Source organism: Neodiprion virginianus, chromosome 1 (assembly GCF_021901495.1).
Source record: "Neodiprion virginianus isolate iyNeoVirg1 chromosome 1, iyNeoVirg1.1, whole genome shotgun sequence".
Taxonomy (NCBI): domain Eukaryota; kingdom Metazoa; phylum Arthropoda; class Insecta; order Hymenoptera; family Diprionidae; genus Neodiprion; species Neodiprion virginianus.
Genome location: NC_060877.1, coordinates 33,772,239 through 33,844,327, shown reverse-complemented (window position 1 = coordinate 33,844,327; position 72,089 = coordinate 33,772,239). Strand labels below are relative to the sequence as shown.

The following is a 72,089-nucleotide window of genomic DNA, read 5'->3' as shown; positions in this document are numbered from 1 at the left end:
AATCGAGGATCGGAACTTCCGAGGGCGCAAGTCCTCTCGAGGAAAACTGATTGTCGGTATGAGAAGTAAATGAAGAAGAAGAAGAAGAAAGGAAGGAAGGAAGAAAGGCACGGATAGGTAGTCAGGCGAATTTTTTTTCTTTCTTACGGTTGGGAAAATTTAACCGCATATTCTTCCCAACCTGCACATTGTAAGAGACAGCTGACTCAGCTGGCTCGTTCAGAGGTCAAATTTTGTCGAAGCAACATTACGCGTTGTCTGTATCGATGAGGAATAATCGCAACTGTGTGTTAAAATTCACCTTGAATTAAAAATTTCCTTGTAAGATCGAGTGATATATAATCTTGACATGCGAATGGGCAAAGACAGAATTGAATTAAGTTCCGTTGGCGGCGTGCGTATCTCGATGACGTAAGCGACAGGCAGGTATATTTATCACAAAAATGGGTGATTTATGCGAATGGTTATTATATATTATCCGCGTTTTGATTGTTCGATTTGAATGTTGAAATAAACCACGAAGAGACCGCGGCCACGGTTCGAGGGGGCAGAGCAAAGTTTTATTGTTTTCCCAGAGCGGAGATAATTACAGTAAAGTGACAAACGACTGCAATAATGCGCGGATATAATCGCGTATTCAACGGAGAACCGAACGAACCGAAACGCCTCACAACAAACAGGGTAAAATTTATGACAAAGGGTGGTTTTCGTCGGGTATATATGCGCGCTTTTCAAACGCTCCGATACGCATATATACGGACAGCGTTCCGCGACGAGGTCGTAAAGTTTGCCGATTGAAAATCCGGGGAAAAGTTGCGTAGTCAACTTGATTGGTACGGGCAGAAAAGTAGGGTGGGCTTTTTCCTGCAGTTCGTACACAGTTTACACAGTTTACACACGCTTGCTCCATGTCGTGAATTTTAATAATCGTCATACCGAAACACGACCGCCGAACCACGGAAGGAACGTTTCCATTTGGGGGATGGACTCGGCTCGTCGTAACTCGACTCACAAAGTCGACGATTACATTGGATCCTGAAAGTGATAAGAAGTTAATAATCGTGTCCAGTACCGGTAACAGTCCGACAAATTGAAAAGAGACGCTTTCTCAGTTCAACCGCTTCCTGAGAAAAATGATTTCACGATGATGCGAGAACCGCATAATCGGCTTACGAATCGATGCATCGAACAGTGTCAGGAATTGCTTGATCAAAGTTTGCTGGGCGATACTATTCGACGAATAAGATCATTCGGTAAGCTGCAGGCGCATCCCTGGATCCCGAATCTCTTGACAACGAGCGAGCGGTTGAACTCTAGAGAATGAATAGAGCCGACCCGCGTATCCGTAATAAACCCCCTGTACTGTGAATTTCCTGGAGAGTTTGTTCGTCATAGTTTGAAGAAAATTGGACACCCTCGCCTCGGGGATGAAGAGAAGGTGACAGGGGTTGGTCGTCGACAGGGTGGTTAATCGGGAGCTGTACAGTCTTGGGAGGCAGTGGAAACGTTTCAAGTCCAGGTAATTTATCCAAGTTACATAATAAAGGAAGGACTCGCGGGCACCCCTCAGGGATCCACGAAGGATGTCCTCCGGCCGGCGGACCAAGGGGGATCAAGGCACGGGGACGGTTCGTCTGCGAGAAGCTTCGCCGAGGGGAGGTCGTTTATTAAAGGGACAGTTTGACCGTGAACCAAGGATGGGTTTGCGGCGGCCATCCGAGGGACGCGGACGAGGACGCGAAGGGACGGCTTCGGTATCCAGAGGCTATTGTGGGTCCGGTTGGTCGCAAAAGGTTTCTGAACCCGGCTCGACAATGGGAGAGAGCTCGACCCTGGTCTTCGGATATGCATGGAGGCCCGGCGTTTAAAGGGGTTGATATATGCCGACTATGGGACCATTTCTGGCCGGCTTACTTATCGGCGCTAGGAGGCTACCTCGAGAATTCTATGACCTAATCGCACCCCGTTCACACGAGTTCCTTCGAGCCTTAGAAATGGCGCGTAACGCATGTTCCACCGCTCAGCAGGAACTGGTATCGTAGATTCTGCTCAATCACGGAACCTACTTCTTCGCACGCGGTGCTGCTAATCGCCGGGTAATTTAATCACCGTAGCTAGACCATTTATGTATAGTCAAGTAAACCTCGGCCGTTGCCAGATTCGTATAATACAATGGAAAAAAATTTCGTTGCTGCTCCTCCAGACGTTTGAAGGTGCGTCTTTAAAATTGGTAAAGAAAAATTTCTTTTCTTCTCGCTCCGTTTGTATTCGATTTGCCTGTACACAAAAGACTGCGGTGGTCTGTCCAATGAGTTTATAAGTGTGCGTTAAACAATGATCAAAGCATTATGTATACGTATATCCTGTCGAGTTGGGAAATAAAATTATTCTCAAGCTTGAAACGGCTCGTTTTTATCCTACGATATTAACAACGGGAGAAAATTTTCTATTCTTTCCTTTAGTTTTTGTTTTTTTTTGTTTCTCTCCTTTTTTTTTTCAGCGACAACATCGCGGTCAGTACAATCGTACGCAAATACACATTATTCCTGCAAACAGAAGACCTTGTGAAAGTTACATCACTCGAAGGCTGCTTATGCAGCGATTGACATGATTCCGTGCCCACGTTACATTATGTGTTTCGAGAAAAATGAGCTTCGACGATTGCGGACAATCTGGCGAGAATATAATCTACTCAGTGACGGATTAATTCGTACTGCGTTATTTCGGTCTGAAATCGACGGCTCCTCGTTACTAGCAGTTGAAATGCAATGACCATTACATACGAGCCTGACGCATTCCTGCAAAACCGTGTGGTAAGAAGAAGCGCGTTTAAGAATCACCGTTTCCCCGCATATTTTTAAGAGGTGTAATAAAACGCCGCTGCTCTTTGGGTACTCACCACGTTTTCAAGGAGTCATGCGCGTGTTCAGGCACTTCGATCGTTCCTTTTTTTAAAGAAAGTACCGTTCGGCTGCATCACGGTTTCAAGAAATCGTCCGGGTTGCCTGGTACTCCGCAAACACGGACTCGGCATTTGGTTAGCAATTTTGCGAGGAAGCCTAACGCGAGTTGCTCGCGCTTTAGAATCGCGGCTCAAGTGACCAAATTAACGTCGAGTATGAGAATAGCGATTTCTCTCAAAACCGTGGCGACGATCGAGGCTGCAGCAGCTGGCTCGACATGTTAGTCAATTGTTTCTTGCTCTCAGAGTCTCGACCGTTATTTTGCTAACGAGTTGACGTCACGAGACGATCGTATGCCCGTTTTGGTGCCCAATGACCGATACCGAGAACCGGGAATCGAGAAGGAAACGGTAACCTCCGCGCTCCAGGACTCGAGTAAATTCGTCCTGTGCCGTTCTCCCGCTCGGGTTAATCCCGTTTGACAGGATCACCGTACCGGAGGCTGAGCCCTAGATAAACTGGATCACGGAGACGCGGATCTACTTTTTAGACGAGCGAAAACCGGCGAACGCGCTCCTCGCTGTTTTGTTACGGATCGCGTTAGTCGGACGAAAACAGGTCCAGAACTCGTTTTATCAGCGGTCAACGAAGCTGTCGGATATTCGCCTGGGTTAACTGTGAAAGAATAAGAAACAACGGAAGCGAACGAAACGAGCCCGGTAGAGAAGAATTTAATTCTTTTTTATCTTACAAAGAAGTGAAAATAAAATTGTTGATTACAGATATTGATGGTCTTTGCACTGTAAAGGTAAAGGCAAAACGCGTTATCACGCTTGCACATCGCACGTGGGTTGGCAGCTAATACAAGCTAATTACACGAAAAAAAAAGAGGAAGAAAAAAAGGCACCAATTTTACGGGACTGTTTCTCAATGCCTCCGACATTGGAGGTACCGAGTATAAAAGAGAGACTTCTGACCCCACCAAGGTGGATTCCTGATTGCTGCCACGATCAATCAAAAAAGAAATTTCGCTCATATTTCATCGTCGAAATTTGGGCGATACTTCGGGCAGGCGCCCAGCGGAGTCGAAACGCGCAAGTCTTATAATATCGTCGCAAACACGCACATTGCGCGAGTTTGTAACTGGGCTGAAGTTTCTCCGTTACGGAATAGAGAAAGAAAGTGATCCGGTCAGAATAGAGATGATTGTGTTGCTCTCCCTCTCTCTCTCTCTCTCTCTGTGTAACGTAGGACCAATATCATCTTTATCGGATATCCATTTCTCGGGTAAATATCTCTCAGTGGTGTGACTGGCCATTGGATATGCGACGAACGGTGGTTTCGTCCACTTTTTTTTTTAGGTCAATCGCGTTTCTGCGAGGACGAAACGAGTCTTGCTCCTCCAGGCGGAGGCTTGGATAGGCTCGGGTTGTTACCGGGTAGACCTGCGGGGAATCACCGACGCAACAGACAAGACGCGAGTCGAATTGGTAAGGGGACGGGATAGTCGGAGGATAGTTGGACACATCTTATGCATTATTCATCGTCGGCGTTCCCCGTATTTTCAAGTTTAAATATTTGAATACCTCGTTGCCGCTAACGTCGAAACCAAGTTAGGGAAATATTCGTTCGCTTATTCACACGGGATTGTCCGCTCTTTCGGGCCAACTTGAACAACCTTCCCCATACATCCGATACCCGCGTCAGCTGATCGCTGGTTCACCTCTTTTTTCTCACTCGTCCGTCTGGTCGCAACCTCGACGCATAACGTGTAATCGATTTTGAAGAGAAAAGAAGAAATACATGTCTCTAAAACCCTCTAGGAAGACGACTCGGTTGTTGTCGCAAGGTTTCGAGTAGACGATTCCTCTGGTTTCAAGTGTCAGGTTCTTCTTGAAAAATTTGTTACTCCAAGATGCGTTAACTTCGGTTGACGCTGACAGATGATCGGTAAACACGATGGTTTCCGATCTTTTTTAATGGTTCAAAAAATAAAACTTTCCCGAAGGTGATCACGGCATGACTTGAATTTGCATTCTTTCCCATTAGTCAAAGCCTGCTCGTACTGGCTCATTCGATTATAAATCACCGTGCGTGTTCATAGTATTTCATAAAGATTGAGAAACGTCTGAATAATTTGGTCTGAAAAGTTGCGAGAGAGTGCGGTTCGTCGGAAAGTTCGTAAAGAAGTACCAACGAACGTAAATTTTCCAAGTGATTTTGATACTGATTAAGTAGAGCCCGGTTGACGTCAGAGCCTTTTCATTCCGGTTATGGCCCAAGTTAAGTTATATCTGGATTATCCGGGTACAAGAAAGCTTGAGAGCCAACGAGAGAAGGAGAAAAGGGGGCATGGGAAGTGAAGGAGGGTTTCGACTCACGAGAGGATGCCGGTGGTGGTTTTAACCGCGTCCCAAAGTCTTGGAGAAAGGCGGCAGATATTACCTCATAACTTTGCGTCTTGAAGCCACGAGTAGGTATAAGCTATCATCGTGAGGGGGCCCGGAGGAAGAGACGACGAAGAGACTCTTCGCACGCGTGTTGGTGGGCAAGGACCGAGGACGTGGAGGAGAACGATGGCCTTGGCGTATGTGTGTGCGATGTACTCCCATGGATAACGGAGGTCCTTTCCGGAGGACCTAGACACGGCTGGCACGGGATAAAATTCCAGGAAAAGAACCTGCGCTAACGTCCGGGTGCGTCCTCCATTCCATTCCATTCCATCCCATTCCGGTCCATCTCGTTCCATTTCATTCCATTTCCTTTCGAGCTGCCGAGATCGGTCGCTCGAGTTTGGATGTGGCGAAGTGAAGGGTCTCTCTTGGCAAGGGGTCCGCTAATGGAAGGGTCTCTGCAGGTCTACGGGTAAGGCGGCCGTGCCTCTGATATATACGCCATTCGTGACGGGAATTCGCGACAGTCTCGAGGTCAGTAACGTACCTACATTCGCGCCTTATAGCCTATCCCATGGCCCACGAGCCTCCTCGTTCCTTACGACACTCGTGTGACTACTCCGCTCATTTCTATAAATACCAGGGTGACTTACAACGAATACCGCAGTCCTTTCATTTTTCTATCCAAACGCTTCACGCTGCACTGGGCATTGGAATCAACGAGTCCCGTGGGAATGATTGGACGAGTCGATAATGCTGCTCTTCCAGGACTGTCAGTGATACGCGAGTCTCACTTGTCACCACGAGTTCGAAATTCGTGATCAAAATTCGAGGCGGCGCGGGCGTTAGGAAATTCTTTGATCAACGTTGATCAACGTACGATGATACACAGGGAACTCGAACTAATTTTACCCAGCGTTCCATGCAGCGGCCTGAACCGCCGCAAGTCCGAGGTTCGAGGTCTGATAAGAGAGGCATCTAACCGCTGTCATCCAACGAGGCATAAGTGAGCCGAGGACAAGCGCGTTGCAAAACTTTAAACACTTTACTTGCAAATTAAAGTCTAACTTTGCAATCTCCGGTTGCACCGAGCTTACCGTATATGGCTTCTATGCGCACATTCACGTACACACGGATGCACGTGGAAACGAGTGTGTGTGACGCGTGCTTCGATACGCGGTATATCTGCCTACGCCGATCGTGCGTTGCGGTATTTTTCTTTCTTTCTTTCTGTCATCACTTTTTTTTTTCCTCTCCATTTTCTCGCTCTCTCGACAGAAAGTCGGAAAGTAAAGCGACGGAATAAATTTGACGATGTAATTATATACGTACGGATAATGTGTGCGCGGTAAGTGGAGAGCTGAAAATTGAAGACCCTCATTTACTTTCGGAGTTTATTACACCGACGGAGGAGGATGTCGTCGACCACCACGACGGTCGAAACGTATTATTGTTAATGATTTTCTCACAAATTTACCATCGCGTCGAGTGAAACTGGGTTGCGCACGGCTTAATCGAACCGCCGTTCAGATCCGCCACTGCCGGTACTTCTGTGCCACGAAGCCAAGGTCCAGCACTCTCCTCCGTATTAAAGTCGGCCGTGCAGTTTTGCTTTCCGTGCAACTGTCGGTGTGGTCCCACCTCGGGTCCCACCGCCTGGTATGCTTTTTCAGTCAACTAATCTACGGACGACGACTCTTCGTCATTGCAACACCAGGCGTATCAATTTGTTTCGTGTCTTTAAGGCAGCGCGTGTGAAGTTTCGGAGAAGTAGGTGTAAACGTGAGTTCAGGGTCAGTTGCTACGACGAAGGCATTGCGGGAGGAAAATTTAGGTAAACTTGATTCGAGGGAAGGACGAGGGCAAACAACGAAACAATACTTATCACCGTTGGATACGATATCATCACGTACGACGTATATTATCTTATCTCCGTGACAGTTATCGCGATCGTTAAAAGTACCAATCTTATCGTCACTACGCTTGTGCGTCTCCCTATCGGGCCAACTGAAACCACATAATCGTTGGTTAATCATCAAGGAAAGTATACAGCTCTGTAAAATACTGTGGAACGGAAGCCAACGGCTGGTAATAAATGCATAAATGCTTCGAATCGAAAGTACTTAAGCCGATAGAATGTGCAGTTGTGTGATTATTGTTAAAGTTCAAACGGTGAGCTGATATTTAGGCGTAAGATAAGTAAGCGAGTTGGCGATTAGAAGCGAAATATCACCTAGTGCTTGGAGGTCACAGCACAAGTTGCGAATTTTTATACGGCAACAGCCGAGTGTGCAACGACAAGTTCTTATTCCGAATTATTCGAGGTTGCGTTCCTGGCTTGAAGTAAAAGTTGCGCAATAATTTGTCGTTTTCCTTTCTGTCACGTACACGTCCCAGATTAAGTTCGAAAAATACCTTCTCGACTCTTATTAGCATACTACGAGATTCTGTTTGCAAAATAAATTAGACAATTTACGAAACACGTTAGAAAGCGAGTCGAAAATACTCGTTTAGTTGTCGTATTTGTCTCCACTGTGCGTGGGTTATAAGCTACTGCATCCAAGTTTGTGTGCGGACAAATTATTGTCCAAACATTGAGGTGTGCGTAAACGATTCTCCGTTTCTTCTTGTTTCGAGGGATCTCGGTAGAACAATATTGTCCGTTAAATTAGCTGAAAATTTCCAAGTGGCTCGTATTTCTCACCAGAACATGATCTTCCAAGTATAAAAATAAAACTCTGCATGTTTATTCACAATCAATTATAACATATTTATGCGCATGCATGTGCCCCGACAACTTTGATAAAACGATTTACCAATCGGGTTATTGGCAGTCTCTACGCAAAAACGCGAAGGTCACGCAAGACGGTTGACGAAATCTACATTCAAGACGTACGGCTTGTGCTTCTTGCCACCGTAAACTCTCCAACCGCTGCAGACGTTGCGTTCAACCGCGCGATTATAATATGCGAAATATTCTAACTCCTTTACCGATCCGCGTTTCAAACTTACCCGGTCCTGGCAATTTTTGGCTAACCATTTAAACCGTGCAAGACAACCTAGTAGCAATTCTCCAAACTGAGTACGAAATAAACTTGCGAAACTGTTCGAGCATACTTTCATTCTCACATAGTTACCAAAGGGTGCAAGTATGTAGGCAAAGTCTAATGATTCTCAGGAAAACGTACATGGTTTGCAAATCTTTCCCATGACGGTGCATGTTGCAGTTATTATAACAGTTGTGGAAATTTTCAAATTGTATCACGATTGGTTATCAAAGAATTGACAATAGTTCCCACCTATACATTACATACTCAAAATCAATTGTTCTTTTTGAAAGTGCATTGCAACATTAATTTCCTATTTACATCCCGCAGCCTGTATAAAAGCACAGTTTACATTTTGCGCCTATCTTCTCGGTCGATTCGCGTCCCGAAAGCTGTGAAAAATGAAAAAAAAAAATGTCCGAAGATTCTTGTACGTCCTCTAGATTCCATCGATACTAATGGCGCGTTACTGAAAGAAATGAAAAAAGCTCATGGAGAAAATACCGCGGAAACTTGGGCAGAGTTTCGAAGTACGAGGCACTGATGTAAAAATTGAAAAGCACCCAACCGTCAGTTTCGCGTCACGTCTCTTCGGCGCTACTGAAATCCGTCAAACGGTAGGAGGGCGAGTTGTACGGAGCTTCGCATCCGCGGAAAAACCGGGTACGAAAGCTCCTCAGCGAGCAATGGCCGCCGGTGGTGCACCAGGAGGTGGAGTACTCGCAGTCGCTTCGAACGAGCAATTCGTTGCCGATCGTCGCGAAGCTCGAGCAACGGAGCGAGGCGAGGGTACGTCGGGGTGTGTGCCAGTCACCGGGGATTCCCCCACTTTCGCCCCGTCCTATACCCCCCGCAAGGATCAATACTTACCAGTGTTATCATGCTCCTCTACCGTGCAGCGGCTGACGCTACTGTTCGGTTAAAGGTTCGTTTCCACTGCGAAAATTTGCAGCGATTTTTTTTTTTTTTTTACAGAGAATGGTGTAAACATTTCTCATATATCATTGTTTCACCCTTCTGCTTGCAGCAACGATTTATTGATAAAGGCTGGCAGCCGAACCGAAAGCGATAAAACCGAGGGCAATTTGTCTTCCATCAGTGCAAAAGTTTATTAATTCAAACGTATATACGTGACTGGAGATTCCGCGATGGTAAAATTATTTGACATCGAAATTGCCCGGTAAAATTGCAGGAGACAATCGTCCGACTATATATCGATGATATTCCACGGGTTCAAAATCATACATCTCAACGATGGAAGTTTGCTGGGCTATACATGCATAACCGAGAGATCAAGGTCTGCGGTATGATAAAATTGCAAAACTTGAAGTGACGCAACTTTCGAAGAGATTGGTTAAAGCGATTTTAAAATCCGGGTCAATTTTCATAATCCTAACGCCGATTGGATTATCTTTGACTTTTACAAAGTTTATCTATCAAAACATGTACCGAAGTGTGTAGGTTAAAAGTAGAAGAAACGAAGCCGAAAAAACGGGTTATCAGAATATACATGCAATAAATACCGAGAATAGCACGAGTGATAGTGGTATTAAGTATGTAATTGCGAAAGTTTTATCTACTTGAAAAGCTTTGAAAAGCAAAAGGTCACAACTCTAGCAGAGTTCGTGATTCGGGAGTATCTAACAATTTCGCGTCAAGATTTATGATGTACGTAGAAACGGGAACGATACACAAATAATAGGCCAAAGTTTGAACAATGAAAAAGTATATTTCTTCTTGTTTGTAAGCCACTCGGGGAAATATCCAAAGTTCGATTATGGAATCCAGTTTCAACAGATAGAAGAACAAGTCAAGTCTTTTGGTCAAGTGATACGGGCAATTTGGATTAGCGAAACTCTCAACTCTTGTAAATCGCAGAACGAAAGTTCTCGATTCTCCCTTCTCCCTTCTCCCTTCTCCTTTCCTCCGCATCCTCACCTCTTCGGACAACTTTGTACAACTTCGTGTAACTTTCCGACGCATAAAGACAATCCTTCTGAAACTGGTTTACTTTGCGCTACTTCTTCTCTTATCAGTGCTCACGATTTTCGCTAACCTCGTAGCAATTTGGCAATCGATCGATCAATCAATCAATCAACCAATCAATCAATCAATCGTCGCATTCGCGAATCGGAAGTTCGCATCGGACCACGAATAGCCATTGTTTCTACTTTTTTCACCGTTAAGGGTGCGCATCGCCAAACTCAATTACGGCCGTCGACGCGGTCATCTAGATCTTTATACTCAGCTTATCGCGATCCATTACACCCCATGGTTCATCAAGCGATGCTAATCATCGAGAATAATTACGTTCCTAATAATATACCTCGACACTATGGAACGGCAGCACCTCGACACTCGTTTAGCAATATATTTCACGGAAATTTTCACCGTGTAATTTACCACTAAAGCGTGCCGTGCGATATATGTATACGTGGATAACTGTGAAGTGAAATTTCACGCTGACAGTGTGAAATTTTGTTTAAAAATTGCCTTTTTTTTTTTAACATCATCCATATATATAATAGGATTCCGGCACACGAAGAGAGGAAGAAGAGCCGCCGTCGCCGCCGCCTTCGCAAAATTTGTCTCCAGAAAAACGGCTTCGATATTTATGCGAGGTCGTAAAATCAAGGTGGGCTGCAAAACCCGTCACGTATGTATGAGCCGTTCGCAGATATTAAAGCGTCGGTAAAACGCCTGCGTTGCAGCACGTCTGATGAACGATAATAACGAGATACGTACGTTCCGAAACAGATCCGTAAAAGGATACACAAGCCCCACTTTCTCTCTTTCTCTCTCACTCTCTCTTTTTCTCCCTTTCTCTCCTCGACGTCAAAGACGGGAGACACGACCCGCGTCAAGTTTATAAACTCATTGCCGACATATAAACATTCTTTGCTTATAAACTAATTATCGCTAGGGGATATCAAATATCAGTCTTGGCTTTCGCTCAAGTGTACAGCGTAGGGGGAGGAGTAGGACGACCGCAACGTAGACCAGAGAGACTGAAGCCAAAAAGGAATGCAAAAAACGAAAGTAAAAAATAAAAAATAAAATAAACAAATATAATAAATAAACACGAATAATACGACGACGAAACGAGTCTTTGGTTTTATTCGTGCCAAATGCGCAAACAATTACCCATATGTGTGTGTGTGTGTGCGTGTGCGTGTGTGTATATATGCAATCACGCGTCGATCATTGACCCGGCCTACGGATACAAGGATGAATAAAAATCGAGCTCCTTGAGCCGGAGGCTGGTTTTCTATCATAGGTGTACAGGTAACAGCGTAACGCCCAAAGGCTGCTCGAATGACGAATGCGCCGATTGAAAACACACACATGCGTGTAATCCAAGTGTAATCGTGCATAATGCACGATTGTAATCGAGGGTGGAGCCGCGCCTTGTATATTTTATCACCACCCGATACCGCAGGCGGGGCAGTCGCTGATTGAGAGCCATGCAGGCCTAGGTATGGAATATCGCAGTAACAAGGAGACAACGTCGCTCTGTTGGATTTAGGCGCCATTCCATGTACTCGCTACCGGCTTCCGAGTTTTCCGACCGTTCGTTCGCTAGCTCCATACAGAACCGGCAATAAAACACTCGTCATAAGCCACCCCGTTTGTTGCTGGCGGTATAACATTCGCGGACGTATGAATCGTCCGTCCAGAGTCCCCTGCTTCGCACGTCACAAACATTGGTAGCCCTGTTGGTATCCAGGGGTTGATGCCCTTGCTACTAATGCACAGGGCTGGTTCGCGACGCGAACTCGGATAGACAACCTTCGCTGTCGCGCATACTGAACTATGCCTAGGTATTAGAAGTGAACGTGCAAGGGTGGGCTTATGCTTGCAGCCGAGTGATACATGACGCCCGATATTCCCTGGAATGAAAAAACTCGAGTCCGGAGCGTGTATTAAAATGGAAAAAAAAAACCGAACTATCCGAGTGTTTTGACCTGCCGCTACATAAAGGGCAGTATAGTATTGAATTTCGATAGAGATTTGATTTTTGCACCATTGCTGTGTTGATCGGTGACTAAAGACGACTGAGGATTGGGTATCGCATGGAGAATCGGTACTTTTATATTTACTCGACACCTAACAATGTAGAATATCAGTGCTTCGTAGTGTAAGGCACTATGTAATTTCAACAATACCAAATCAGCAAATAAAAGTCGACTTTTCTAAGCAAGGGATGCTCAAGTAAAATCTTTACTGGTCAATCTTTTTTTCTTTTATCGGAGCCCCGCGCTTTTGGAATAATGCGGAATTTCGAAATTTCAGTTCATCGGATTACTTCGCAAAACGACCGCACTGCTTTCCCCCGAGTTGCTTCAGGGACTGAGGGGTGAAAGTGGAGTGCGAAGGCAGAAGGGAAGAGGAAGGCTCTTCTACCCTTTGCGGAAAAGAGGGTATATGGGATAGCGGTGAGGGCGGAAGAGTAGGGGTTCAATGTTCCCCGTGCCACGTCACGATTTTAATGCGGTACGATCGCGGAATGATTATACTCGCGGCAAGTCGGACGATTGTACATCATGTATATCATGTATGTATGCACGTGTGCAAAGTATACGTATACATGTGTACGTGAGGGTGAATGCACGATTAGGGACGTGGTGTAAAAATAGAAAATAAATAAATAAAACCCATTAAACAGGCATTATACATACAAGCAACGAACACACGTGGTCGTAGGAAGAATTAATTATATACGCTGAGAGATTAGACACGGATAGCTGGATTAAATTAGTCCGAAATTTTTAATAAAGGGAACCAGACGCGTGACCGATCGTACGCGATTTCCCCGACGCAGGTTTGATTTGTATTCTTCAACTCGAGTGTGAATTTAATCCAACAATCGCAGTCTCTGTCCCGCCATCGTGCAGATTCAGGATAATCCGAACGAAAATTCGTCGCTTCCTCAACGGTTTGCATCCCGGAGGAAACCACAGGAGGAGGGAAGAAACGCTGTGCCTTCGTGCATCCCTAGCGAGTCGCAGGCTGCAGGTCGAGAACCCTGCCAATGGCTGGTTTCCCGCCGCATACGGCGAAGTAAAATATATACAATATACATTTATCACACCTCGACTCTGTGCATAATTTAGTCAGAGGTATACGCAGATGTTCTATACAGCTGCACAGACAACGACGACGCTGTAATATGTGCGGTTCGCTTGCTTGCCCCGTGACGTCATCGGGCACCGATCGCAGATAGCGCGCTAGCTTACGCAGATGCATAGATTGGGCCCCGTTTTGCCATACGGTTGGCTTCCCGGCCCCTGGGTTCAATAGTCCCTGATGGAAAAGTGTATTGCGCTGCACGCGTTCGTGCCCGCCGACTTTTCATCTTGGCGAGTGGAAAGAAAATGTGGAGAAAAAGATGGAAACGTTTCAATTATAGATGTTTGTGCAAAAAGTATGATCGACTCGAACGAGACGTTGTCGAATGGAGAATTTTTATTTATTTTTTGTTTCGTTGTTTTCGTGATACACATCTGATAAAGGTGCGCAGTGGCGGAAATTTTTTGCTCGACTCCTGGTCCGATACCGTATAACCTACAGCGTGTACTGTAAGCATTTCGTCGATTTGACAAAACAGGTCCCCATATATTTATTTTCCTTCGCGAACGTGGTAAATATTTTTGAAAACACCATCATTTTTACAATTTATATAATACAGTTTTGTTTACGCATTTTAGGTGTAAAAATGCGATACCTACACTTGATTTATGCAAGGTAACTTTTGCGGCCTTGTGTTGATCGCAAATGTCAATATCATCGCGATGAAATTCGCGATCATGCGAATATACCAATCGCGTGTTTTGCACGTGCAGATTGCGAAACGCTACCTGAAAATCCGCGATATCGAGCCTGTTAAAAAACGCTGCGTGGATTAAAAAAGTCGAGTGAAATACTCACGCGACCTGCACAAATATATTCGCTGTTCGACTCATATCTTGGCAGACACTTTTCATCCGGATAGCTTACCTGTAAGAAGAAAAAGAAAAAAATATAATTAATTACGTTTTATGATAATTCGAACCGTTGAACACGGACGTATAAATATAAATTATACATATAAGGGATTCCAAGGGCTGTTTCAGCGAGTCGAAACACCTGGACGGATCACATGTGTGTGCCCGCTGCAGTCATATGGCCGGACCAATTAATTGCAAATAAAAAAAGAAAAAAGAAAAAATGACGGAAGAAGACTGGGGGAAAAGGAGAAAAAAAAAAACACCTAATTGATCGGCAACCGTTGTTATTAAGGTAGCTACCGCTTGTTGTTGTTGCATCGAGATAATATGTTGCACGTTTATTTCTGCCCGCGTATATCTACCCACAATTATACTCCGACTTGGCTGTGCGATTCCAGCCAAAAACCAATTTACCTCACAACAACAGATGTCTGCGGGGTTTTGCGGTTGTTTTTCTTCGTTCGTTCATTCATTTTTCCTCCGAAATAAATTTCCGCTTGTGGTACTCGGATACTGCACTTGGCAGTGGTGCAGAATTGAGAATAAGCAATACTGTATTGTTTCAAATACTCATAGAATACACTGTATCGATGGTCACTGAGCAAAAAAATAATCAAACACGACTCGATTGAATCGGTAAAAATTAATCGATTATTTCGTATTTTTTTGAGACGTGCATACAAAACCAACATTTCGTAAATTTCAATATGCAGTCCTAATAGCGGAAAAGTTTTTTGATAATTTATAGTTTCATTCAAAACATTTTTCAATTTCGGGTGAAAATATTCATTGATCTTTCGCTTATTATATTAAATAGGTGCTTGGTAAGTAAGACAATGATAATAACTGATACTTTAATCACATAAATCGATGATGTATTGCATAGTTCACGGGAGCATAAAACAAAAACCGATTGTGCGGAAAAATAGTCGATTATACTCGATTAATCGGGGAAAAAATGATCGGTTTAATCGAAAATCGATTACTTTTGGCCACTCTTAGACTACACTGGCTCCGTCGAATCTGACTCTTTTCTGGCTTCTTTCAGTAATCACAGAAGATCGCGGCTGGACTAGTCATAGGAATATTCGTACAGTAAAGTGTGTATAGTAATAGTTTCTCCGAAAGCGATGAGTCTTTGCTTAGTCATTTCGCAAATCCAAGGAATATACATACACACACACACATATATATATATATACATATAGCCGAGGCGAAGTAAACTCGAGACATTTTTGACTAGGACTTGGCAGCTGTATGCTTTGCGTTTTATTTTTCACACGTATTTACGCATCACGCCCTTTATCTCTGTTTCGCATTTTCGCGTCGCTAGTGGACGTAGGATGAAGCTCCCCGTTAAACTTATTTCGCAACAGCGCCTTTGAGTGAAATCGGTAACCGCGTTCGTTAACAAGCTTCCGTACGGAATATTACGGTTTAATTCCGGTTTATTAACATAAAAATGAGAGGTTCGATCGGCCGGGGGACTTATGGCAACTGCCGCCCCTATTAATATCGTTTAGTAGCAACCCCTTGGCTCGACCGACCGAACTTCGCGTGTGCCTCAGGGTTGTTCGTTCGCACGAGGCATGCGACGTGCTATCTGCTACAGTCAACAGCAGCGGGGGTCCGCAAGCTCGAGTGACACAATGGGCTGATGAGAAAGAGGGAAGGAGGCGAGGCAGAGGGAAAAAAAGAATGAATAAAATAAGGGAGTGAAAGATTAAGAAGAAGAAAAAAAAAAAAAAGAAAAAACACCGCCTCCCTCTGTTCAGCCGCAAAGATAGCTTCGAGCGTTGCTCCGGGATGAGGAAGAGGAGCCTTGAGGCAAAGCCCGGTAGTAATTGCGTGCGTGATATAGCCGAGATTTGCTCAATCTCTGCTCCTGAAAGAAAGTGGAAATTTATTTGTAAAGCCTTGGGAAAATCTTCTCGAACCATCGCGAAACGCCCGCCACTCGCCTTTATTTGCCGGAATTAAGAATCTGCAGATATTCCGGTGAATATATCTCTAACAACGCGCGATGAGATTGTCTTGAAATTTTTTTTATCGTTTTTTTCTTCTGTTTCACCTTCTTCGACTTCTATTGCCGCCTATTTCTTTTTTCTTGAATTTATATTCGGATTACACACCGGATAAATTGACACTTTGAAATTCGTTGCGCGCAATAAAACCGCGATACCAGTTCTATAAGTTGAAACACGGCGCGACGAAGGTTCTGGAAGGGCGATAAGGTTTGTCTATAAGAAACTTTGACACCGATACGGTATGGGTGAATTATTAATTCGGACAGTCGAAAACGTGGTTCACGTGATAATTGTCTCGGGTTTTCAACGCTTGTCCGTGTCCTCGATCTTTCTACCCTTGGCCACTCGGCGTATAATTAGCTTTCCAGCGTACGGACGAGCAATAGCCTGAATTTTTCCCAAGGGTAAAAGCTGTCCGACTCCCCGTCGAAATGTATTATCACGCACGCACGCGCACACAGGCGGTAAGAATGAGTTCTATTTGATCGTACCGAGTCAGAGGACGAACTGCAAAGGGTCTTGTGTCTAGGAACTGGTGGTCAAAGCTCGTTTGTAAATGTAGTTGAATTAACAAACTTGGACGGGTGTGATTAACATTAACGTTGAACTGTGGTTCGAAATGTCGTTGACAGGGACTCGATTCCAAACAACAACTTCGTGAACCCGCAGATAATTTTTCGTCCGAACGGCGGTAGACATTCTCTCGTTCTCAATACACATACGCATAAACGACCAAAAAAAGATAAGACGCGATGGTAAACAATCGTCCGTAAACTTACGGTCAGTTCCAAACTGCAGCTTGCGTCGCGCTTATCGCTTCGAAGTAATTCTCGCGATTGGATGACTGTTCGGTAAAGTGGACTTGGCGACTTTTGAAAGCCCTGAAACACGGTTGGCGCCATTAGTCTGCAGGACCACGCGCTTGAAACTCTATGAAACAATCTGCTGATCCGATTTCCGGGGATCCTTGGCAACAAATGGAAGAAGAGGTGTCTGCGGCCACCGCGTCGTCCGCAGGTATATTAAATTTCGAAAATTCAGTTCACGCCTGTAGGCAGACATATTGTTGAGAGGTCTGAATAGTGCCTGCAACTGAATAGCCGGTAAAAAGGGACGTCTGCGCAACCTGAGCAGGGGGCAAAGTCAGACAACAATCGATTATGGGATATACCTGCGAGTTTGGTTTCTGCAGCTTGGTTTCGGCGTTGCCGATGCAGGTAACTAGCCCGGCCAGTTTAAGGTTACAGGGCTTGCGACGATGCATGGCTTGAGCTGACTGAGTGCGTAATTCTAGTAATAAAACACGAGTAATTCCTGAATAACTCAGCAACTGTCCGTCAACCCCTCGAGTATCTCCTTCCCCGCCGAGGACTCACGTACGTGGCTACATTCGGGATGATGTTATGGGACCCTTGTTGGAAGAACAGACCGTAAGGTGTAGCGAATAACCAGCCGGCATTGAATTAGTTGCTAATTAAGGATTACCGAACAGTTATTCCTATTGTTCGTGTGTCATTGACCGGGAATTCAAAGAACGAGTAATTCAGTTTGCGATCATCGTATGATACAACGGCACATGGCGACAGAGGCGAGAAATTTTCTGTGAGAAGAGTAAAGCGGATTCGAATAATAATTTAACGGTAGTGAGGCATAATCGATTTTGCGGGATTAGGCTAGAAGGCCTAGACGGAATTAATTTTCATTGTTCAATATTCCCCGTGTCCTGACAACGAGGGTTCAAAGTTACGACCCCATACAGAGCGCTCCGATACCGCCAGATCATAATTTGCGCCAAGTTTGAATCGGTACGATAAGGTAAGCGCTCGTACGACTGATCCTCGTGACGATAATTCTCACACTAATCGCAAAAAGTTGAACGTAGATCGTCAGTTCACGGTATTCACGTCACACGCGCCCCTTGACAGGGAGAATTTTTGAAGGGCTGCGCTCCTCTCGAGGGAATTTTTTCCTCAACGTAGACTTATCGCAGCAGTTTACTAGTCTTTCAAAGTGTCTTCAGGTTAAAGTCGGCATCAGTCAGATGTCACGTCGCGCCGCTAGAAGAGCAGGTCAAAATAAAGGCAGCCTTCTTTTTAGATACTTTATACTCGGACAGCTCGGCATTCGCACAAGATATTCAAAATTTGGACAGGCTATACCGCAATGACTTCGTCGTCTCGAACAAGTATCTTCTATCTCTTTATTCATACGCGTAATACAACGGCAAGAAATTCTTTGAATTTCTTTCTTTTGGACATATTTCGTTCGAGCCACCAAATCGGGATACGAAGAATGAAATTGAAAAGAAATATTTCTTCGATTTTTTTATAGATAGATCCATGAAAATGTCAACCGAGTTATCTATAATGATTTCTATGATTGATTTCCACTACCCGATTTCTTTGAATGTCTATGGAACAAAGATATTTATTTCCAACAAGTCTGTATCTTTAGTTTTATTGTAAGTTTAAAATTATTTCCAAAATAACGTCTAGGCTGACGAATGGGAACTTCACACGTCTGGAAGGGGGGAAAAGGTTCAGGCCAGGTCACTCTGACCCTGCTTTCTTGGACAGACAATAGCACCACATTTTACAATAACCAGGCATTCCAGTAATTGTGCAATTGTCGAAGGGTATCCCCCGAACGCTGGTGCTGGTTTTTCCGCATTTACGACCCGCGGTTAGTCGCCAGATGCGAGGTGCAGCCTTTCCTGGACAGCGCGGTCGAAGGAAACGGTAAGGGTCCTTTATTGTTGTATTTTCCACTTCGGACATACCTGGTCCTCCCTCCCACTCTCGGTACATGCAGCTTAGTACATTTCTTAATTATACGCAAAAATCAGTTGCCGGAAAACCGTCGCGGAGTGCGCTTCTACGCCGGTTCTTTCATTGCAGTTCCCTCAGACGCACTTCGGTCTGTTATAAATTCTAGGAATAATTAGTGAAAATCAACTCTGATATTCGGTATTCTGACTGCAATCTATAAAAACGTAAATTGCATTTTTCAATAAATTACTTATTTGTTTCTAAATGTGACGTGCTACGCGCGACGAGAAATCAATACAAAAATAATAATAATACGAACACATACAAGGTCAAAGGTTCTTCCGCCGATGAGATAAAAAAAATAAAATAAAATACGTAACTTTTAGTTATCAATGTTCTAAACCGTACGTAAGTTGCAAAGAAATCAGCGTGTGATACCAAGCTGATATTCCTTGTGAGAAATCATCTTTTTACGACATTCGTGATTCGAAGAAAGTGTTGAACCAGTGGTTATGGTCCTAAGAGCGTTTTCTTCGAGTGTAAATTTTGATCTTAGCTACGGAAAGCTGCCGATTCCGAAACGGCGAACGGACGAGTGGCAGGATGCTTGCTCGGGGTATGCAAAGTCGTTTGAAAACTGCAAGTTTAGAGTTCGTTGAATTCGCGGGTGAGCCTCGGAGCGAGTGGATAGGGTGTACATATAGTGCAGAGCTTAGCCGGGTAAGTCTCGCTAAGCCGGCGGATCGATGTGCGAACGGCTGCAGAAGCCGGGGTGAATACCTTACTCCTCTGTTCAACACGCCGGTGCATGCACAGAGGTATCGAACGACGATCGCCAGGCGATGGCGTTATCCGTTCCGAGTTCCATCGACCAATTACCGGTGTAAAAAGGAACGGCTAGATGCGTGTATGCGCCTATATCCAAGCATTAGAGGAACCGCAACAAGGGGAACGCGGACACGCCGGAGCAGAACCGAACCCGAGGCGTAAGAAACCCACTCGCGGATGGCCAGGCGCTGTGGCATCTGTCATAGGAAGGCAAAACGGTAGAGAGAAGCGTGTAGATCCATCGGAGAGAAACAGCTGTGGCAAAGTGGTCGACATCGAGGTGGGGCGGAGCGATTCGAGGCGAGGCGAGGCGAGGTAGGAACGGGAAGTTGGTGCACCGGCAAAGGGCGATAAAGGCCAAGGGATAGAGGTGCGGAAAAGAAAGAGAGGAGCCGGCAGCGTCGCCGGGTCGATAGAAGGGTGGGGGTCGAGGTTCGAGCGCGGCAACGTCGCAAGTAGTCTGCTTTAATTCAGTGGTTCTCAAAGCGGTGGCCGCCTAATTCTCACCCCGTCGCGTTTTGTCACCGGCGAAAACACTCGCGATCCCCATTATGTCCATAGAGTAGGTACCGCGGGCAAACCCTCATCAACCCCGCGAAACAATGGACCGACTCGACGCCGAGCAGGATCAGAGGAAGAACCACCCTTTGTGCGCCCTCGGCGCCGAAATTCAATGAGCTCACGTGCACGGACCTCGTCTTGCACCCCGTGGTCACGGCACTCGAAATAATGAAAGGAAGGAAGAAGGAATGAAAAAAAGGAAAGAAAGAAAGAAAGAAAGAAAGAAAGGGGGGACCCGGTGTTCAGCCGGGTTGAGAACCAAGTCGGCGCTTCGAGTGATGGACTGGTGCAGGACCGTCCGAGTATTGACGCTCGTTACGTTGTACGTATCCACTGCATACGGTGCTCGATCTATATCCACGGTGTACTGAAATGCTGCTGCACCGCACACACGGGGGGAGAAACTTCGTAAATCAGTTGTAAGTGGTTCTTGACCTGGGAGCGTCAACATCGTGCTGCACCTTGGCTGGTTCGATCTTGCGTGCCCTGCTATGTGCGGGGTTTTTAAGCCGTAAAGAAACTTTGTTCGATTCACGGCTTACCGCTGCCGCCGCCTGCGCCAAACACGGTATAAGATGAAGACACGGAAGACCCGAACACTTCGCAGTAATTGAGAGTTAAATCAAGGGAAAATATTCCGTTTAAGTCAGCGGAGAAGAATCCGCGGTAGGTGTTCACAGTTACAAGTTGCGAAGCTGCTGGAACCGGGTTACGTGCGTTGGGTGTTGCCAATGCTGACCCAGGAAGTGAATCCGCATTCTTTGCAGTCTCGTGTTGTTTGTGGTAAAACTAAGAAAACACTATTCCACGTCATTTTCAGAAAAAAAACGAGTACTAAGGAGAAAAATACCAGCAGCTTCTTGCTTGGGTCATTGGGTGCAGTGTATCATCTGTATAATTGTGTCATTAACCAGAAGTGACAAAGCATAGAAACTTGGCCATCCCTTGATCGCGATTTACGCAAAACGGAGGAAGTATTTTAACCGGATCTAGCGGACGATATTGACGCGAGCTTCGAGCTTTGTGTACATATATATTTTTGGTGAACTTTTACGCGTTTCAAACTTCGGTCTTACGGTTGGTATACGTACAAACACACTTGCATGCATAAATATACACGTTTACAGATTTGGAGGGAAAACTTTGGTCTCCGAAATTAATCATAAGTTATACCCTCACGGAATCTCGAACATTGCAGGATGAGACTGAACTTTTCCGGATGTTTGTAACGTAAATGTTTTTCCCCGTTGCGATGGAATTCCAAAGATTAAACGATGCGACGCGGAGAGGTAATCAAAGCTCTTTGTAAATATTCAAACTTTTATCTCTTTATTTCTCGGCTCTTTGTCAAAACGAAAAAACGACGAGGTTATGCACACCAGATGAAATTAATAACGAGCCAGTCCCGCGGTTAAATTAACCCGAGCAAGTCCCTCGACTTTGTTTGAAGTCAGGAGCGAAGCCGAGTGGTCCAATATGGTGGTGTTGGTCCCTTTTTAGGATGCTGTTAGTTCGGATGGTCGGTCGCTCGGTCCGTCGAGACGACGACCCAAAAAATAGAGAAAAAAAAAGGAATAGAAAAAAGGGGGCGGTCTGAGGGTAAAAAGAAACGTCCGCACCTCCTTCCTGTGCATTTAACGCTCGTCTTCTCTTCGTCCGAGGCTCCGTTCCGAGCCTCAGGATTTATCCCCGGAGAGATGAAATAATCGTAGCTGTGGTATGCAATCAGCGAAGCTACGTATGCACAGATACCGCCGCCGCGATTATCTACGTCTAAATTATTGCCAAACGCTCCCTGCGTGATATCGATGCGCGCCTCACGAATTTTTCGCTCTATTACTGCAGACTTGTTTGCCTGATACCAGCCGGCTTCCGTGTCATGTTTCTTACAGCGGCCGAGTTCGAGAGGCTTGGTAATATCGTGCCAACCGATCGGGAAAAGATGTGGTGAGATGCGAGGGTAAGGCAAAGGAGAAAAGGGATGAAAAAAGAAACACCGGAGAAGAGTTAAAGAAAGAAGTAAAAGGCAAGCGGTAAAGGGAAAATAATTGTTCGCGGACCAGTGGCGACGCCGAGCGTCGTTCCATCGCAGTTTTTCTGGACTTTACGAGAAAGCATCGTAGCGTCAAAGTATCGTACCTATATAATTTTATGAGATTTTTATACGTCACGATGCGTCCCGCTATACCTATATATATTATATATATATATATATATATATATATGTAATGTATGTACTCCAACAGTAGCTTGTCAGGGTTCAGCCAACGTGCGAGACGAGGTCGGACATGGATTAATACTACTGCCAAGTGTAGTGACATTTTTTTACTGACGTATATCAATTTTTTATGTACCATAAAGAAAAAGGATTACAGAAGATGGAGGAAAATACTGTGTAGGGAGAAAAGTTTTTAAAATATTACTACACCGGGTCGGAACAAAAGAGAAAGACAAAATGCATATTGGCCAAGATTTTGCAGGGTTTCGTTGGTTATGCACTTTATCTTACTCACGTTCACCAGCTTGTATAATGTTCAAAGGAGATTTTAACCTTCGTGGAAGGAACTCAATGTTTTTTATGCTTTTTCTAGATTTTTCATACCTGCGCAAATTCCGGAAACAGAGTCGTATCTTTGTGCCGAGAAACATTTCTTCGATTACTTTTTTCTTCTTCTGCAAAGTGTCATATATGTATATATAAACGTGTAATTGTCCTCGTCGAAAAAATGTTATTTACACACGTTTACTGACGACAACTTTCACCTATCTTTTCAAAAAAAAAATATACGCTGGAGTTCTGCATTCCTTCGGTCAATTGACAGTCAACGACATTTGTTGGCGTCGAAAACTCGACAAAATCTTGCTGCTGAGAAAGCAGCGACCTGTATAACACTTGAAAACGTGCTTTCTGTATCCACTAGAAGCAGCGAGCACAAAAAAATCGAACCCCTCGGAGATAGGAACCCAAGAATATACCGAAAAGCAGAGATCGGCCATTCCTCCTTCTTTTCCGAGTCTTCGGGAGGTCTGGATAAAATCCTCCTGTGGGCCTCCCGAGCTTCACCATGCAGGCTGTGGAAGGCAGGAGGTCCCGTTCTCAAAGGCTTCCAGTCTCAAACCCTTCCGTGAAGAGTTGCCTAGACAGGCGCATTTACGCGAGCCTTTGAGCTCTACTTACCTCGGAATACGTAAGGGCGAAAAATGAATGGAGCGTACATCAAAACAATTTTCCGCCAATTTTATGGAAGAAAAACTCTACGTCGATTTGAAAAATTTAACTCACCTATTGTGGTAATTTGTATGTATAAATGTTTTTTTTTTTTTTTTTCAGTTTGTGAGGCTGAAACGGTTATTCATACCTGCACCCTTGTCTCTAATGAAAAGGATCAGGATGTACTGAATGGCGAGAAAAAACGACTTCAAAACACTCTATTATTTCGATAAAATTCGTTATCGTGAGAAAAATATTCGGGGTGTTGAAAACATGAATACTCCGCAATGTCCTTCAAGGAGGTAAGAATATTCTTATTGAATTGGATTATCAAATATGGCGTTGAAATTTCGAAGAAGTGTAAATGACCAGACTGTATTTAAAAGTGAATTCATGCTGCAATTTTTCTTTCTTTCTTTTCTTTTTTTTCTTTAAAATATGACATTAATGCAACAATTAATGGAAGGAAAAATGAATAAAAACTGTACGAAAGGACACAGCGAGCCGGTTTAATCACCGTGCAAAACAAAAGGGAGAGGGGAGATTTTCGCGCATTCAAAAATTGACGCGATGCAAACCGGTCGAGCGGTCGGCGATAACATACGATAGCAAAAAGATGACGAAATATTAAACTTGTAAAACGGCCACCAGACCAAGCTGCGCTCATCATCTCGGACTCTCGATTCTCTCTCTTTTTCCTGCTGTACGAAAATGAATTTGCAAAGCACACGGTCATTCGGGTTTCGTCATCATGTTTAAATGTTTACCCTATCGATAATTGGTCGACGAAAAGCTGACGTGCAATTAAGATTCTTGACCGAGCGCAAACATAACTATCTGAAAAATTCCCGATCGGTTGCAGGCCTATAATAACCTTCAATCCTCAGCGATATTGAGTACCATGTATTTATTGAACCTGATTTGTTGACTGAGAGGATGACGTGTCTGCAGATTTTCGATTTGCAAATTTCAGGTTTGTTTATTCTTTTTCGTAGATATATTCTCACACGAACTTTTATACCAACTCAATTCCGTCGATATTCAAGGTCGCTGACAGTCTGCAGAGTGAACTAAAACACATGGCATATCACAGTATTCTACTCCAATTCTTATAAAAAGAATTTAGGTAATTCGACTGAAAATTGAACATATAGAAATTAAATCGGTTAGAGAGGATAACCGTAAAAATTGTATCAGATGGAGGAAGAGAATCCAAAGTTTGCCTCAAATTTCAAGGCTGACCAAAGTTGATTTCTTAACCACCGAGTGTACGATATTGATGTAACATTTTGACTAATCCACGGAGTTACATACAGGATAGAATTGCTGATGCAGTACCTAACAAATTAGGTAAGAGAAGGCTTCCATAGGTGTTAAAAATTGTGATTTAAGTCTGTTGCATAATTGTTAACAGCTGTCCGCGATGCGGGTTTCATCGGTCGGACACATGTGCACGGTTATATTTGGATAACGCTAGACTTTTTACAAGCGGTTCGTGTCGGAACCTCTTATTATACCCATGGCATGCAGGGGCAGCAGACGAAGGAACGAACGGCAGTACAAGATAGATACAAGCGGAAGAACGCTGCAGGTTGTTTCGTAAGAGCGTCGAGAGGCAGGTGATGGAGTACAAATCTCTTAGCTGCATGTATAAATACATTATAATGAGAAAATATAAATAAGATATTGCGCACCGAATCCCTAGGCAACACTAGGTAACAATCTATTTTCATCCTCGATCGAGTAATTGATCATAGTTGGCGTTACACCTGCCGAGCACCGTTACTACTACTAGCGTGAACTAGGCGTAGGTAGGACTTGTAGTATGTAATCAAAATACTGCGATAGATAAAATAAACCAGATGAGGAGGTGCAAAGGCCTCGGTATACAATAAATTTGAAATAAAACTCTGCCTGTACGGACGAGTGTGGTAAATATAACTTTAAAACGTAAACGTTTACCTACAGATTTCACACGCCTTACGATTAGCTATATCACGCGATCAGGGTCTAGGTGCAGACGATGAGCACACTCCTTGTTGCGGAACAAGGAATCCAAGTCACTCGGGGAATCGAGGAAAAATTTGTTGACTCGATCCTCTTGTTGATAAATTATTCGAAACGCATTTATTTGGGTGGTCGTAAACAACTTTCAGTCGAACATTAAACGAATCTTTCGTAGTTGCGATCTTCGCTCTCATAACCATACAACTGTGATTTATAACTGACAATGACAAGTGCTGTCATATTTGTTCTCAGAAAGATAAATTTAAATTCCTAACCGAATCACCGTGTAGGTACAGCAATAACGACTTTCTATTCGCATATCTATCCGTTAAAACGTATATTCAACACGAGTCCATTCACGACCGAAACAGTGACTCGTGTCCTTTTTGTGCAGCATCACTGACCGTCCGATCGGTAGAAGATTATTTCCCGATGTAGATAACGAATTCGCGGATGGATATTGTAATCGAGAGAGCTGTTTTTTAGGGGGTAGAATCGTCGATTGGTAGTATAAACTCTGTTGTAGCCCGGAACGCGTGGAATAATTTGACATAGGTGTGGTGTACCTGTGTGCAAAAGCTCGCACGCACCGGCTGGATTTTTGGGGTTAGTGGTGTAGACACGGCCTTCGTTTCGCCCAAGTGTGGTGGTGGTGTGTGCAGCGTCGCACACACGCGTGTTGGAAATGCACAGGCGTGCGCGCAAACATACAAGCGAACCTGATTGTTGATTGGATTTGAGGATGATCGCGTTCGGGCGACAAACGCGGATTAATTCCCGTACCAAAGCCTGCGCTACCGAGCGGCCGTCCGTCCATCCCTCAAGCGCCAACCCGATTCACCCTTGCGATAAACCCCCGCCGTCCATTCGCCTGCACCCCCGATTCAACGTTCCCTCCGTTCGTCCGTCCGCTGGACCGACAGAGGACGAGGTACGCGCGAATATTATTCGCTTAATAACGGGATATTGGCCGATGCAGATCCGTTGATTTTCTCTTCGTCCATTCCCGATTCACCCCTGTCCGTGCATTCGTATTCGACACGTTTTAGCGGTGGAAGAACAGAACAGAACAGAGCAGAACCGTATCATCGGTTTTTTTTCCCGTTCATTCGTAGATCGATCGACGTCAATTTTTACAATCCGCGAATACGGTTTCACGCTATATAGGGGAAAAACCTCCCGGTCCGAAGGCCATAAACTTTATTCTCACTGGTCAAGGAGAGAGGATCGAAGCCGGTTACGCATAAGTCGTAAAATTTTTACAGTCGCTTCTCTTTTCGCTCGATCTATCGCGACAGGAATATAAGTTAGTTTGACATTCGTCCAAGTTTGTATAAGTATGTACTCGATTTACGAGAATGTCGTCCGAATCACACTGTCAACTTTATGTGGGAAATCAATTTCGTTGCAACGTTTATCGTTAATTGTGTGCGAATTAATTGCTTCGCTTCGTTTTTCTTTTACCTTTATTCACGCAGCCGATCGTGAAGGTCGCTATTATTGTTTACACGCGTCGTTGATGATGAAAGTTATACGTCAAATTATTTGGATTCCCGGGTGCAGCAGCAGCAGGATGGTATAATATTTGTCATCTACTATATTTACCGTTAGATAATATTTGCTCTCGCATGTCTACCGATTTGTTCGACCAATTCCAATGAAACAAGGTTAGTTTACGTTAACGTGAAACGATCATGTACACTTCCAGCTTGCCAAAGCTTGATTGTTACACAATGTATAATTAACAGCTAATCGTCTGCATGTATGTACATAAACCAAGTTATAACCAAGTTGCCACATTTTTATATTATTTTTATAAGGTACGAATAACGCAGTCGGCGACACCGACACACGATAATTTCAATTTCCGTCTCTTTTTTACATCACCTGCACCGCGGGTGGCGAAGCGAAAAGTACGAACGAAGTAAATAAGCGTGATTCAAAGAGTGAAGTTCGCTCTTCATTGACCATCGCGATGCGATTACCGATAATAAATACCCGCAACTTGATCGGAGCATGAAAACTTCATCGTCCGAAGCTTCGACGATGAATATAGAATTACGGATGACAGCGTTGCAATCTCCGTGCTGATTACGCTAATTGACGAGCGAGACTACAGCGTGAAAGTGATAATAAACAAGCAAACTTATAACTATGAAGCTTGGAATTGAGTAAATTGACAAAGCAACCGTTATTAACGAATTTTATACTTCGCTGTCTTTACAAAAAAAAAAAAAGAAAAGAATATTAGCACTTGTTTTTCCAAACGGACGCTCCAAAGAAATAATATGAATAGACCTTTGAAAGTTCTCTCGACAAAATTCGCAAGGCTGATTTGTAGAGAAGGACGAACATAATCCGATGGACAAAACCTCATCACGGAGCACGTATTTTGCGTGAGTCGACCATGAATAAGTGGAAAAAAAAGGATTGGAGGGGAGAGGGATAATTTATCCCGCAAACAACTCAAGATGTATTGAAATAACCTACAGGATCGCGTATTGAGTGAAAAACAATGAGGAACAGCATCGCTAGAACGACGCGATCGAATGAAAAAAAATTAGTGCATACGTGCGTCTAGCATGACGGAATCTGATGGAATTTGGAGTTTCACGCGTAAACGCGTCGTCATCTCCCGCAAGGATACGTCAATGAAATGGATACAAGGACTCACCTAGTGTCCATGCCACGGATAGGCGGCATCCCGTGTCCGTCGATAATGGAGGAGCCCGATAGAAGAACGGACCTGAAGTATCCTTGGACGTAAAGCGCGATGGTATTATTACCGTGAAATGATCGTTGATGAAGGAGTTGATGATGAGGTCCGTGACAGAAGTGATAATAGTGCGGGGGCGATTGGACCCGGGTAACGGAGTCCCGGTCCCACCACGAGACGCACGGTACTCCGAGTCCCGGCTTGAGTAGTTGGGGCTGAAGGAGGCAGTAGGCGAGGATGTGGTGCCGACGATGATGAGGTGCTAGTGCCGCGTGGATGGCGGCCTGGTTCGGTGGGTCGCAGGGCGTTATTCGAAGGTCTCGAAGAAGGAACCGTTGCTCGCGTTCGTCACTGCGGCATGAGTAGCGAGGCAAGGAACGAAAGTCACGTGGTAACATGTCACGAAAACATCACGACCGCCCGCAAAACACACTCCGTATGGTTCCTGGTCGTCCTTAACGGGATCCAGTCTCTAGGACGAAGCGAGGGTGCCGCATCCGCAGTCTGGAACAACCGCCGCGAGTTCGACGCTCCCGCAGGGGACCCGGACTCGCACTGGAACGCGCGCGACTCTCACCGACGCAGGGATGAAACGACGGATCCGCGGTGATTCCGTACTACGCGAGGCGCACGTTGGCGCCCTCGTCGCGCCGCGATACGAATTTAAAACGGTTCGCGGGCTCCGCGTCACCGGGGCGTCGACCACTCGCGAGCCTCGCGACTTTTCGCGCGCAACTCGGACAGCCTTCGCCTCCCCCCCCCCCCCCCCCTCCTGACGGCGCCAAATCACTCCGCCACTCTCTCTCCGTCTTGGCGCTTCTCCTGCTTCAACCTGCTCCTGCGTACTCCGCGAAATTCCCGTCTATTGATCGTCCCGACTAGCCGCCCTTCCTCCGTCCTCCGTCCTCCATCCTCCGCCATCCTCCTCCATCCTCCATCCTCCTACTCCCCTTCTTCCTCTTTCCTTCCTTCCTCCCTCGGCACGCCGCTGTACACAGTCAGACTTATACACACGCGAGATTTGACAAGATTCGAACTTTACGTGTGCGGTAGCTCCGCCGTCGTGTCCGTCTGTTGTACGTGTGTGTGTGTACCTACAAGGTGCAAGCGCTATGTAACAACCAACAATTAGCTTCGCTATGTACCCATGTGTATACATACGTGCCGCTCCAAGCGTCGCGGAACGATGGTTTGACCGGTCCAGGGACGCAGCTTTCCTCGTCAATGATTACACGGAGTGCATTTGTTGTTATTTTTATTCTTCTTCTTTTTTACTTCACGCAAAATATCACAGACATCTCGGCGAATTTTCCACCGGGAATACCAGACGATAATAGCGCCGTACCGGTGGGTCCAATCGTACGTGAGAAAAAATAGTTCAACGTATCCTGGGTAATGAGTGAAAGAATAAAATTGCGAATAGACTAAAGGTCAGTTGTGTTTTCGATATTTGGTAAAAGGTTTGTTGCGCCAGGTGGAATGTTGTTTTCAAGGCCTGTGTATCACTCTCGTAGTGCTAACTTCGTTTCGAATAAAAATCTACAGCTGTGCATACACGCGTGAGAATTCAGCCGAAAGACGTGGTAAATTACCTCACGATCTTTAGGTTCAGTACCTGAGGTACGCCTAAAGTATACGTCGAGTCGTTGCAACTGCTGGTATTTCAATTCAAACCTACGTACGTAGATAACGTACTATAGTGCATTACAGTCAGATACGAAGCAGAGAAAGAGAATTAGAAATACGTACGATGGTTGCGTTATAGGTGTAAATACACCAGGCATACGAAAATACATATTATACCGAAGTCGTGAAATGATAAAGTGATTGTTCGCGGATACGTGCGTTACAAGTCGAAGGTCGACGTGAGGAATATGCCAAACGACTTGTGTGTAAGGAACTTGGCGGATCGGATTGTGTTCCCCCAGTTGCGAAATTGATATTCGAATATCACTGGGATTTTGAACCTGCAAGCGATCTATAGATCGTACGCAGTGCGTCTGTAAGAAACGAGAAACATGCGTCAAAGATGTGTTTGAAATCTATTTAAAATTGCCACTTATCGCTTGCAGCTGTAACACAGGTTATACACTTACGGCGATGCGCACACCTGTAGGTATAAATGGACACAAAGCTTAAATTCCGTTCTTTCATTTCCGCCGATAAAACCACCTCACTTTTCACTACCCCATTGTATTTTCGCTGTTTCACCTTTACAAGAGACAAACGATTCCGCCGGTAATTTGTCGACACATTTTTTCTATTGTTTCTCATTTCCACTTTTATTTTCGACCGGGAATTTGAGGGCCGAAATTCTCCTGGCAAAGGGTCCCACCACGGCCTCGATCCTTTGCATAATAATTACTGTCGGAATTGGACGAACTCTGGAGCTGTGCGTCCCACATTCGCATCCGGAGAGCTGAGACAGATTTTATATTCCTCGGTCGTATGTTCGAAAATGGTTGCCGTTGTACCCGGTGGTCTCTTTCTCGTCTGGTTTCGTATCTACCTTTTCTTCTTCTCTTTCTTTACTGCTTAACTCGATCGGAAAGTTTACGAACCAACAAGAAACAGTTCCTCGAGGATCTCGGCTATACGTATGACGCGGATACTTTGGCGGAGTTAGTCATGGAAAAAAGGTCTGAAACCGCGCGTCGGTGATTCCAGTTCGACAGAAATTGTCCCCCGCATACTTTGGAGGATCTTCGAAGAGGGGAAAAAGTCCTCCGAAAATCTTTCCTCGGATGTCAATTCAACTCGAAGTAGGGTATGCGTCAAGTTTGCGAAACCATGTCGACAGATTAAATAACAAACGTAAAATAAACCTGGCCATTATCGATTCGTGTAAAATCATCCGCACAGTACGAGATTGCAGTAGAATACGATTGTTTCTACACGGCGAGAAAAATCTGAGAAAAATTACCCTGCTATCTATAATCGTGATGTAAAAGACACCTAATACATTTTTTATTGATGCATGTTACAAAAATTATAGGTTTTTATGAAGAAAATTACTACCTTGCTTAGAAACTATGTATTTCGGCAGCACAAAATTTAAAATGTGACGACGCATTTTTCTGATGCAGCACCGTAAAAACTACATTAGGTGTCTTTTACATCACGTTCATAGTAACAGCAGGGTAATTTTTCTCAAATTTTTCTCTCCGTGTATTTTCAATCTCGAATCTACGCTAGGTGTACAAGAGTTACGATGAAAGAGTAAAATTTTTATGAACCCATTCGTTTTCCATAGATCCAGATATCGCGATGAAGGACACAGTGTATAATATCGTTCAGTCTGACCACCTAATAATTCGAATGAAATTACGAGGCACTCAATCTGCAGCGGTGCACGGGCGTGTGATTTATAATGCCGCAGCGATCAAGATCGTTGTCGATTAAAAATCCGCAAGCATAAGTTATACCGATATAATATAAATAAATATATATACATATATATGTATGTATGGATACACAATATTGTTATGATTCTGTTGCAGCGAGTTTAAGTTTGTATCATTGGCAAACATTATACTTGATAATAATAATAAGAATGACGAAGGCGTGAGTGGCCAAGCCGTCTTGGCAAATTCCATGACCTTCCTTTCCCCAAAACCAAGAGATGGTTTCTTTCTTGCATCCTGTTGACCACAGTTCGGAAAATATGATATTACACATAATAAACCGAGTGTTTAGCGTGACCTCGCTCCGCGTCGATGGATAGACGCGGTTCAACTTTTCCTCGCCGGTTCTGAACATACTTGACATTGGTATAAGAATGATTAATCGATCGAAACTGATGATACCGGGGAGTATATTCAACCGAAGGCTTCAACGGCCGAACGGAGACGGGATCAACGTCGGGTATGGAAGAAGGTGTACGTGTAAGGTAGGTACATGTGATGCGAAGTAAAGTTTATTCGCGTTCCCTACGCCGCCAAAAAAGATACGATCTTCCCGCGCGTCGTCTAATTTTACTTTCCAAGTTCCACGCCGGCTGAGTACCTCGGCGATAGTCTGACACGTGCAAACTTCTGCTTAGACGACCTCCGAATATTAATAACGTCACCTGAGTCTCGTTGCCGGCGAGCTTTACACTCGCCACTTAGAAGCTTTTACAGTCTACGGAACTCTCAAGTTAGCGAGAGTTCGAATAAAAATTGTACGTGCCATGCCTTGCGTGCGAGTATTTAAACAATAATTTCCCGATCGTAAATACCGGAAACGTTTCCTCCGAGAACTGAATTCTGATCCGTCGAACAACTTTAAGGATCCTTCAAGCTGACCTCTTCCTTCGTGTCGCAGACGTACGAAGTTCAGGAACGAGCTTTGCGATCTTCTTTGATCTTCGATGAGAAGGAATGAGAAATAATAAACGGCGACAAGTTGCGATCGGGAATAAAAAGTAAACCATGATTTTCATTCCCTGGCTGTAGATTTTTCGATAACAATTACGGAGAAGTGGATTAATTTTTCAACAGCGTGGCAGGCAAGCTGCGTGTGTATGAAATCGTACCATCGCATCGCAGAGTTGGGCAGACTGTATCTACGTGTGCCCGGTTAATTACGGTTGATAAAAGTTTCGGCCGAGCAAGCTGAAAATATTATACAGAGAAGCATGTGCCGGTGGTATGAGTAATTGAAATTTACTTAATAAACGAAGCTACCGCGTAATTAGCGTCTGGCTAATTTATTAGCGCAACTGCAGTCAACTGCAAAACAAAACAGAGGAACAATCATCTTTTGCAAAGCTGTGGACGAGTGTTTCTTTTTTTTTTTTATATCATTTATCGTTCTACCGCTTGTAATTGAATTAAACCAGACGAAAGAGAATAATCTGTACAAATAAATCCGTACAAAGATTAGATTTTATCGACAAAAGAAACGGTATTACTAGTCGATTTTATACATTCGTTTTTTCAACATACAAAGAAGACGATATCACGATTTTAGTAACAACGGATACAGCGTCTGTCCTCTATTTTTAGGTTAAATTTACAAGTATTCGAATCGAGTGTCAGTAATATTACTTATACTCCAGAGTATAAAGAAGTCGACTGTTCGCGATAAAATGTAGAAAATACAACCGAGTGCATAATGCACGCCGCAACAGAGGTCTAACAATAAGTACAGAGGAGGAGTCGATGGTACTCAAAGGCACGTGGTAAGTTCCGGAGTACCTTCGCTGCATACGTCAGTAGTAGAACCTATATCCATAGTGTCTAGTCTATCGTAACTACGCTGCTGCACGAGTGAGGGGTGTTCACCTCGCAATGAGTTATCGGATGACCGCAAGAACCGCCGACCAATACCTCGCTCGGTTGGCTCTGGAACTCTTGCCTGTAGCAAGTAAGCCACACCAAACAATCATGCAACGTGGCCGCTTGTATCACGAGGAAATTACAAACAATTTCCTTGCGCAGTATCGCCTCGCGGTCCAGCTCGTCTTAGCGTTATCTAGCTCTGCAACACTGCTGTTACACGGATATATGTATAATACGGAGTCTCCGAGGGGCCATTCAACTATTGGCTAACATATTTTTTGCAAATTTTTTCATCCAACCTCTAGTGATAACGATTGATAACATTTGCTCGTTTTGCCCAGTACTGTTTTTTTAACGATAGCTTTAACGCTCTTTGAAAAGTTTATTGGAAAATCGATCGATTACCTGGGAATGGCAGCAATGCCATTTATAGTTACATTTTGTTTAATTCATTCCTGCTTTATTAAATAGTAATTATTAATAATTAATAATACACATCAACATGTTCGATAAGACTTGTATTCGTTATTCATTGAGTATTAAATACATTGTATATAGTCTTTCTTCTAACTACCCCATCCTTTTAAAGAAATTTTCTACATTCTTAAGTAGGCGGTATGTTGGTTTTGAGCAGGCACTTCGAATTCCCTATATTAGCTAAGGCTTGCTTCGAATGCCTACTGCTATATGATAACATTTGATAAAGTTTCTCTAAACGGCTTACCCCTGTTTTAGCGTTAGCTAATACTTGAACGGCTCCGAGGAGATCCATAAACGTTAGACCTCAAGTTACCGAGAAAACTCGATCAAAGGTACGGTAGTTCGTCCTCAAAAATTCCGAGGCAGTGAAACGAGTTTCGAGATTTCCTGCTTGAACATTCGAGAGTAAGACAACGTTCCATGAATAAATTAAGACCGTCTACAGTATCATCTAGTCTGTTACAGTGTCTTGATCTGTTTCAAAGCGAGCAACGATTTGAACCTCGAATCCACCCTCTTTTTTAAACGATGCACAGTGAATAATTCGGTGAAATATTCCGCGTTTCGAAAGCTCAATGTATGGAAGCGAAAGTACGGCAGTCGATCCGAAGCCCTCTACCGCTAATAACATGCCTTGTAACTATCCCCCGCAGCAGCTATACTACGGATAGAGCATTCATTCCACGCGATGAACTACCCTGGTGAATCCTGTCATGTATTAGTGATTAGATTCGCCCCTTAGAGTCGCGGTAGCAGCAGCAGCAGCAGCGACAGCAGTGAGTCGCGTCGTCGACACAGAAGGGGAGTTCTCTGTAGTACATGTAGCTATGGCAAGCCCCATGAATTATACGGTCTCCGTGTAAATGTGCAGTGTGCTACAACCGAATGACGTGGCTGACGATGGAAACGTGTCGCACAACGCTCGTTTTATACGCTCTCCGGTGTTGCGTTATCGCGGTGTTCTAGCAGCTCTGAAAGGAAAATTGCATCTATTTTCCCATTGGTCGAAGGGAGGTTTGACGCGATTTACCGCAAGGACACAAAGCGATGTTCAGTTTGAAAATGTTCATAAAACCGGTCCTTCTTCGACGTGCCTAGAAGCATTTCTCACGAGTAGGGTGCTCTTCCTATCCGTGTACTATGCGAGTAGTCCGTAAAAGTACCCCAATTAACGTTCACGTTTTCAACTGGCGTACCACCGAATTACCTAACCAGGCAGCTTAAAGCCGGAAATTCTTTGTCCCACTGACACGGTCCTGCGAATTCCATCGGCGAAAGAGACACGCGTACGTTGTGGATGGGGCCGGTGGAGGTGCGGCGGACTCAAAGCGAATCCTTAATTTCACTAACGACCACGATGATCACGTGACCCCGTCTCGACCCGACGTCGGTTAAACGTGGGTTACGCGAGTTCCGTACTACCGCAGGTTTGCAGAGTTCTTCTCGTCGAGTGTATTTGCAAACACATCTCGCGCGGCGTTCTCCTCTCATTTACTCTCCTCTCCTCTCCCCTCCTCCCCTGGATGCGACTCGGTCAAAAACAGAGCAGGCAAGTCCGTTCATTAAAATAAATGGTGGATTACGAGGGCGAGATGAATGGGGCAAGGGTTGCCCGAGTTTCGTCGCTGATTGCGTGTATCGTGAAAGTATGTGCCTCGATTCTCCACGCAGCGAGCGGGGCCCCCGGGCCCAAGGGCCCGAATCCCAAGGGTCGATCACGTGCGGAACGCAGCGTGTCTAATCAGTAGCGTTCTTCGTCCGCATTCGGGCGTTTCGAGTTTCGCGAACGGACGTTATTATTGGCGCTCGATTTCGCGTCGCCGATTCAATGAGAGACGAATAAATCGGATTTTGATCAAACTTTTTCCGAGCCACTCTTCGCAAGAGGGGACGAAATTGAGCTCCGGAGGAAAACCGTTTTACTGCAAGCGAACGGCGAGGTTCGGTGCAGGCATAAAGCGGGCACTTGGCGCTGGGCTCGAATGGTTGGTTATAGGTACGTGGTCCGGGAATCGGGAGAAGGATTTTCCCGTGTTGACTCAGCGCGAGGAAACAAATTCTATTTGACTCGAATTGAAACGAAGCCGTCGACCACCCGGCGGTTCAAAATTAACGAGCATAGCGACGAGACGGTTTGATCTCCAGTTGTTACACGCTTATACAAGCCCGCAGTTAATGGTTAATCATTTTCGTCCGAAACACTCTTCTCCTGTACAGTTTCGCCGCATTAGAAGAATCGGTGAAGGATCGAGCCCTGAACGCGTTACGGTCACGCTATTTTCAAAATTCAAATGATTCGACCATTTTTACTCTTCTTTTATCTTTGTTCTTGAATTATTTAACGTCCGTACCGTATATGTATGTATGCGTATAGGATTCAAGCGCGATAATGATGCTAATGGGTAAATGAATAAATTCAGTAGCAAAAACTATTGTAGGTATACGAAGAGCGCGAGAAAAGTTGAACGGTAGACAATACGCTCGGCAACGGAGTGGGGAAAGTGTGGAAAAGGTTCGCAACTTAATCGCGGTAATGGAATTTAAGGGTTTTTCTTCGGCAAGCTTCGCCGGCGCCGCGTCCTCGTTCGCATGAGTTAACTTGAGCCAACTTTGGTGGATTCTTGGTTGATTAACAAACGAAGGGGACGAATTTAGATCCAGGGAGCTTGACAAGGGAGACTTGCAACGCGGATGGGAGGAGGAGAAGAAGGAGCGAGTTCGAAAATGTATAAGAATAAGGCTAAACTAGGATAACGTAGGTATGTACGTATATATACACGGAGCGAAACGAAACGAAACGAAACGAACTTGCAAAGATTTCCCATCTTTGGGGCTGAAAACTTCGCCAGGGAATTCTTATCAAAATGTAAATTTGCCCTGGGTTTTTCCCTCCTCGCTTTGTCCTCCACCACCACCTCCTTCTCCTTTCCCTTTCCTCTCTCTTCACCTTCACCGCCACTCTTTACACTTGGCACCGTTTTTTCTTCTCCTCTTTCTACTTCTGCAGGGTATGAATCCTCCAGAGCTGCAAAAGCGACGTCGACAGCTTCAACGAGTAGCTTTAAACCTTGACTCGAATCAGATTCGTCGCGGCCCAACAGCTGCCCGACAATGTTGAAAACCATACGTAACGCACCGCGATAAAAATGATTCATTTTTATCGGAGAACCGGATGTTCCCTGAATATAGTTTCCGGAAGTGTGAATTATATTTCATTGCGAAAATAAGTAAATCGCATATGGTATAATTAACTTTTGAGTTATTATCGAACTCGACAGCTGAACAAAGGAATCTTGTATCGTATTTTTTACATAACTGAATCAGCCGTGAAGAAGTTTTGAAAATTATTCTTAGATAAATATTCAAACTCACCAACTACCACTGTTCATTTTTTGGTTCGTATAAAAATAGCATAGATTCCCAGTCACATTTAAATTTCTAAGTAACATAATTTTCTGCAAATCTCGGAAGCACGTGCTTCCTATCTTTCATATTACGAAGTTTACAAACACTTGTAACTTGATCTTACATTCGCCATTTGAATTGTATGAAATTGCTAGATAAAATAAACAATTGAACAATCTTTATAAGATTATACACATGGTAGTAACGGAATAATGCTTCTAAACATTGAGCTCTTGGTATAATCGATGCATATGTAATGATGCGTTTGTATTATTCAAAAATACGTTCAGTCAGAGCCACTCGTCGTCATCGTAGTGGGTCAAGTGCAGGTTACCCACAATTCGCTTCAACACTGTATCACTCAGTGCATACCAAATCCGTACAACTCCACGAGTTTACCTAGTACTTCCGAAATCCGAGCGGTAGGAGCTTAGCTTTATATACATACAATAAGCACAAGTAGTGAGATATACGATGAAATTGAAAATGAAAATCCATTGTCTCTACCGCACCCCTGTGTCAAGTGGTATAAAAACTAAAGAAAAAAAAAATAATAAAAAAATAAAAAAAAAAAGGAAAATGCGATCGTAATACCCCCACCCCCCCAAAGGCCCTTTGTCAGCTGGAATACTTCCATTCGACGGACTCAGCAGTTCCACGGGGTGATCACCCCTAGAGCTGCACACGGCAGTCTGGTGGATGTTTTCCCCCCCTGGGGAAGGAGGCCTAGTTTCGATTCCCCTCGCCGTTTACTCGGTGCAGTTTTTCCCGGTGTCCCGTAGTGCGTACGTCCCTGAGTCCGTGCCGAGGTTAACCCCCCGGCGCAGTGCCGATTCGCCCCTAGCACGGTGCACGGTATCGTTGTACAGGGTGATACAGGACCGAGGAAGAATAGAACGAAGGCGACGGCCTTCCTCCGTTCTGCACGCGAATCGACAATTTTCGCGGTTCGCGTTTTGCGGCCAAGGCGAGGCGAGGCGAGGCACGCTCGTGAGATATGCCGCCGGATAGGATATCCAAGTACGCGGTGCCTCCCCCTTCCTCTCGCCCTCCTGCCCCTTCACCCAACCACGGTGTTGTTATCACGCCCGTTAGCTGCACGAGTTCGGGTTGCGGGCAAACGGTTGATTGGAGTGCTGCCAAGCCCAGCGGCGACTTTCGATCATCACAAATTTTATTAACATCAAATTATACTTCGCTTTTTTAATTTATATTTACCCATGGAAACACGATTCATCAAATTTCGGTCAAAATTTATATCTGACCGAAATTTTTATGTGTTATAGCGTACACCGAGTCGTTTACGAGAAACACGTTGGTCAATTTGGTCAATTTTATCATATTTGCAAATAGATCCTTTGTCGTCGAATTTTCAACACTTCCTGCCATTGGAAAAAAAAGTCATCCGATGTGTCTCTTGCGTAAGCAAGTCCGATTTTTTCAAACCTAGTCATCTATTTTGAATTGGATAGTAAGAAGAAGCTGTTGGAGATTTTTTTTTTTTACTCGTGTCTTCGACATATTCACTGCTGTATAATATGCGAAGGACTAGAAAATAAATTTTAATAAAACTTCAACTATTTTTTATAATATTACATCGTACACTGTATAACATATGAAAATTTTCACCTCGAAGATCTAGCTGAAAGTTTGCCTATCAGCCCACACGATTAAACAACTTTTCCTCAATCCTATACATGTTCCATGTTCCATGGCCGATTGGCGCGATAATGCCGACCGATGTGCACGCACCCTAAAATTCGCGTTTGCGTAGCTCCTGCGATTCGAGGGGGTCTCGTTGCAGCGTCGAGGGTTGTCGACTGCGCGGAGGAGGTGGAGGTGAGGAGGAAGAAGAGGACGAGGAGGAGGCGGCGGCGGTGGCGGCGATGCTAGAGGGCTGCCATAATGTAGATGGGGTGCGGATAACGTGGGGTAGCAGTGGCGCCCAACCAAAACCCAGAATAACCATTCGCCGCGTGCGGCCGACTCGGCATGACGGGCTCTTCAAATTTTGGTTTACCTCAAATTTTTCCGCTTCGCTTTTCCATCTTTCTCAGCTTTCAAATGTTGGTTTACATGAAATTTTGGTTTACCTTGAATATTTTCACTTCGCATTTCCATTCTTTGTCAGTTTTTTTTAAGCTTTTCCTTCCACCTCGTCCCTCGTTTGGAAAAAAATCAGAGCATGTTTTATCCAGACACAGTCGTACGTAGGCACGTTGTTACGCGTCAAGACGACCCAGGATTATATCGACAGTCACGATGTGATGGAAATATTTGTTATGTACATAACCTATACGCGACCGGACGATATTATCTGTCCTGTTCTTTATACCGTGGCCGCGGTAGCCGGAACGGATTCGAAAGGCTGGTAGGCGGGCATATAATATCACGCATAAAGCATCGGGAAGCGTTCTTCTTCTGCTACGTGTTGCAAATGTTCTGATTATATATCGAAGATCCGATCTCCGACGGTTTCGCAGCGAATAACTTTTAAAGCCTTGGGCTGCGCGCTCGCGATGAGATTAAGGCGTTCAGGTAGTCGGAGCTCTGGCTTCGAAAAGAGGATAATGCGAGCCTTCGGAAGCCGCAATCGCTCGAGTTCGTGATCTCAGACACGTAGGTTTATACTAAATTCGGCTGATGGCTAGTTTTCGTTTTAGAGCAGTCACGGCATGCAGGTCACGATGAAAATTCTTTGTTCTAAAGTTATAACAATTAACTTAATTGCCACCTCGTTTGCCTGCGTATCGGAAAACTGTGGTATTTCACACGTATATTTGTACAATTCGTTGGACGAATAATATTTAATAATAAGCGGACATAAAACTCAGAACGAAAACATCGATTATCAAATTCTTCTACGTTGTATGGAGTAGGTCATCGCAACTGTACATTTTAGCTTTTCCATTGCTAGGTAACAGTAACGGAGCTAACGAAGATTGTTGGAAGGCAACATTTTTTTCGTACAGTAGGTAGTGCGATTTTTTCAAAGGCTTAGAATTGTCCATCATTTATTTATTTCATTTTTTTTTAAACGTATCACGTATCGTGCTTTGCGAAAATGGGGAAATTCACCCCTTGACCAAAACGCCAACTTCGTTAGGAACGTGGTTGTTCCTCTTTGTCCCAGCAAATTTTCCAATACTTTCCATTTGTCCGTATTTCCACGTCATTCGTGACCACCCCACAGCCGCCATACGTGTACCCAACAAAATCTGGATAAAAACTTATACCTACGTTATAAATTTCTCGTCTTGAAATTCACGCTGATTGGATCCTTTTCAAAAATTCTAAATTGCTAGGTGATATTTCGAACGGCGGGTGAAGAGGGGTTAGGTATTTAAAAAAATTTCAATGCAAGAAACGTTTCGCTGTTGTTGGCGAGCTGATACAATGAACATCCAGCAGTCCAGGGCCACACCTTAAAGCGCGGCGCTGAAATTTGGTATGCGAATTTCAGGGTCTATAGGTGTATTTGCATTCTGTGTAACAACCAACGAGAGTATTTGACACGAATAAAAGAAGAAAAGATAAAAAAAAATAAATAAAGAAGGAGAAAAAAAAGTTGCACCATACACAGTCGCCTTGATTTTAATATTTGGAACAAAGTTTTATCCGGGATATGTGAGCCGCCAGAGGTTAGCGGGAATAGATAGAACCACCACCGTTCATAGAATGGGTTCGGCGATAAGTGAGCTGTTATACCATGCATATTATATTATATATAAACATATGTAGGTGTACGTATATTCGAAGATGTATAATAATAATACGGCGTCGTGTACAAAACCTCGTGTACAGTTACGCGACGGCAACGAGCAATCAGTCGCTTCTCGAGTCCAAGAAAAGGGTTGGTTATCTTTCAGTGTCGACAAAAGTTTGTGGGAAGTGATGACGTCGGTCCTTGCTTTACAAGACTCGAGTCTGGCTCGTGTCAATGCTCTCAAAAGTTACTGTTTGAATACACCGTAAAATTGGCAAACAGTCGAGTACAACATCACCTGGTGAAAACGGTGTCTCAGAATTATTCCACGAACAGGTGAAACGTATGCATAACTATGTATATATATATATATATATATGTATATAAATACATAGGCGTATAATACGATACGTGTACAGCTTTGGAATGAAACACCTGCAGTTATAACGAGTTACATCGGGTTTTGTTTCATATGAAAGTATAATGCAAATTTGAAAACGAATTTTTTGCGTTAGTGCACCTACAAAAACGTGCGAACTGCGCGTTCGCACATAATATCGTGTATTTACACGTAGAAATTTTTTAATTTCTTCTTTTTCCCCCTTTTTTATTTTTTGAGGAAGAAAAAAAGTATAATGGTCCGGCAGCTACGCAAGCGACGTGTCCTTCCTTCGTTTCTATTTTTCGAAACTAGCATCACCGTTTGGCAAGCAAGGTGGATATTATATGTATATTATATATTCGCATGGTCGTAACATTGCACCTGTGTGTACGGGCAAGGCGGACCTTTCGCATGATGAAACACGTGGTTGCAGGCAGCGAACGATTTTCGAACAAAATGAAATGATAAAACAAATTGAAAAACAAGAAAAGAAAATTAAATAAAGAAAATCGTATTTAAATATAACGAACGGTGGGATAAAAATTGTGAAGAAAAAAAAAAAAAAATTCTCTCCATATACCGCCCATGCAGATGCGTATGGTGGATCAATACCTGTATATAATACATGAAAAGGTATGATGGGCACATTTGTATGTATAAACAATACACGTAGGCACACGAGCATATTATAGGTATACATTTATCCGCGTGTATCGTGTAAAAGGGAGGCAGAGAATAAATAATGATGATAAAATAATAACAATGAGAATACCAATAAATAATAATAGTAATAATAATAATAACAATAATAATAATAATATGAAAAAAAAATAATAATAAAAACAACAATAACCAGGATGAAAGCAAATTCGCTGGTAAAGGATTATTGATTATGATTACGCTGATGTGTGTAAGGTAGACCGTTATTTGATGAAAATTCAGAGGAGGGAAAATTAATGTTTGAAATATATTAAAAATGAAACAATAAACAACGTATACGTGTACCGTGAAAAGAAAAAAAACTGAGGCGATATCGACAACCTGCAAAAACCTAATTCAATCTTTAACTGAAACGACTGATTATCGTGGAGATTATTTAACAGTAATAGCGACATCTCTTCAATGTTACTTATGTATAACAATTTTTCAGCGAATTAGTATATTTTTCACCCCCCCGTCCTTTTCTGCGTGTTATTCAAACATCTCATTACCATTTACCTGTTACAGAATTCAATTCTAAGGGTTGCTAGAAACCTTACAGAAAATGAAACATCACATTTTCTTGACCTGCTTCGAAAACGGAGTCACCAACAATACTGCGCCTTCTCGGTAAAATGCAGGACCGAAGAATAGTTCTAGGAACGGTCTAGGAACGAAAAACGTAGAAAGGACGTATAGCAGGTAGCTGACGGGGAAAGGTCCCCATGCCCAGACTTCCTTTGAAGAGAGACCTGCAGCGCAGGTCAGACGATCGTCTGGCCCAGCCGAGGGGTAGCGGCGCGACACGCATTCCCAGTCTCCGGTTGAGGGATCCCGGGTTTTCTCGTCTCGTTCTCCCGCATCCCGGGCTCGGTTGGACCGCGAGGTACGATGAGATCCGAAGTCTGGAGCGAGTGTGTCCGTAAGCGACCTTCGCCGTGGGATCGGGGAGTGACCGCCACAGGGACTTTTCTGGGGTCAGCTTAGCGGGGCGTAGTCGGCGGATATCTCGTCCTCTGCTTCAGCGGCAGCGATTCAGCTTCCGAGGCCGGTAGCCGAGAATTCTTTCGTCCTTCGTCTGGGGCGGCTTATGAAAACAGGAGTGCGGTCTGCAGTCTGTCGAACAGGTTAACGTTCACCTCGGATTCTTGTATAATGTAACATTGTTATAAATTCATCGAACGAGGTCGGGTTTATGGTTGAGATAGGTCAGGTCGGGGATATTCGAACCATGACGTTAATTTTTCATTCCCACTCCGCTGCCTCTCCTCTTCCTTCTTATAGCTGCGGGCAGCAGGTGGACAAAAGGCAAAAGACAAAGCGTTGTGAAGTGAGGAATTAGGATTAACGTTGTAAGCTGCGCGTAAAACTCTGGGTCTGTCGAATCGGGAGTGGCCGCGATCTTTTCCTTATACCTCGTGTAGTATCGAATGACGAATAGGGGGGAGGAGAAAAGCAGCGAGACAGAGAAAGAAAGAAAGAGAGAGAGAGAGAGAGAGAGAGAGATATTTATGCCGATAACAGTATTAGACAATGTAGCCACGTAGCGTCACAATAAAAATTATGAGGCTGAAGTTAGTAACTTTAACGTAACGATACACCAAGCGAAAAAATAATTATTGTGCAATTTTAGGATGTCTTTCAACCCGTTGGCTTTTCAGAATCAGTGTTATATTTTGTTTATAACGGTTCACCAAATTTCGGAAAGTCACATAGACGCGATTTAGCGATGTTTCCAAAACATGCGTCGTTACACTAACGTTACTAACTACATCCTCATTAAAAATTACTCTGCGATTAAAAAAATAAATAAATAAATAAAAAGAAGGTGGGAGGGAGGGAGGGCGAAAGGAGGGAATACTGAAAAATTCTCGTCTCGAAAAGGAGGATGTTCAGGGGGGTGGCGGGGTGGAAGGAATCAGCCCCGACAGGGAGCGCCATTGAAGGGGGTACATAAGTGAAAGGGTATAATGAAAGGTTATTCAGCCTTGAGATGAAAAAGACGAGGAGGCGGTCATTCCCCTGCGTAAGGTGAAGAAAACTTGGCCGCGGTCGGACCCTCGGCCCGACTCCACAGACCGTCCAGGTCCAGGTCCAGGTCCACTGACCGGAGCCAAGGCGACGTCGGCCGTCGGAGTCGAGTCGGCGGGGGCTGACCAGTCCCAACGCGGTGGTTATGCAGAGGTTCTCGACGTGCGTTTCCATCCTTCTCGAGACGGACGACGGGCTCTACTACCTTTTCGAAAAATATGTGTGTCGGTAGGCCGAGAAGGCCGGTGACGGGATGGAAAGGGAGGAAAAAAAATTGAATTGAAAAAAAAAGGAAAGAAAAAATTATTACCGGATCCCGCGTGCGTTCTGCGTCGCCGGTCGCCGACGACTAACTCGTAACCACCGCAACGGCGGACAGGCTCGACCGCGATTATGATCGTGGTACGATTTTGTGGTCTCACCGAAGATTATCTCAGGCGATCTTACGCGACGTCGAATTTTCACAGCGATATAAAAATTGCCAGCGGCAACGATTCGTTCCTGTTCGCCAAATCATAATGATAGGATTCCAGTATGTTTTTTTTTTTTTCTTGTCCTTTCCATCCCTGTTTTTGCGACTATAGGCGGTATATTCACGTCCGCGTACATGGGTATACTACAGGTAGCAAGGTTGAACCAGCTGGTGGAAAATTTTTAAACAATAGACGTGGGTAGAGCTGTGTATATTATAAAGTATTGCGCTGTGTCACCTTGTCAAATGCCAAATGCGAGACCCTGGCGAAGGTCGTCTTGGTGCCCGATGTAAGAGGCGCGAATCGCGTGTTCGCGAAACTCGTCGTCATTTTCTAATAATACAAATCGATTTCCCTCGAAGAGTAGTATTCTCCAGAGCATCGCCAACTCGGAAAACACAACGCTCCGATCGTTCGTGAATCGGTGATAACGCGGCAACCGTCGTCGCTATCATCGGTGGATCACGGGTGGAACATGCCTGTTCTTATCGTTCTGCCACGGAGTCGCACATTCGCCAACGAACTGCACCGTCCAGTCTAGGCAACGACGATCCATTAACAGCAACAGCAACAACAGCAGCACGCGAGTTACCGATGAATAATGAATGGACAAGAAAGTGCAGTATTGCGCAATGGTCCCGGTGCGTTACAGTGTGTGTGCATGGTGGGCATGCAGACGTATACATACATGTGTGTAAACGTATACATATATATATATACACATATGTGCGGTGGAGAACAGTGGGCGCCAAGTCGAACCTGCGCTATGATCGAGCACCACCACCGTCAAGTATACAAGGCGCAACAAAACTTGACACAATGGTGCTCTCACACGGCGAGTCCAGCTTTTGGATATGATCTTATGAGGGATGCGAAGCCGCCTCGCAGCACGCTCAGATGACTCGTAATAAAGCTGTGCATTGTGTACGACGTGGGTACGTGGGATGTAGTTTAGTTGTCGTGGTGACCCTGCACTCAGTAAATAAATTCATACATGGAGCATTCCGTGCCAACTACGACGCCGATTTTGCGTGAACTTTAAAATAGCGATTCGGGGATCGAAAAAGTAATTACTAAATTTTTTTTTTTTTTATCACGAGTTAAAAAGTTGTCTTATTTTCGCACTAGTTTATATCCAAACATCCGTCAGTCGTGCGAAAAAATCGTTGATAAAAAAGTTTTATTTCTTACCGATTATTTTGACGACTTCGTGCGTTATTATTGTTACTACTTTTTTTTTCTGGCACAAACCATCTAAAACCGCAATAGAAAATACGAAACTTCTGCGACCTTACCGAAGACGGTGAGGGTTGGCGGCAGGTCGAGTTGGCATGGAATACTTCATACATGTATATGATACGCGAATCTGCCGCGTGTGATGATGTGGCAGTGGATTTTTAGCCCTCTTGCATATCAATGGCGCCGCGATGGCTGCGTTATTTTTACCGCATCCACGACAAGTTCTCGCATACTCGCGCTCTCTGCTTCCATCGTAATGATCAAAGTATTCTCAAGATTGAATTAAACCCTTTTCAAGGTGAATAATTGCACCTGCTCGGTGCGTTTGACGAAGTCAGATTAGAGGCAGGAGATATCAACGAACGATGGTACTTGAAATTTTTCTGCTCTCATAAATATTACTTGCTCAATAACTTTATTCACAATTCTATTCAAACGCAGTCAAGATATCGTTTGGGTTGTTGGTTATTTCGATTATCGTACACAATTGCACACAATTGCACAAAAACAATTTAAGCTCAACGCGTCAATTATCAAGCATGACGAATTAAATTGTTGCGACATTGTTAATTTTATCGAAAATTATAGATCGTTATACAAAGTTATTATCTTGCCGAACTTCAAAGGCCTTCGATGAACACATTACGATATCCACTTTTACTTTTAGCTGCGGGTAATGAAAGATCAGAGTCTCCGACTTTTACCTGATTATACTTCAAACGACTGACTATCTGCCGTAATGAAACTGTGTGATGAAAAAATTCCCCTTAGAGAGTTATAACTGAACAAAAATTCCTTGAAAATTTCTTCACCCTTCTATAAAGATGTCCAATAAATATGTAATTCTCTGAAAGCTCGAGGCTTGCGGCTACCCACTGTTTTCACTTCTTTCAGTTTTATGTATCTTGAATTCAAAGTAGGTACACCGATGAATTGGATGGTAAGTGAATTTCCCAATTTATTATCATCACTGATTTTATTCGCACATAAACCTGTGAAATGCCAATTATGTTCATATACAATACGATCCATTCGTCATCTTTACTAAATCGAAATTTTCAGTTTCAATTCCAGCTACATATCATTATATATAATTTACGTACGATATTATGAATGCGCAATTCTTACCTCTGTTTTAGTACGGTTGAATTTAACGAAAGCTCGTAAATTATTTGCGGATAGTAATTTGAACTTTTTTTTTTTTGTTTTCAAGCGAATTTCTTCACAAAGCTCGTGAGTCTAATTTCAAAATGCAGCTTATAGCACCAAAGAATCAAGGCCAAAAAGTAACCGGCAGCCGGTTTACCTTGGTCTCCGCCGCAAGTGAACACAGGTATAATAAGCCTAACGGAAGTGCAGGTAAATGCCTAATTGCGTTCGTACTTTTGTCCGATAATAAAAGTCATGATGAGAATTGTTGGGCGAATTGACGTCGGTCATTCTTGGATCCCGGAATACCTAAGTGTTTGCTTTTAGTATAACGGTTCTGCCCGCAGAAATGGCTCAAAGTGATTAACTAATTACATACGAAATAGCCGCTCATCATACGGAATAATCTGATTGTCAAACTAAGCCGTTATAAGCACACCTTGGAGTAGAAGACACGAACAAAAGAAATATTTACCCTTGAATGAAAAAAAAAAAAAAAAAAAATAAACTCAGAATATCGATGCTTTGTTTAAAATCTCTTGAAAATGGTTAAAAAATTTATTAGATCTCAGAAATAGAAATGATTATTTAAGTAGTCGGTTTAATGTTACAATTTGTTGATCATAATCAATATCTGTTCACGATCCTCAAATTAAAAACTTGACGATGGCAAGGCGATAGAAGAAAAAAAAAGTGTTTCAATGAATTTTTATAATTACAATATTCTTGTGATCAACATCAGTCGTCACAGAATGAAGTCCAACCAATTTACCAGACGTTCAACAATATACAACGAAAATAAAACGAAGCAGCATCGATAATTCTAACAAAACAAGCTTTTGTTTAAAATTTCATTATTTCCTGTTTTTGCATGTTTGATGAGATCTTCGTAGTTTACGAATGTACTATATAAACATTCAACAAATACTCAATGTACAACCACGCCGCAATAAATTTTCAAAAAATCATCAATTTTCTTCGAATCAACCTCCTCAATTGCGATTACAACGACCGAAAGAGATGCAGACGGTGAAAAAAAGAGTCTGATGGTAGTGGTAATTTTAGGATTTGATACACAGCTGAGCCGCACATGGCCGGCTCTCTGAAACGCGTCAGATACAGCCTGCGATGGAGATAGGCGGTCTCCCTCCTCCCCCTTCCCGCCCTGCTGTATATCCTGCACGCACACCAACATTCTCCATCTCTCGCCGCCCTGCATCCTATATGCGCGCGTTCATTACGTTTTCGTTTGTGTGCGTCCGAATGCGCGTATACGTATATAACGAGAGTACTCCTCGACGTGTAGGCTTGAGATACGTACGTGCATTTCAGCAGCGGTGCAGACGCGCGTTGCGCCGCATGGCAGGGGGTGTAGGACCCCCGGGGCGATGCCCCCAGCTTCGCTCTCCCCCCTCCCTTTGAAAAACCCCGGGGGAGAGTATTAATAATTTAATACCACGGGCAGCTTTAATTCTTTAAAGTACGAAGCACCGCGCGCTCGTTTTACTATATATATATATATATCCATATGCATATACACTACACCTACACCAATCGTTTCAGCAAGGGACTTTCTCTGTGTGCGAAAACAGGGCGCCTCCCCCCCGTCCACCCGCCCCTTCATCAACTACGGGTCGGAGCCATTGCCAAATCCAGATTTCATTATATATCCGCACGATCGGACCGAAGGGGGTTTCAGCTTGAGTTGTATTCTCGACTAATTTGGCACATTGGTATATATATATATTGGTATATATATATACAATATATATGTTATTGGTAATATATTATTGGTAATAAGTATATCTTTCAGGGCATCAATAAACAGCTAGGAATTCAAAATTTTCATTCCTTGAAAATTCTCCAAGTTTTTTGGAGCCTGTACGGAATATTTTTACAAGTTAAGAAAATCGTTATTATGTAAATTCACTAACTGAAGAACAGTGTAAGACATAGATCGCGTCATTGGTAGAAAGAATTGCAATTGTCACGAGAGATATTCGAACCGTTCGGACCAGGTAAATGAATCGACAAATGTGCATACGTACGATGTTGGAAAAAAAATTTACAGCGTACCGAAGAGCAAGACCGAAACTCAAGTCAATAATACAGATGTCTGTAAAAAATGGAGAGAAAAATCTGGGTATTTTTAGAAATGACACTGCGTATTTTATGGAGAATTAAAATTCCCTGTAAATTCCTCGAGTTCCCTGGACGTCCTGACGCTCACCGGAGATTCGAAGCGTTCTGTGTACTTCGGCTTTTTGCTGCTTGTATTTAGGACTGTTGTAAACTTTTCACTTTCAAAATTTTCTGACTCATGGTTTTGCGGCTTCTAGAAACCGCTGGTGGTGTTGTCCAAATTCACAAAGGATCACGGGGCACGAAATATTCTACAATTAATCGGGGGTGTTGTGAAAAAAATTGGAATACATTTTCATTAACAAGATGTTTTTGCCCATCTACGAAACTGCAGATAATGGAAATATTCTAAAAATAATTCCGCTATTTTTCTTTACTTTTAATTGTCTTAAATTATCAACGTTGAATATGAATAAATTTGAACAGCCGTGACTGAATATTTAGTAATAATTATCCCTGAATTTCAAAAGAGTATAAAGATTTCGCGATAATTTTTTAGATATTTTCCAGACATTACAAGGATTCCATAATAATTCCACAAAACTCTGAAGACCCTTCACAATAAATAGTTCTAATATACTACTCTCTAGGATTGGTCAATACTTTTTTCTCTCAATTTAAACATTTTTTTCATCACTCAACGCAGAACGTGACAGAGGCATTGCCGACAGGTCGTCAAACCAGGTCGATAAGTTTCGACCAAAGCACGGTCATGTCAATCCACCGTTCCGAAAGACATTCGTCGTGTTCGGAACGCATGGCGCCACCTAGGGGTGGACCTCGGAGTCGTTTTGAATTCGGCGGTGCTCGGTCGGTAATACAGAACTAGGTCAAAAACCCGGAACAGATAGGGAACCGTCGACTCCGCGAGCATGTGGAAGGCGATCGAGCTCGGCTGGCGGCTGACTGTAACTGCAAGACCACCTACTCGCAAAATGCGTTCACGTTGCACTTACGTAATGTAGTTTGAATTTTACAAGAGGCTTGTGCAAATTTTTCCGCACGACGTTGCTGCACGCACCTCGGTTCGGCTGTATAATTAATAATAGAATACAATAGCAACGGTTAATTTTGCGGGGCATAAAAAGGTGCCTTGCAACGTTTCATCTTGCTTTTCATTTTATTTATTTATTTATTTATTTTTTGCTACTGCATTTCTTTTAAATGAGAAAACGATAACTACATAACCGAAGTGCGCAAAAATACAAAAATACCCCTGCATCATATGCATACTTCTGGTGAGTCAAACATTGCGGATAAATGCATCGACACCGCTTGTGAATTATGGGGATGCGACCTAACTAAACATTGAGAGGATCCTAGGGTGCCGATTTATTACGTGGCGTTATTTGATTGGTAGAACAAATCCATCCCCCGTATAAGTGGACAATAATGTAACAAACCCCAGAGATTGTGCGAATCTAGTATGAGTGAAAGAAAAATTTTTAATTTTCTGAAAAACTTGGAGAACTTTGATACGTGGGTAAAACGATTTTGGTTATTCGGTGCTCATTGAGGAGCGTTCAAAAAATGGTTTCTCAGCGGCTCGTTTCAACGAATGGATCGATATACCAGACGGATATTATGTAGTGGAAATATGAACTCGCCGAATTGAAATAAAACTGACACACTGCATAAAGGAGTGCAAATCCTTATCACTAATTTTCATCAAAATACCATCCAAGGCTGTGACAAATTTCTCGACACAAAATCTTCTTGGTTTTATTTTTAATTAATACGCTAAATTGCGAAATGAACAATAAAACAAAACGTTGCATTTTGTCACTACCACCGCTTTGCGCTTCAAGGAAATATTTTACTTGACCAGTAACACCCGACAACAGACGCATTTTTCTGTTTCCTCTGACGTCGGAACAAATTCTGAAAGCCAATAACAGAGCGTCCAGACGTTTCCAGGATACTGTGGCTTCCCCCGGTCGTTTACGTACAGTAATCCTGTAGTAATAGACGGCGTTGTTCAATAAACCGCGAACGTATTTAATATACACGCAGTATTATTATTCTCGTGGCATATTGTCGTGAATTTTTGTCACGTTTTTCAAGACACCTAACAACGACGCCAACTGTTCATATAGAAATGAAGTGTGTTTTACGTATACCTTCCAAGCGTTCGATTACCACGAGTCGTTATACCTGACGATAATGAGTTCGAACGAGGTGAGTCCGAGCTCCAATAAACAGCAGCACCGCCGTTTCGTTCACCGCCGAGTTTTGTGAAAGGTAATCACACACTCATCCAAATTCCAAGTTATCGCCAGTGCGGTGTTTCGAACTTACCTGTAACAATGGAAAACCGTAATTAGTAAGTGCATGTTCAGCATAAAAGTAGTAAGAGCGAGGGGCAGTCGAGATAGGCAGCAACGGGGACATTTATCGAATTGCGGATGAACCGAACGACTGCGCATCAGGGTTAAACCTGCACGTGATATTGTTGGCAGGTATGAATTGGAATCGAATTCGACGATCCATTAACCCGGGTGATATGCCCCCACTGTAACTAGGTAACGTTGAAACCCGACACGAAACGCGAAACATGCAGAAATGATACCGTTCACTGTACGACTCGTATAGGTTATAACATAAGGTGTGTATTATTCGGAAACGTGATCGTTATAGATTCGAACCTCTTGCAGCACAGTTTCAACGCGTTCATTGAGAGAAAAATTGTTACATGACGTATATGCGCAACTATGTGTCAAAATTATTCAGTCAAATTCACTCCTTGATTCAGTTTTTTATAGTTCTCGGAAAAGGTCGTTTATCAGGTATGACGAGCGGTCGATTAATGCGTAATCGATTCGTTGGAACGATCGGTGAGTCTGAACTGTGAAAGATAATGCTTCGAAATTTTTACCGTGTGTACGAATGTACCGTGATGGTAAAATTTTCCAATACGATATCGACCACCGCTTTGGCTGATAATGGAATCGACTCGAACCGCGGAAAGGCGATCAGGAGTCACCGTCAGCGATCGACTAACGCGTAGCACTTTTTTAATTATCTCAAAGTCAATTACCCTCAACAATTTTCTCACAATAATTGGCGAGTTTCACTTCCGTTTCCCAATTACAGCCAAACGTAAACGCGGAGTTAACTTTCGGCCTCGAGTCTATTTCATCAGCCGCGATTCTGCAGCGTTATTCGTCGTCCTCGAGGGTCCCTTGCGTAATAAGGGACGAAGAAACAACGGAGAAGCGACGTTGGAACCAGGAGAGATAAGGGAATAAAGAACGGGTCCAACGGCCCGAGGGACGGGTACCCTGTATAGCGAATGTGATGGAATGAAGTTAGCTTCTTAAGATCGAGCGATAGTCTTGATATTATGACGCTCCGCGCTATTTCTCTTTATGGCTTATGCGTATACATATATACTTATATACAAGGGTATGAATATAATGTGTGTATGTGTGTGTGTGTATATATATATATATATATATATATATACATACTTGTTCCCTATCTTATTCTCAGCGATATTTTTATAATCACACAGCGGTAGCGTTCGTCTCTTATCCCATTCGTACGAACCTCTAGCTCTTTAATATTTTCCGCATGACATACATGCAAGACCTCGATTATTATTGTCATTATTATTATGGAAAAATCCGTGACCGTAGTCGGTCGGAGTTAAGCCGCCTTTACGAAGGAGTTGACTTTGCACTTAATTAACTTTGAGTTAAAGTATGTATGCATACACATTACATACGATCATGTATATACCTACCTGCGTATTTCAAATGACGCTATAAAATTAATCAACGCTGAGTGCTTCTAGTTATAACGGAGTAGAGAGTGCGTTACATACCTACGATGTAAAGTGTACTTGTATCTATGTAGAAATTTTTTTAACTTTATTGTCAGTTTATCCGTTAAAATGTTTAGTAAATTGATATATGCCTACATGTTACATTCTGATGAAACTTCATACAAGAATTGAAGCGTATCGAAATGACGAAAAAAAAAAAAACACTTACTCATTTATCTCAAACGAGGACGAGTCATTTTTCCGGCTACGTTATATTATGCATATCCTACACGTCATAGGATGAGTATACGTTGATTGTATGAATATACGATACAATTGTATGCCTAAAGAGTAATTTGTATGTACAAATTAAACATGACGAAAGAAAAAAATTTGATACGAAATATCGAGAAGTCTCTTGCGGCAGTTGTATTTTCTCGAAAATTTATAGCCGAAAAAAAGCGATCCGTTTTCATTTCGTTCAAAGGAAAAACTAATCAGTCCTCGTACTATAAAATGAGCGAGTATTGATAAAAGTAAATACCTGTACCTGATGTGTATCTATAGACTAAGAATCAGGCTGAGAGATTTAAAGTTCCGAACATAGTATGCCACGACTGTGTTTATATAATAATATATAGGTATACGTACACGTGTATAATAAAAATAAGCTTTGGAATCAAGCCATCGAACTTTTATGTCTAACAGATCTTTCGAAACGGGATTGTGTAAAGAATTCCAGCACCTGTGGAATACTGTCCTACATATACATATACACACACGTGCTCCAGAGGCAAAAACATCTGATTTTTATTTATTATCTTTGAATTTGTTTGGAATCCTATAGCCTGATATGTGACGACGGATTTGGTAAGATCGTGAGAAACATTTATAAGCAAAAATTTGTATCCCGGTGGTAAAATCATGCATGAGTTTGCACAAAATGACAGGAGGTGATCATTGCGAAACATCATTTGGAAACGGTCTGCCGCATGTGTGTAACAAAGATCGATTTGTATAGCAAGCCTGGTTGCACAACGATTTATTCACTCCCACCCGTTGAACCTCGGTTCGTAACGTAACTAAACGAAATACAGCTAACGAGGATTTATTTCACAATCGGCGCTCTTAAGGCTTTTCGAGAAAAATTAAGATACAGGGTGCGGTAGAAATTATTCTCGTTTCAAGCTTCTCGAGTGGAACATGTATATATATATATATATGCATTAACAATGTCGAGTAGATAATGGCGCACAGATACGCGTTTTTACGGACAAAGAGACAAGGAACGTCAATTGCCACGACTGGTTGAGAAAACATTTGAAACAGCTTTTGTTGTAGATACCTAACTTATAATACTTCTGTAGCCGCATAAACAAACTGACTCACTCGATAATAAACAATCGACTAATCTGACATTCAGATAAGCTCGAGTCGATTTCATCTGCTGATTTAAATAACGACGTGAAGAAATTTTGGAAATGAAATACTATCGATGATGCGATATTTTGTAGCGATAACAGGAAAAATCATATCTATTTTTAGGAGCTTTTTTTTTAAGAAAATTAAATCACTTGGAGTAATTTTATTTCAGGGCTTTATTATTTATAGTTTCTCAAACATTTTAAAATTCTTTCATTAAAATTAAGTAGCGACTGGCTCCAAATTCGAAGGCTTTCGCGGTGGCGCATCTCTTGACATCATTGTCCGACTTACAACAAATAGAAAAAATTTTTAGAGTTAAAAACACCTTTTTGGGTTCGACCTCGTAGCCTAAATGTTAAAAAAAAATTTGTTTCGAGTAAATAAAATTATGAATATTAAAATTCATTCATCGACCAAAAAATTGTTGCATAAAATGGTTATAAAAGAATGTCGGGATTGAAATTCAAAAATCTAGCCACGAGCTTGAATTGATAAACAAGTTACACAGATTATGTACAAGTTTCAAAGTCGATCGGATAGAAATTGAATCCGCGCCACCGGATTGACAACGTGGTCGTTCGCTACTTACATGCGTCATGCCACCATTTGACTATTAATTTCGATAAAAAAAAATTCTAAAATGTTCTTGAAACTATAAAAAAAATGAATCTCTGAAACTGAAAGTGCACCACTTGTTTTCATTTTACTAAAAAAAAAAAATCTAAAAATAGGTCCAATTTTAGACCGCCCAAGCTGTACCCCCCCCCCCCCCCCCCCCTCCCCTCTAGCTCCATAAAGAGGGGGAAATCACGTGATCGGAGAAAAGTAAATGTAAGTAAAAAAGCCCCTGACATAGAATGTGAAATCGTGACGTTTGGTTTTGTTCAATAAAGATTATGACCAGCGAATTACCGATGCCTGTAACGAGAGACGTTCACTTTTCACAGCTTAACATTTTTCTCTCCTCTTTCTTCACGCATAGCGTTATTCATGACGATACGAGAACGTACGGTGGAATATGTAGCCAGTAGCTCCATACGGTCGTTAATTCACGGTAACAAGGTCGAAGCTGTGATTCCAACATCGTTATGAAAAATTCGATCAATCACGCGCGTTATGGAAACGTGATGGTTACACCATGCACGTGGCGCATTGGAAGACAATGCGCCCCGCATTTCGTACAGCAAACAATTCGTGTACGCCTGATTGAACCGGGAACGTCGTTTCGATTCTCACAACGCCGCAGCAGCACCAGAAAGCGAGACTTCTACAACAGTGGACATACTTTAATATCTATTTTCGAAACAAAGAGCGAGATTAAACGTAGGAGTGGAATATTATACTCCGTCCTGTAAAGCCGATACTCGGAGTCTCGTAAATCCACGTATTTAATCCTAATTATTGACGCGTTTCAGGCGTCATCATCAGAACAATTAGTACCGATATCAACGTACATCAGCATAAATTATCGTAACACCGGACAACATTTCGTAACGGCCGAGAAGGCGACAAAGAACCAAGGCGCATCTGCGGAATGTGAACTCATGCTGTAAATCAATGGTGTTCCGACATGCAGAAAAGCGTCGGTCGGTCGGATATTGTGCACACCTGTACAGAAATTCTCAACAGCTTTCCACATATCGTGCAATTTTCCTTAACGTTGTACGACCGGGAATTGGGAAAAAGGTTTTTGACGAATAAGACGAACAACCCAGGCAATAAAACTCTCTCTACCACCACTTTTCCCCCACTTTTTCGGCATCTTCGTTTCACGTTTGGCGCCAGCATCGTCGTCGTCGACGCGGGAAAAGATCCATATCCATACGAGCTACGCGGCTGTATGTGTTGTACGTGTGTACAGGGCTCCAGGCGCCAAAACCCTCAGACAAAACGTCGCGACGGTAAAGTACCGTGTCACAGTATACACGTATGTATGTATACGGGGGCGTAAGACGTCCGCCAACGTACCGTACACCGGGAGGCTAAGGGAGACCTAGTTTTAAACCTGACACAATTTTCCTCAAACCCCTACCACCGACGCTTAAGGGGGTTGAACACGAGGAGGAGGAGGAGAAGAAGAAGAAGAAGAAAAAGAAGAAGAAGGGTAGGTGACTCTGTACATCCGCGAAGTGTTCGAGTCCTTTTCCCTCCTCAGCGCCCTCTTCATGTTTTCTATCTGGGTTTGTCTGTCTTTCCTTCTTTTTTTTTACCCTAGTTTTCCTCGTCTCATCTCTGTTTCTCCCGTTCGGCTTGATCTGCGCCCCCTTTTCGTCTTACCTTCTGCGACAAGGAGGAGGAGGTGGAGAGTATTAGCGACAGTGGGTGGCGCGGTACCTGCAAAGCACTTTGAGCTGGTAATGTACTTGTGTTTCTTTAGTTGGCGACTGCCGCCTGTGTCCGCGTTTTATAGGCTCCTTTCCCCCCTCGTCGGAAGAGTCAACCTACTTTACGGCGTATATAAACGCGGAAGCGTATCACACACACCGGGAATGATATTCCCTATACTTCATCCCCTGAATTTTCTTGGGTAAACGAAAAATTATGCCAAAACCGCCGGTGCCGGGATAGCCTTCGTCGTGCGTCAAAAGGGCGATGAGAAAAAATATTCGGTTCACGTCACCCGGGGAATTGGCATGCCGATCATGAGGTGCGAAGGTAACAGACGTGGAACTTTCTTATTCTTGTATTATACACAGCTATAACACCCACGCTGCTTTCTTCGATCGAGGTCGAAGGAAGAAAGAATCAAAAAATTTTCCGTCTTTACGGACGCGGTACAACAATGTGACATACTATTCGAAATTAAATGTCAAAACATATCTACGTTCGTAACTACAAGACATCATTTTTTCCCGTGAGTAACAATTTGCTAACTTACTGCTATTATATTGCCGTGCATTTTACAAATAGATAATTCTACAAGTAGACTGTAGAATCTTGTCTATGTATATAATGGAGTTGACGTTCGGTAATTTCTGCAAGTATAGATCCCCGGGAACGTCATACAGGTGGGACTAACTTCTCTGTGACAAAGTTGACAAGTTTTCGTATACGGTAGTCAACAAGCGGAGACAGGATGCCGACAACGTGCTCCAACTAATGATATCACGGGAACAATACCCGCGCCTTAAGACAGCTCGATTAGGTTGGATAATACAACCCGCCAACGACATAACGAAATCGAAAATATGACCAACAGAAATTTCACGGGTACCTACAGTTTCGAGCCATTTCGTGTTACTTCGGATAAAAAGTTTTGCAACGCGTGAATAGTCAGCGGAAAAAGATTTCCGAACTTTGAGTCGAACGACGAATCTTTTTCGCATGCAGAAACCGAACTTTTCAACAGGCATTGAATTCTATTCGTTAGTTTGAATACGTATATAAGTTGACGCAAACGAGTATTTTTACAGCTCAATAACGTGCCGCGAATGTCTGACAGACGGTGTAACAACAAGACATGACGTGACGACACTTGTTCCCTAAACGCGTGTTGCTAGAACCAGAACAATGTGACACGAAATAACAGCTGTACGGGAATATATCTTTGTCCGTACGATAAGTCGAAGATTCGAGGCACGTATATAGCGCCAAAGTAGTTTGCTCCATACCGCGGCGTGAAACGATGTCAATGAAATTTACTTTCAAGTACACGAGCGAATATATGCCAAAAGTACAAAAACGTGAACGACGTTTGCACAACGCTTCTCTGACCAAACGTTTTTACCCACAACTATCCGCATAACCGTATTTCACACGTTTCCCAATAACTTTGTACTTCTACTCACGAGGCTGAAGCCAGCAGCCAGAACTAGCAGCTGAACGTTCTAACGTTTATTCGAACAAGGTAGTGAAGAAGTTTGACCGCTGCTTCGGCTTCAGCTTCTACTTCTCATCGAGTAGGTGTAGACGTTTTTTTAACTTACCACGACCATTAGACGAATGTTTTACTCATAATTTAAACGGCAGCTGCTTCAGCCGCAGCTGCAATTTTCAGTTGTTGCGCTAGATTCCAAACTACCCGATGGCACGGTTTTGCTCAATTCGTTAAAGTTCACGAAGGAAGGACAAATTACTGACTGTGAGTAGAAGAGTAGCTGTTACACAGGCGGTTTCGCGCATTATCTACAAATTGCTTTATTGTGTGTAAAAAAGAAAAAATAAATGTCCGAAGCCAAGTGCAATACAAATTTGATAAGCATTGTCTACAAATTTCCGGAATATCCGTTCGGTAGGACGATTGCAAGTCGACTAAAGCATAGAGTATAAGTAGGAGGTCAATACACGCAATTTGTCACCAAGACCACTGACAAAATATACGACAGTCTGTAACCTCTGTCCACCGCATATTAAACAACGCTTCCGTTGAATAAGGCCGACCTTAGTCGAATCATAGTTGATAATACGATTTTAACGACCCAACGACTCTCCGCGACGGCACAGACGGACACAGAGTAACGTTGCGAAAGAGTGACGATGGCCGTTTGATATAGAACGCATGTAAAGCATGACGATTGTTTGTACATATTTAATTATATGGGTCAAAGAGCGAAACTAGAACAAGTGCAGCGCATTAAATTGTGCCAGTATGTTATATATATATAAGAAGCGTTGGACCGAGGAGGCAAAGTCGTTGGGAATGACAGTGTGTCAAAAGAGAAGAAGCGGTGTGGTTGTTAAGAGCGTTTGGTATTCCCGGCAAGCAACGGCACAGCGTGCGACGTAAGCAATACCTCAATGTATATCCTTCGACAGCAATGATCCCCCCTCACTCTGAAGTTCCCATCTTGCAATTGTGTTGGCCTGCAGCATATCGCGACATTGCGCAATTATGAAAGCAAGGCCTCCTCGTTGAGTGACTCAATGAAACTCCCTGCAATACCACCGGCGGCTCTCCTCGTCGTCAATGGCTTTTATGCGCCACCAGGTATTCCGAAGTCCGAGCTCTCTTTTGAAACACGGGTTGCATTCGCGGAGAATATATATATATATATATGATACACCGTGTAAACGTATACGTATAAACATACAGCACCATAAGCTAGACTAGTCAATACCTGCAGAAAAGTCTTGTTCGTATGTTTGCCTCCGGAGGTGTAATTACACCGGAGGCATCTATTCAGCTGTACACGATGCACGTGTGGTGAAGGTACAGAGTCTCCACGAACATACCCGTGCGAAGCTATTTAACCGGCAGAATCCCCTGCAGGATCATGAATGCACCACCCAGTGGCGGAGGAAATTCGGATGAAACGAGCTACTGAGCTGCACGAGAATCAGAGGATCGGCTTATAAGCATTTCGGCGTATGCTGCTGCCGCTTCGGCGCAACCTTTTCTTCTTCTCTTTCCGCGTAATGTCGGTAGTCCCAAAGTAGGGTGGCTTTAATTCGACTGAATCGCGAAAGAAAGGAAATAAGAAAAAATAATTCATCAGTGATCTTTGAGTGAAACTTCCGAGTTCGAGAAATGGCGTTTCGAAATCACCCGCACTTCAAAGGACCGTGGATACATCTGAAAACCTGTGAAATTGACAAATCGGGCTCGATTCGTTCAGCGCCTTGTGGACCAATCAAATTTTAATGTATACATGTGGAAAGCGAAAGAGTTTGACGATAACCCAACAATAAAACTCGAAATTTTTTTTACGAAATCAGGGCGGTTTCGGTTTTCTGCGACCTTGAAGAAACAAGCAATTGTTCCTCTTCGAGGGAATGGCTTACTGACCGTTATCGAGCATATTTTTCGTTAGATTTTGCATAATGTATCGCAGGTTATAACGCGTTTACGTAGTTTTGCAAACCGGCACTGATCAGAGCGACGACAGGTGAGAAATACATGTGAATAAAATAAACGACTAAGTACAAGAGACAGGATAACCCGCGATTACAATTCTGCAATCACATATTACGGGTGATGTATGAACGGAAGAATTTCAGTGGCAAAACCTGTTATTTGACATTAGCAAAACCCGCGGATCAGCCAACAAAGAAGAGTGGAACAGTATGGTATACATACATACATACATATATATATATATATATATATATATATATATATATATATATATATATATATATATATATATATATATGTATATGCTATTTCCGAAGACGTGGATCAGCGATGTAACTTTTCGCGATTTGGCGACTCGCATGCAATTATATCGCGTACGTGATTATTGCCGTTGCTGCTGCTGGATGTGTACGGAGCTCACTCACGGCCAGAAAGAGCAATTGGAACACCTTTCGCCAGCCGGTTAGTTTCGAAATGGATTTCGTGATTACAGTTTACGCAACGACGGTGCGTTTCGCGTCACGTTAGATTCGTTCGAACATTTGATCTCACAAGATTTAAAAGACATACTATTTTACTCGTCCCGTTACGTTTATTCCGGAGGAATTTGATATCCAGTCCGAGAATTCTATCCGGCCGAAATGAAAAATGTACATACATTGCACGCAAAAACGTTGACGAACCGAATTCGTAAACGTAATCATAACTACCGCTCTTTTCCTGCAGCAGGGGTAGTTCGACGTGCACTTTGACAAACAATGGGGGCAGTTACAAGCATGGGGGCGAGCAACTGGAACTAAGCGAAACTGCGGATCGTACAGTGAGGGTCGATGGAGAAACGTTGGATCGTGAGGAATTTCATTTCAGAGCGGAACGTGCATTTGGCTGCTGCAGTAATGATGGCGAGTGCAGAAACGGAGTGCCGCATCATCATCGGTCGAATCGTTTAGAATTGCGAATCAGCTACGCAGCACCCTTGAAAGCATCGTATCTCCCATTCGACGATAGGCATTCCTTCCTTTTTCATGCTTTATTTCTTACACTTCCAGGTTCCTAATTTTCAAAAAATTACATCATTTCTGAGACGAAACGATGCGTGTCGTGTGCAGATACTCAATATCGTGCGATCGTTAGAGATGCGGATTACCCGCGCCGGTAAGCGAAGATTCGATAACGACGGCGTTGGAAAAAAGCTTCGAGTTCAGCCCCCTTGACATACTTTTCCTATCGCTCAACGCTATCGGCTTTTGACCTACGGGATTTTTAATTCGTCGTTACATCTCGACTTCTGAACAAGTCCGTAGTGATTTTCTATTTTTCTCGTACCCCCTACTGACAATGACTAGTAACCATTTACCGTAATACGTACCGTAAACGCGCACCAATAGAGTCGATTTATCTGACAAATAACAATTCTTTTCCCGTGAATTTGTCAAATATTATGTGCGGCACCCGAGTGCCGATAAACCAATAAATCACACTCACATTTATGAAGTCATTCACATAAGTTTGACGGTATTTTAATTCCTTCATTTATATTATACTACCATTTTTCTCTCGGAATCCGGAATTTGAAAATGTCTTTTAGCACCCATCAGGAGTTTCCGATTCGAAGGAAAGGAAGAGGGGGGAGGGGGAAGCTTCCTGGTGCCCTCCTCGATACGAGTTTGTACAATAACATCGATTGTCGGCTGGTTGACACAATTTCTGGGTCGTTAGAGTCCTGCTCTATTACGTCAAAGTGAAACCGACAATATTGTATAATATCAGCAAGGCCGCGTCACCCTATCTCTTCGCTATTCAGCGAGCTTTCACCGTCCTCGGCTCGAAGCGGCGATCCGTCGGCATGCACTGGTGTCGTAGTCTAGCCTTGATCGTACGGACCTTGAACGCAGATTGTTGGCTATTTATTTTATGACGTTTTTTTCTCGTTTCTTTTCTTTTCTTTTCGTTATTTATTTATTTATTTTTTTTTTTTTTTCATTTTCGCAACAACTGCTGTTCTTGTAAATTTTCGCAATTCTGTGATTGTACACAACCCCTTGCCAAATGAGTGTAGTATTTTTCGTTTATTTATTTATTTGTTTTGTTTTTTCGTCTTCTCTTTTTCTTCCTTTCCACGCGACGTACATAATCAAGAGATACGAGTTCGGGTCACGGACACCGCTGTATGAAACTGACGGTGATGGTAAGTCGTGTCAATCTGACGAATCTCATTACACGCGTCCCAGCTGATATACAGTACGCAATAGCATAATAACAGAAAGAATTTAATAACGTGCGTGAAATGAGTGACGTTCGTTTCAACGAACGATTGAAAATATCGGTTACGTTTGTTTCTCGGACAACGCAAGAAACTATATTTTTTACACGTTTGAAGGAGAATTGTAAATTGCGGTATTTTACACAGATACACCTGTGCGGGTATATTTTAAAAAGGCAAAAAAATAATGGGCAAAATTATGCGGAATAAGAAACGCGTAATATACAGGCTGCAGGTGTACGTGATAAATTGAACGGGTCGTGAATTAAGTGACGCTTCGACAATTGAACGTATGTAAATCTTTATTACTTGATCTTGTTTTCAGTAAAAGTCAAAGTTCGTCCGTCTCGCCGTTCCACGTTTCATTGCACAACTGTAACATAAAATGTTAAAATCGATGTATAAAAATTGCAATCAGACATTTTATAGATCATGATTTTTTTTCAACTTTAATCACTCACGTTAAAGTGCAGAAACAGTATTTCCGCTTTATTTACATTTCCTCCTTATACGTCACCTTATTTATATATCTCAATACGGGCAAAATTATTGCTCGCCTTGAGACTGAGGTGACTAGACTTTATATCAACGAATGTATTTACGTTATAGTCGAATCAAGGCTTCTCTCGGTCAAGCGGAAGTGACTTTTTTTTTTTTACTTACACTGCCGCGACTTTAATAGCTCTGGGGATTAATGCGAGACTCAAATTCAATGCTATTGGTTTTGCTATGCTCAAGTATCGGTTAGAGGGACTTGACCTATCCATACAGCCTTAAACTATTGCTCTGTATGAGCTATTCGGCGCCTGAACAATAGAACCAATTCCGTTCAGTCTGGCGTGTGAGGCGCTCTGTTCGATTATTAACAGTTTGTTGGAACAGTTTTTTTAAAAATTTATTTCTCACATTATTTCCAATGCTTCTTTATCGATGCTTCTGAAATACGCAAACGTCTAATTAAGATATTGAACGATTAGAGTGAGCTTTTTTTCAACAACGAACTAAAAATTTTGTTTCTTTCTAAAAAAATTAGAAAAAACGTATATAAATAACTCGAGAAACTCGATCGAGTCCACCGAGCCACAGTTTGAAAAATATCAATTCATTCCCTAACGCCGTTCATTATTGGGTCTAATGAAAGATAATTGCAAGTCTGTCGCCACTGAATAAGGAGCTGCCCTATAATACGATATACGTATTCATTACCTAGTCACGCCGTAAAGTAACAAAACTTTTTTCTCCATCCTGCGATCAGCAGGTTTTCACCGTTACGAATTTCAATTAGCGGCGAAAGAACACGAAGCCCACCTTTCTCTCGAATGAAAAAAAATATGGAAATTGGTAGACACTTCCATTTGTTTTACACGTATACATAAATTGTAACGTAGGCTGTTCGGTTTATGGGAAGAAATATTCGGCGCTCCAGAAACGCACGTTTCGAGGGGAATCGTGTAAGATCGATCGAAGCACAGGGTTGACAGGTTCGACAGAGTGGGTGAAGTATCGTCCCGTGTTAAGAAATTGTCCGCCATCAGACAGCCCTTGTGATAAATTAATAAATAACCGTCAGAAGCTGTAAGGGTGCAGTCAACGGGTGAAATACATTTTCGGTCTCGATGAGACCTCCAAAATGATAGTAAACGGCTATGCTGTTCTTCGATTGTACGACATTAAACGTATTACAGAATCGCGCGTCGTTATAAACCTGGTTACGTAGCTTAAGGGTAACAAATCTCTAAAGACGGTTGTACGTAAATTGTATAAAAAATGAGGTGAGGTGACTCTTGAAAACTGTGTGAAATAAACTGAATTGAACGTAGAGTCTTATTGTTAGCTACTTCGTATAGCTGTCTGGAAGAGCGATTAGAAAAAAAAAAAAAAAAAATTCCGCAGCCATGAGTAAAATGGTAGGTAATAATTAAATACCGTCAGCCCTTGAAGAAGGAGGTTTTTCGATGTTATTGGCTCGAGAAAAAGTTACAGAGATCACTCGAAATGTGGGGCAAGAGAAAAAAAAACGGAGGAAAATACTGTAGAGAAAAAAGATGAATAACATTCATGCCACGTAACTATATATAATACATATATTCATCAGGATGGTCCTTAACAGGATTGTTTTTGAATTTTTATGCTCCCAGGGGCTTAAACGGTTTGAAATAATTTTTTTTTTAATTCCCTGAAAATTTGAGCTCTCTACGTCAACTCTAACATGTCCGTTTTGCGATCAAAGTATTTTATGGAAATAACATGTGAAAAACTTTTTCTGCAGTTTGATATTTTATAAGTCGATGAAGAATATACCGAAAATAATAGTAATTATGTATTTTTTTAGAAAATTTAACGTTCTACAAAAAAGCTCTGATACATAAAATTCGCAAATGAAAGTGTTCATTTGTTAATTAAATTTGATTAAACTTTGAACGATAATTAACATATGAACGATTTCATTTACGAATTTTATGCAGCCAAGTTTAATTGCGGAGCGTTCAATTCTCTACAAAAATATATATTTTCAATTATTTTCGATATATTCATTAACGACTTATTAAATTTCCAAAAGCAAAAAAAGTCTTTTTCATGTTATTTTTTACATTACATACATTATATTTATTAGGGGTGCGCGGGTATCCGAAATCTCGGGTTCAGGTCGGATTTGCATCGGGTTGGGTTTTTGGCAATCCCGAAATCCGGGTAGTCCGAAATCTACGAGTACCCCGACCCGAAATTAATCCATTTGACCGAACCCATCCCGGAGAATTTCACACTCCTACTGTTCTATAATGAAATTATTTTGCGATGACGTACCAGGATTTCGGAAATGATAAAAGTCCGAAATTTTCGAAAATCTGTGTACCCTTTGGAGATCCCGGTATTTTTGAAAAGGCGAAAATAGCCGCGACTAAAACTTTCAAAAACCGAGATTTTCGAAGAACTCGGGATTTTTTGGTACCCGACCCGAAAGCAATCCACTTTACCGGACTTGACCCGAAAAAATTCAGTACCCGCACACCCCTAATATATGTAAGAAAAAAAAAATTCGGGAGGTGTGACGACGACTCGATCTGCAAAGAGAGCCGCTAAACCCACGCTTTTACATATTTACCATTGAGAATGACGACGGTGCTTTACCGTTTCTTCAATCGAGGCAGAGTGACGTTTAGTCCGCCTGAAGGTAACGCCTCGTTATGTCACTTACGATTGTGACATCTATCGGCTATATTAAATTATAATAATTGAATAAGAACGACTGTCAAACTCCCCGCCAATGAAAAGAAACGAAAAAACCTAGAATATAATTGTGGAGTAATTAGCTAAACACAACTACACGAGTAAACATTTACCACTGATTCTTTTCTCTAGTCCAACATTACGAAAGCACAAAATTTTCGAGTGTACGGCGAAAGAATCTGATTTAAAAAACAAGACTGAAAATGAAAAGATGTCGACACGGACATTTCGTAAGTGAAAAGTCGCGGGGTTAAATATGCGCTGATACGTGCATATTCAGGACTTTGGAGCGGCGAGGGTAACGAGTGTCGAATAACGGCTCAGAAATTAAGCCGAGGCTGTTAAATTGGCGGAGGGAGGAAGGTATTGCCGGTGCGGGGGCGGAATGGTCAATCCACCTAGGCTTGAAAACACAGACGGCGAGTATGTAGGCACTTCTGAAAATCGATCGCAGGTTCAACACTCTCGACATTAGCGTGCTGGGTGTTCTCTGCAGTTATAATAATACGCTCCTGCGATTGAATAAACGCGGCAGCGATATGTTTTTGAAAAAAATCACAATTTTTTTTATTTTTACAATGATTTTTGAGAAACTAAGACTGCGAAATATGAGTGTTTTGTTTCACCCACGGTTTAAGCATTGAATTTCAAACAATTACAAAAACGCGAATTGGCGGTTTTTTTCCTCAGCATGAATCATTGCTACGACTTTACTAACTACAACATTATTTTTCCTTCAAGTATTGCACCAATTATAATTATTGTACAAGTGTGTGTACACGGTATTCCCACACACCCGCAGCGATGATTTTCGAAGCACCGATTACGTATATCGACGTGTGTGTCACAGCTATAATGCGTCTATCCATGTTCGTCCGTACGCCAGCTTTCGGTTCATTTTCACACATGTATCGGCCTTCCATTTCGCACGGATATTGTGCATACGCATATAATTCCGTCGCACAAACAGTCGTCGTCGAGCCAACTGAAGTCAGTGACGTTAACGCAATGAAACATTCGGAGTAAAGTTCACTACTCAGAAATTATAATAAGTGACTTTGCAGTAAACAAGTTTCTCGAAATATGAATATGTTTTACCTTGATTATTATAGTTTGCTGCATTTCAAACATCTCTAAAATTGCGGAATAACGATTTTAACGAAGCGGGAACCATCGCAATAACGTTACCGACTTCAGCCTCATTACTGAACGAGGCTGAAATTAGTACCGTTACTGTAACGCTACATATTAAGGAAAAATCGTTAATCAGTTCCTGTAAGAATGTCTAAAATTTGGTAAAGCATGATAAATAAAATGTACTCATATTTTGCAAAGGAAACTCGTTGAAAGTCATTCTCTAAAATTGTACAATAATGATATTTTCACTGACGTTAATGTTTACGAACTTGAGCCTCGTACAATACCTACTAATTTTCGGAGTCTATGCAGCTGCAGATTGAACGCAGTTACGTGCCTCGGACCAGTTTCAACGGTTCAAGATTTACGCCCATTTATATGCAGGCTCCATTGAAGCTACTTCTGGCGAGTAAGAAAAAAAAAGCAAAGAAGAGATTAAAGAAGCAAGAAAAATCTCTCGAGGCGGGTGTGAAAAAGCCACCGTCGTACACATCGACACGCCCAATTGCAACAAGTCTTAGGAGGTGAAGTCGAACCCCTTTCTTCCCCAATCACGTTAATGGAGAAATCGGTAGGTAATTGAACGCGTTGAGAGCTTCGTTCTTCATTCTCACCAACCCCGTATTTTCGAAGTTGCTCCATTTTATACGATGGGCACGACGTGGACTTTTCAAGTATTTGGCGGAAAATTCAGCTCAAACATTACTCGCTGAGTGAAGAGAGAAGGGGTGCAAAACCGATCGAAGCGAAGTTGATGAGTCCGAATTCGATACCACTACGTGAAATTGATCGCAAAATGGTTGAACGTTGGAAATTACGCAAATTCGAAATCATTTTAATAAATAAATCGAATACAAGTAAGTACTAAAATTGCTACCAAAAGCTTGGATATCAATTTTTCATTTAAAATCAGTTTAAAGAAAGTTAAAAAAAAATCTTATTGATAGGAAATTTAATATTGCTGTTTTTTTAATCAAAATCAATATCACTGTAGTTCTGAAAAATTAAATGACTACCGACGCCACGTTCGTAAGAAACAAAAAAATTGACTTGGTTGTACGGCAGAGAATACAGTTTTCTCAATAAAATTAATCATCCTCGAATGAAATTTGATCAAATTTTCAACAATTTTTAAGTGATATGATGCGAAAAGTCGATACCTAGGCTCAACTGGTTTATAATTACGACCGTACTTTTGTATCTGTATTTTCAGGAAAATCTTCGTAGCAAATTCTGCAAATACGTGAATTCGACGAATCCTGAATATCCTGAATATCCTGTACACATCTCGTAATAAAATAAGAAAAAAGTATTGATTCCTGACTCACGAACCTCTTCAAAACTGCGTCCACTAATGGCTCATGTGCAGATTTATAACCTACTTTTTTTACTCACAGCGCTGATCGTGCTTCGCAGCAAATTCTGGACACGATTCAGGAAAGTTGCAAAGAAGAGTAAGTGCTATTATTATCCGCAAGAACCGCATCCGTGACTTGAGTCATGGTCACTCAAATGAAAGAATCTTACCGTTACGACTTGCAGAATTTTTCCCCGACTGAAAGCTGAGTTGAGCAAGATTTGAAAATTTTTTTCTTGTTCGTCAAACGTTCAAGACAGCTTTTTGACAACCACGACTAGCTTATGAATTCGAGCCTGATCAGCTCAACATTCCAAAACTACATATATTTATATACATACATACATATATATATATATATATATATATATATATATATATATATATATATATATATATATATATATATCAATCTCGTGACGCACGGAGGACGCAATTCTTAGCCAATTTAAAATTGTCTATTTTCAAGATATAGGCCAAGTTTCCTGCGACGCTGAACGAAAGTCAACGTCTTCTCGCTCTTACAGAACTGAACAAACAAGAAATTTTCTCTCACTGCAGGGCGAGCTTCCACAATTCAATTTGGGTAATGCGAGTTCCTTGATTACACCCATGAAGCTTGACAGGCAAGGGAAGAATATGTCTGAGTAAAAAAGTCGAGACTTATGGAGTACTGGGTGAATGTGAGAAGTTACGCAGGAGATGCGATAGTGTCGATGGATGTTGCAAGACCGAGGCATCAGGGCATGAGTCGAATCGACAAAAATAGGAGCACAAAGTGCTTCCATTTACTCGACAATAGCTCTCGCCGTTTGCGATCTACGACCTCCTCCTCCTCGCCCGACGTGTATCAGATTTCATCGCCTCTACGAGTGCGCGAAATATATCGGCTGTCAGCCTCTCTTCCTCATTCTTATTCTTATTCGATACAACCGTGAAATCCGACGACGACGAAGCGTTACAGGAAATCGTTTTCACGGATATTTACTAAATTACAGCCGCGTATGCACAACGCGTCGACCTTCACCTGCAATCAATGGCGACTGTAAATTGCCTCACAATCAGATGGGTTTTTATAAGGCCGTCGGGCAGGATATGTCCACGATTTCCGCTAGCCGCAGACTAATTACCATATCGTTCAAATGACACAGGTCAACACAAATTTTTTGTTTAATTGTTTTACTTATTTTTTTTTTTTTTGCCGAGCTTATATTTAAATGAATAAATTTTGATTCTATACGTCGAATAATAAGCAAAATCTTAATTTAAGAAATCTTATAAAGTCTTGAAGTTTTTGGTCGATGGTATAAAACAGCAGGTAGCAGCACGTTGAAATAAAAAGCAAACTTTATCCGATAAAACTATTTTTTCTTTTATATTTACGTGAAAGAAATGAAAATTTGACACGTAGGACCCAGGTTCAAAATTCGTGTAGAACCCGTGTAATCGATTCGTGCAGATACAACACACAATACTGCACAGATTGTGTATCCCGTATACATGTAGATACTTTCTTTTATCGCAGGAGATATTTAATTAGACGGATGAAAAATGATTAAAATTAACGGATAATCATCGGCCAACGACAACCAGCTGATACGGTAATGTTCTGACAAGGGTGAGAGACAAACGCGCCTTGTCAGATTGAAAATCGCGTATCATTATAACATATGCCAAATACCTCGCGAGCTAACCGCTTTAATTATTTATTGCGAGACGACATGTAAGATTTGTGATTGCGACGCAGTTATTACACGCAAACAGCTGACCGGGTTTATTCCATCAGCTGTAAACAGACTGTTTGTAAAACAGCGCGGGTAGAGATATTCTTTGTAGTTTCGATATTCGAAATTCGCACGTAATTGACAGGCTCAACGGATTTTCCAATGTTGTAAAATTGAATTTGAATGATACCGCATCAACTTTTTACGACGTCTATATATGACTTACTTTTTATGAGTGCTGTCCACAGCTCCCCAGAGGCGTTTTATAGTCTGCAGCGTTGAAAGCTCGGCGACATTTTCAATTCAAGTCACTTTCCACGGTAATTATATCTAAAGAAAATTTCGCGCACCACTTTGAGACAAGAGGTAATGATATTATATTATATACCCTTTTATCCGAAGGAATTCTCGCCGCGGTTTAGTCGATATTTTAACGCGATGATTACAGATATGTATACATACATATATATAATAAATATATATACATGTATGTATGTATTTATATATACACGTCACTTGAAATTGTAGGGAGTAGAAAAGTTCAACAAGGTTTAAAAGAAACGAAGCAGCTTGTTCGATATTCACAATGTTTAATTGCAACGACGTGTTCAGAAAGTGTAATGTCAAGTTAATTTCACCAGCGACACAGTTTCGATCACCATCGCACAACCGCCAGCGTTATACTGTCACCAGCCTAAACTTGAAACTCAGTTTCAAACAAGGCAGCAAGGACGATAGGATTGAATATGGGATAAAAAAAAAACCACGATATAAAAAAAGAAAGAAAAAAACAAACCACTAATGGCAATCGATAAGAAGTCGGTTTTACAGTAGAAGAGGAAATACGAGATTGCAAATGACTGGTCCTCGTGATTTCAATCTTCCTCATCAGTTTTGCCGTGTTTTCGTTTCCAAATCACAAGGATCGACGAACCGCGATGCGACATATACGAGCCTAATTTCAATTCGTTGAAATAAAATTGCAAAGCTTTCGGGATTTTGCTGTATTCGCGACGTTCGGCAATTGATCAAGGCAAACACGTGGAGCTCGCGCATCCGTCACTCTCACGCTCTCTCCTCTCCGTCACGGAAAAGAAACGACCGTCTCGGTGTCCAAGACAAGACTGTCAGGTTTGCCGCGTGCCAAGAGGTTCGAACTTCTGACGCCTACGCCACACGTCACACGCCACCCGCCACAATGTCGTCTGCTCCTAACCACCGACATGCATGCTTCCCGGTCAGAGAGCTTCCGCTCGACGATTCGCAGAGCTTACGGTTGTAATCGAACCATAGACATTCCGATTACGTTTCCCGTAGACGTAAGTATAATGATTCGCGGAAAAGGTATCCGTAATAATACGAAAATCCAGAGCAAAGATCACCGGTGATTAAACAACAAATTTCTGACATTGAAAAAATATTCCATACTAATCAGGTCTTTCACCTCGAGATATTCAAATTAATTGACGAACCTCGAAGTATAACATTATAATATGTTGGAGATTTACACACATCGCTAATGTATACGCGTTTCAGATTCACGTTGCTTCTATTTTTATTTGTTTTTTATTTATTTATTTATTTTTTGTTTCAACGCGTGACTTGTTTGCAGCCGTGTGGACGTCAAGGATTTTGAGACACGTTAATGTAGTTTTCCGTAGTAAAATTGCCGATTTTTACAGAACGGAAGGAGAATACGGAACACTTCGAATTCTAGGTTGTAACGTTGAAAAATAGGCAAAAAAAAATTTTTTCTTTATAGAGCGTTGAGTACAATCTGGCTTGTATTATTTCTTTATAAGGTAAGTGACCCAATTCCAGAGATCCTTGGAAGCTCGTGTCGGAAGATTATAAAATAATTCTAATCTTATCAATCAAAGAGAATCCAACTGGAAATATTATACACTTATACGTAGAGCAAAAGTCGTTACAGCGGTGTATAAGATTATACTACGCGTATAATAACGTGATTGCAGT

At 42.6% G+C, this 72,089-nt stretch overlaps 1 long non-coding RNA gene across 2 annotated transcripts; it reads right to left on the bottom strand.

Moving 5' to 3' along the window:
- Positions 1-42,591: 42,591 nt before the first annotated feature.
- On the bottom strand, positions 42,592-70,806 carry LOC124308314 (uncharacterized). 2 transcript variants are annotated; one of them, XR_006908964.1, is made up of 4 exons: positions 70,339-70,806; positions 62,976-63,039; positions 51,539-51,716; positions 42,592-43,500 (listed from the first exon to the last, which is right to left on the bottom strand). It is a non-coding gene; the product is annotated as an uncharacterized LOC124308314 (long non-coding RNA). The 2 variants fall into 2 exon arrangements; XR_006908963.1 differs by lacking the exon at positions 42,592-43,500 and adding an exon at positions 51,115-51,374.
- Positions 70,807-72,089: the final 1,283 nt, after the last annotated feature.